This window comes from Drosophila gunungcola (assembly GCF_025200985.1).
Source record: "Drosophila gunungcola strain Sukarami chromosome 2R unlocalized genomic scaffold, Dgunungcola_SK_2 000017F, whole genome shotgun sequence".
Taxonomy (NCBI): domain Eukaryota; kingdom Metazoa; phylum Arthropoda; class Insecta; order Diptera; family Drosophilidae; genus Drosophila; species Drosophila gunungcola.
Genome location: NW_026453173.1, coordinates 1002977 through 1073880, shown reverse-complemented (window position 1 = coordinate 1073880; position 70904 = coordinate 1002977). Strand labels below are relative to the sequence as shown.

Genomic DNA, 70904 nt, shown 5'->3' with positions numbered 1-70904 from the left:
GAAAGCTAGGCGATAAGGTGTGTTGTTAACAGCTGAATGCCAACTAGATCTAAGCGAACAGCATATGCTACTAAGTTTGACATCCCAATTGGATTGATCCGGATGAACATAAGCTTTGATTCCAGCAATAATGCTACAGTTAACCCTCTCTGACGCGTTACCTTGAGGAGCATGAACAGCGGTGTAAGCATGCTGTATGCCGTACTTTTTAAGCAAGTTATTGAAAATTTGGGATTTAAATTGTACTCCTTTGTCGGACATGATAACTTCAGGTATTCCAAAGCAATGAAATAAATCTTGCTCTAGATATTTTAGAATACCTTCGGCTGTGAAGTTTTTAACTGGCCATAGAAATGGAAACTTTGTAAAGTGATCAAGGACCACAAAAATTCCTACATATCCTGATTTTGATCGAGGATAAGGGCCTAGGTAGTCAATATAAAGTTTCTGAAACAACCTCTGGGTTTCACCTGTTTTAGCCAGAGGAGGTCTAAGAACATAATTGGCATGCTTAGTGGTTTTGCACACTGCACAATTGTTGAAGTAATCTTTAACATCATTAACTAATTTGGCCAAAAATAGTGTCGCCTAATCCTTTCTAGTGTTTTATTAATTCCACAATGCAAGGCTAACGGGCTATCGTGAGCTTTTTGTAAAGCAACCGAGATTAGTTCTTGTGGCAACCATAGTTTCCACACCATATCATCCGCTAATCTTTCAGCCGACGCATGCTCTGTCCTTCTATAAATGCAATCCCTCACGACTTTGATTTCCGGAAACTGCTTTTCAGCTTGCATTAGCTTTGCTCTTAGTTCTTGATATTGTTTTGATTGAAATTGTGGTGAACAGAGATCTATGAAGTCTTCGATTTCTAAACTAGATAAATCTTCGGTAAACGTCCGTGATAACGCATCGGGAACTACGTTCCTACTACCCTTTCTGTGCTGAATGGTAAAACTATATCCTTGTAGCTTGAGTGCCCATCTCGCTAAGCGGCTACTTAGATCGGAATGCGACATCAGCCACTTTAGTGAGGAGTGGTCGGTTATTACCGTAAAGGTATGTCCTTCTACGTATGCTCGAAATTTTGTTATGCTCAGAATGGCCGCTAAGCATTCTTTTTCCGTTACAGAATAGCTTCGCTGACAATCATTAAGTTTTCGTGACATAAATGCTATTGGAATTTCATCTCCTTCTTGGTTAACTTGCATCAAAACTCCCCCAACTCCCGTGTGACTAGCATCACAGTGTATATAAAATGGCTGTGAATAATCTGGCATATGAAGAACGGGAGCTTTACACATTGCTGTTTTAAGGTCCTGAAATGCTTGCTCCGCTGCACTAGACTACGTAAATACTTTCTTCTTTTTTAAGGAATCTGTAATCGGTTATTATTGAAGCATAATTCTCAATAAACTTACTGTACCACCCGGTCATACCTAAAAACCTACGAAGTTGTTTTAACGACTGCGGTGTGGGGTACTCTTTAATGGCTTCAATCTTCACAACGTCCATGGCTATGGAAATAATGAATAATAATAATGAACTTCAGGTACCCAAAACCGATTTTTTTGAACGTTTATGGTAAGACCTGCTTTTTTCAATGCTTCTGCAATTTCGCGCAACACCTTTATGTGCCGCTCAAAAGTGTCAGAAATTATAAGGAGGTCATCCAGATAAATAAATACCTCATTTCGAAGGTAGGCTGGAATTATGCGATCCATTAACTTTGACATTGTTGAAGGGGCATTCGTAAGGCCGAAAGGCATAACTTTAAATTGATATAACGGTCTCCCGGGAACTGTAAAGGCGGTTTTGTCTTTAGAATCAAGGTCGAGTGGTATTTGCCAATACGCGTCTTTTAAGTCCAGGCTAGTGATGTACTCAGCCTTTGGTAGACGACTTAAGATACCCTCTATTAGTGGCATAGGATAAGCGTCCTTTCGTGTCACCTCATTGACTTTACGACAATCTATACAGAGGCGCACCTTGCCGGGCTTTCTTACGATCACTACTGGCGAAGACCACGAACTATTGGATTCTTCAATGACTTCAAGACCAATCATACGATCTATTTCCTTTCAGAAAATGATGGAAATGATTGAATAGCTTTTTCCAATAAAGTACGCTGGTGCTTTGTTAAATTACGTTGCGAAACAGCAACAGCTTCTTCTACACCCGGACTTGCTAAGCTAGCAATACCTTCGCGGACTGACAATCCAGAAGGTAGCATAACAAATGCAGTCAATGCCTAAATATAACGACTAAACAAGTGACGGAACGATGTACAAATTTAGGCGTTTTGTTGTCTCCCGATAAGTGACGTCTACATTAAGTTTACCAATTATAGTCTGTGACTGACCATCTGCCGTGCGCACATTTGAGGACATTTGCTTAAAATTTACATTTCGGCAGGACAGTTCGTTGGCGAAGTTTCCTCCTATACAACTAATAGATGCGCCGGTATCCAACAACCCTATCATCTGTTTCCCAAAGATAGTGACTTCGGCATAAGGACGTACGTCGCGAACGACTATGGCTGAGATCAAGGCCTGTTTTTCATTTCTAATTTTCCTATAGTATTCACTGATTCGCAAGCGAGATCTTTTGCTTCTTGCTGGTGGTGAATGCAAAAGTTTTGGTATTGGCAGGTTTGTGGTTCTGTCTGGTAGAATTGTTTTTGTAGATTGAGGTGGCTCTACAAATCCGTCTGAGTCGTACTTGCTGTTTGTTTCTTCCGTGCACTTGCCACTGGTGCACGATCTACTAAGTTTTTTGAGCCAGTACATTTCGTACAGGATGGTTTATAAGTGTTGGGCTGACCACAGCCGTAACAAAGCACCTGCAGTTCGCAAAGACAATCTTGGTATCGATGGCCCTTCGCTCGACAGTTCCAGCAAGGCAAATTAATTGCTGCTACCTCAAGACTCTCGTCTTCATCGCTGAAACCCTCTGCGCAATCGCCATGTGTCTCTACAGCGTGAATTTACGTCGTAGAGGAGGTTGTGGCCTTTGCGATATAGGTTTATTCTTTTTCAAGCTCAGCATAAATACCTCACGAGTTCTAACTAACTGACGTAGGTGTGCTGTGTTTGTCACTTTTTCATAAAGAAGTTCATGTTGAATTTGAGGCAGCAAATTAGCCCGTAAAGTTTCCAACAATGCTAAGTCTGACAATGGAACCGAAAGTTTATCGGCCAACAATACGATCGACTCATAAAATTCATCAAACGATTCGTTTTTCGTCTGCTTACGTCGATCTATTGCTGAGCGAATGTTGAGATCCGTAAGTTCATCTTTAAACTGAGCCCTCATAGCGGCACGCAAATTTACCATTTAGAGTTTGATAGGTAGGGGCTTCAGGTCGATATATAAATTCATCAATCGATATGTTTGACCGGCCTGAGAAACGCAGTTTCCAGTTTATCATTATCTGGCTAATACGATCTGGTCTTAAATCTGTATTCATTTGCGAAAACCTAGCTTCGGACTCATTTCCTATTGTCGAACGATTTCCTACTGGAGATGAATTTCCTGCTACAGGCCTACTTTCTATTGGAGGAAGATTTCCTGTAGCCGAAGAATATCCTGCTTCAGGAAAGTTCCCTCTTTCCTGAAGCTCATCATTACTCTCTATTAGCCTATTACCAGCATCTGGGGCTTGCTGTTGGTTCTCCAAAAGAGTTAACATTCGTCGAAACCCAGCGCTAATAGTTTCTGCTAAAGCTTCCGTTCTTTTATTAGATTCCTTAACGGCTTGCTGTAACTCTTCCATGTTAAAGTCGTCTGTAATAGGATTTCCTGCTAGTTCCTTGCTCAAATCAATCTGAGACCTAACCAATGCACTCGATGGTCTACTTGCACTTTCACTACCGGATTTTAAATCTGTTTTACACACAGGGCAATTTTTATGATTTCGGACCTTTGTGTTAAACCAAATCGATGAAAAGTATGACCACAGTTAGCAGATAATAACTGAGCAGCGTATTCAATTCCTCTTAGACAAATAAAGCAATCACCGTTTGCCGTGACGGAAATATCCTCTGCTGGTTCGTCTTCACCTAACATTTCTTAACAATCATTAATTTTTTCTTAAAATTAATCAAAAAGATAACTCAATATTTAAAAAGTTTTTTTTTTTCCTTGAAATTACAATAATTTCCGGGAATCAGAATAATCTTCGTGTCTGGTAATCATAATTGCTTAAGCATTGTGTATCAAAAGTAAACAACAAAAATTAGGTTTAACTATTGCAGACATTCCAACCTTCGTACAAATGTGTGATCCAAAACGTTAAAAGCTACTAAGAGATTAGTTCGTATCTTAAAGCAGCGTTTTGGAAACCCAAAACAAAACGTGAGAGATACTTGCCAAAACATCACTCCTTTTACTTTGCCAAGAAGGCGAAGTGCCCACCCTACCATGATCCTAGTGGTCCAACATTTCCTCGTCAGGATCCCTTGGAGTGACTACCAATCACCTTTTTAAACGACACTCGACTTCCATGATCCCCGGATAAGGAGAAACTTAGTTAAAATTCATTTCTTTTATTACAAATTATAATTACGAACTATCCCTTTCATATGGGCTGAGATATTTTTGTTGTTGTTTCATAAAATCTTATTTTTTATTAAATTTGTTTATTTGTAGGTAACTTCGACTTAAGAAAAATAAATGGTTTTCATATAAATTTTCATATTTGTGGTTTTAAATTTTTAAACAATACTATAAAGAATTTTTAGATGTAGGTACATTTTATTTCTAACAAAAGCTCTCTATCATTTCGATTTCATTTATTTATTTTTTTTTCTTTATTCTGGTGTATTACCAAAACAAAATAATTTGAAAATTACTGCTTCACAAAAATTTCCGCTTTATGTACATACCTAAAAAAAACTTTCTAATTAATTAATTTCATTCTTTTCTTTTTCTTATCGAAAATTGCAAAGAGTTCAAAGTTGCTGAAAGAGAACGGGATTAATATATATAAATAATAATGGCTATATATATATAAATTTATATGAAAATATCATGTAGGTTAATAGTATACGATCATTGTAAAGATTTCAGGTTTTTAAATTTATAAGTGACTGCGCGTGTAAATCTTGAGAGAACTTTTGTAGCGGCCCTCGTTTATTAAAACAAAGCTTTAGAACTTGCGAGCAACGGTCAGCAATACAGCGTAAACGGTCAAATATGTATATTCAAAACAAAACATCGTAAATTTTATGCAGTTTAACCAGTGACGAAATAACTAAATAAAGGAAATAATGAAACAATGTATGATAAAGGTAACTTACAGTCGATTAACTCCGGCGGCGAAAGATCTTTGGCAGCGGCGACTTCTTGTACATGTTTATTTAGTTATATGGTCGTCGGGTTTATTTTTAGCTAACAATGTTTTAGTTTTGATTCGGCAACATTGTTTACTTTTAATTTTGTGAATTATTTTTCGTTAACATTTTAGGTATGAATTTTATAAAATTTGCGCGTTCAAACACACACATTACACATTTACTAGCACACTCACATATCATTTATTTCGCCAAGTTTTTTTTATATATTTTTTTCACTGTAAATTTTCACCGGTTCGCAGCAGCAACGTTGATCTCTTTGCCTATAATTTTTCTCTCTAATATCTTAAAACCACAGCAAATTTAGAACTCTAATTTTAATTATTACATTTTTTTATCGAATATTTATATTCATACTAGGTAGATTTTTTTCTTATAAAACTGAGAAAAATATAGCAACAACGTGCATTAGATTTATGTTGAGGTAGGGTTAGGATGAGTAGCAACAGCTACTGCTGATGCTGCTGCGGCTGCTGCTCTACATTGGACAGCTTGTTGGGCCTATTTAGGCTTTAGTATAACTGCTGAAGATAGCCCTGGGTTTGCTGCTCCTGCTCTGCTCTATTTCCACTGGGTATTGGGGCTTATTTGAGCTGCTGGGTAGCCCTGCTGTTGCTGCACCTGCTCTGCTGTACTGGCTGTTGGGCCGAATTAGGCTGCTGGGTAGCTGCTGATCGTGCTACGGCTGTTAGGCAGCGCTACTAGTTATGGCCACGAGCCGTGTTGTAAGCCAGTGCGGTTAGGGTTAGGCGCCGTCTCAGGAGGAATATGGTTGTGCTAAGCCAGCATCGGAATTGGCCTCTGATAGTTCACTGTCTTCAGCACCGTTGAACGCGTGTTGCGTTACACGAATATATTTCTTTAAACAAAATTAAAAAAAAGCACTAATAAGCTTTCGTTGCTTTTTCTTTTGGTTGATGGTTACTCACGGTTTATTTTTCTAACCAAATAACCAAAGCACGAGGTCTGCCTGCTTGCTGGAGAAAATTTATTCCAGACGACTTGTATCGTTGGCGGTAGAAATCGAAAAGAATAAGCTAAAGCCGTGAGTTTAGCAGGTTACCCCAAAACGGAAATATAGCTCTGTCAAAATTGATATTGACCACAGACCACTGTCTTCTACTCAGCTGATTGTATTTGTTGCGTTGCCAGTACGACAAAGTTCGGATTCCCGCGTTAGAGGGCGCCACCTGATCATGATGGGCTGCACTTGATACAAGCTAGCATTCTGACTATAAGTCCTAAGCTATACTGCCTACTTTTCGGGATTTCTTATTGTTTTCTTTTTATTTTATAAGAGAGCTCGAACAAGCCCTTCTACAAGCTTCTAACTGAAGGCGTACCCCTATAAAAAGTCATTACGTTACATTTAAGGCAATTCAAATTTAAGAGATTAGTTTGAAACCATCTCTGAAAACAATCAATATCAGACTGTACAACAAAACCCGTTTGCAAATTATTATAAGACAAACAATGTTTAACATCATCAGCATACATCAATACTCGAGAATGTGTTATGGCAGAAGGAATATCATTGATGAATAAAGTAAATATCAAGGGGCCCAAATGACTACCCTGAGGCACTCCAGATGTTACGTTAATGATATTGAAAACTGCGTTTTTAAAAATAACCATCTGAGTTCTTCCGTTCAAATAACTTGAAATCCAAGTTAAAAGATTATTCGAAAACCCGAGCTGATCTAATTTAAATAAAAGAAGAGAATGGTTAACAGAATCAAAATCTTCACTAAAATCTGTGTATGTAACACCAGTCTGCATTTTATTATAAGAAGCAATAATGCGCTCAAATGCTTTAGATTTTGCAGACAATTCAGAAATACCTCCATAACTTTGAAGCTTCGACGTTCCTCCTTTTTTATGGGGTGGAATAATAAAAGAATGTTTCCAGATTGTTGGAAAAACTGATGTTGAGGTAGACAATTAAATTAAACAGATTAAGAATCGGATTGCAAATAGTTGAGGCACGAAACTTAACCACGCACCCAGGAAAACCGTCCGGCCCTGGAGAGTATGTTGGTGTTGTGGTCTCCAAATTTCTTTGCAGATAACTTTCTGTTATTACCGGGGAAAAAATACAATTTGACCTGTTTAATTTGTCAGAGTAAACTGAATTTAGACAAGGATCCGCACTATAGGTAGTGCAAATAGCAAATAAAGTGCTTGGCAAATAATTCATCAATTTCAGAGTCAGTGGACGCCTCAGTTAAGTTTAATCGTACTAATGAAGGCAAGGCGGAGTTATTTTGCTTGACATTTACAAAGTTAAAAAATTGCATCGGTTTTACATCGTTTCGATACATAGATGGCTTGACCGTCCTTTCGTACTTTTTGAAAGCACTTCTTTTTAAGTTTTTTAATCCTTGAAGCTCTTGTGCTCACGGAGGACTGTTATGTCTTGGAGGAAGACTGTCAGGAACGCTGTCATTAAAAAACGTGTTTAAAACGCTGTAGAATAATTCAGCGGCACTTTCCATATCCATGCAATTGTAAAAGTTTGTCCAGTTGTATTCAGAAATCAAGTAGTTTACCGAAGCATTTAGTTTTAGTTTCAGAGACTACAAAGTAATAGGTATCAGGGCAGGGCAGGGAATTTGTCAATTCCATTGTGGGATGGTTTCGCTCCTCTGGGACAACTAAAGGGTTAACTTTTACACGAACAAATTACATTTCATTGGGGTAGTAAGTCTGAATTACCTCCGATGTAGGACTGGAGTTAACAATGTTGTCCACACAATTATAATGACTACTTGCATTTGTGTGCGTTAACCCCAAGACGCTTGACAAATCCGAGTCGGAACTAAGAGAACTCATTGCAAAAAGAAAAGCTTATTTATATATATATAAATTATCCTTAAAGAACTAACAAAGAGTTAAATGACTTTTATAAATTTTCCTAAAATTAATTATCTAAAATTAAGATATATAAAAAAATGTTTCAAAATTATATCTTGAATGATTGCGAACAGGTCATCTACGTATTTTGTCAGTAATCTTGGAGGTCGTCTTAGTTTTTCCAACGTGTTGTTCAGAAGAGTTTCCATTACAATATCTGCAATGACCGGTTAGGCTGGCTATCCCATAGGCATTTTTTTTAATTGTATGTAAAAATTGTTTTCAAATATAAATCATCTGTTTTCATGAATACTAAATTTAATTAGTAGAAATTAGAAATTAGAAATTAGAATAAGAAATTACGCCAAATGAAATTAGTCTTTCAACGTCGCAAATATATGTGTTGACGATTTTGTCTTTGAATTCTTCTGAGTTTTTTATGTTATAATTGGAGTCTATTGTTATGTTTTTTAATATGTCAATTATGTATTTGCAAAATGTATAAGATGGTGATCTGATGGGGGAGCAGATCTTTATGGATTTTTGGTAGTCCATTCTTGGTGGTAATGCTGTGGTGGTTGTCAACTTATTCCTTTCGATCCTTGAGATAAATTCCATTTTTGAAAGTTTCTCCACTTTCGTTTTTTTTTGTTTGTTTTCCTTAGTGTCCTGTATGTGTTCATATCCTTTAATATGTCCTTCATTTTTTGGTTGTATTCATCTTTGTTCATGGCTACCGTCTTGTTTCCTTTGTCTGAGGTCAATATTAAAATATCGTAATTTTCTTTAAGAAATCTCTTGGTTTGTCCCATTGTGTCTAGTATTGCATGATCAAATCCACTTTCTTGGTTTGATGTTTTGTGGTCTTTGATGAGCAAAGAGAATTGGGTTCGCGCCTCTTCTTGTTTTTCTTAGTCATTAATAGTTGTGAGGATTTCCTCTCCGTCCGCAATGTATTTTAAGAGATGGAATTTTTCTTCTCCAATGGGAGAACGAACTTTGGACCCTTCGCCAAAACTGATTGTATTGCTTTTTGTTGTCGGTAAGAATTTTGTTTCGTTCCATCTGCGGTCTCTCTAGATTCCTTATTGTCTCACCTTGGTTATTGTTGTTATTTTTTTGGCTTTGTTCTTCTCGCTCTCTCGTTCTCTTCTCCTCTCACTTTTTGGTTAGTCTTTTTTGTAAATGGTGTTTATGTTTGATCAGCAAACTTAATATTTTCATGTGGTGGTAATGTGTGTTTGTCCAGTAATTTGTTTAGGTCAAAATGTATGTCCTTATCGCATTAAATAATTTGTTACTCCTAGTTCTGTCTTTTATGATTTTTGGTATTATTTCGGTCTTCCTACATTAAAAAAAAATTTAAGGTTTGTTTTTAACTTAGTTAATTTAGTTGTCAGTTGAAAATTGTTAGTCGTTGGTCTTGCATTATAGGGGCTACGTTTAAGTTCAGCATATCCCATGTTGGAGTGTAATGCTATCGGCGTGCCTCTCGTTGTTTAATGTAGTTAGTTTTGACGACCTTTCCAAATTATATTGATTGTTAGCCGACTCGACGTCAGGATGTTGAAAAAATATCACAATTTTAATTTTGGGTTATCGATATATTTCGGGTTCTCTTCGGGAAACCGTCTTCAGGACAATATTAAAAGTATAACAACGATTTTAATATTCTTAACAAACAAAAACAATTTACATTTAACATACATTTAATTTACACGTCTGCGTCCGGTGACGTGGAGTTGTTTACTAATTTTTCTTTCCCTAGTAAATGAGCGCAATTGTCAGTGTCCGTTTTGTAGTTCATCCGTATATCTGTAGGTGTTTTTATGATATGTATGATGTTTTTATGATTGTATGTGGTCCGGTTTATGTGCGATGCTTTTCTTTGTCGTAGCAATTCGATTTCGTTACACGTTCGGATAATGCCGGAACGCATGTAATTGACATATATTTTTTGTTTTTTATTATTTTTACCGCTGTTTGAAGTGAATAGTTTTTTTATCAAAAACTTAAATTAATACTTTTTCTGGCACCACACAAATCAATTAAATGCATTGGGTCGGGAGGAAAAGACGTTAATATATTAACTGGAAATTGTTTAGTATAAAACGATTTATTGTGGTAAAAAGGCAAGAGGTGTGAAAGAAAAGACCTGTTTCGAAATAGTTCCTTGGTAATTGGAAGGCCTGGAAATTTACTATATACTGTGACATGGATAATACGCTTGCCAACTTGATTGCTTTTCAAGCAACCACCAAATGAATTGGTCTTTGGCGACCCACACATAAACCACCTTGCGGGGCCAGCACAAAAAATACCTTAGTTTCAATAAATTTCAATTAATTTCTCTATCAAAAGTAAGAGCACTAGCAGCCGATCGCAGCAACTCTTCTTTTTGTTTTCTCGCTAAGAGTTTAAGATTAGATCCCGACTTTCTCCTCATTTTAAATACTATTTTTTGTTTAATATATCAAATATTATTTTTTAAGTTCTAAAATTTTTTATTTTATTTTAATTTTTTTTTTTTTGTTTTTTATATGTTTTTCATTCAATTCATTTTTATAGGCTTATAGGCAGAAGTGAAAAAAGAGAGCACAAAAATCAATTAGAAGAGTTAATATTTATGAACAAAACATTAATTACCTTTTGTTTAGAAATAGTTTTATCTGGGATTAAACGAAAATAAAATTAAAAACGAATTAATTAAATTCACACAATTTATGGATATGTATTTATTATAGTATAAACTCGAATCTTGTTAAATTAATTCATTTTATTTTTTGACTAACAGCCACACACAGACAATTTTCCTTATATTTGTTTTGACCGTACACTGTTTTTAGGACTGTTAATAAGTTTTATAAATTTCATAATTTTTTGGCACAGGTAGACTATACATGATGTTTTAAATAGTCCAGCTTTTTGTTCACGTTTTTTCGTATAGTATAGTACAGGGAAATGTGAAATAACTCAAAACAAATTTCCGCTTTGAAAATAAATCATGTATTCGTATATATATTTAATATTAAAATTTTGTTGTTGAAGAGAGTGAGAGAGAAATAGACGCTTTTTTGTGTAGCTCCGCTTTAAACACCGAAATACACCTTAAACACGGCTTAAAAAAATTAAAAACTGCTTACGGCAGCTGCATAAATAAGAGTATAACACATTAAAGTTCTTGTTGCCCGGAAAAAATCGGTTTTAAGCAGTAAATCGCTTCTTAATAAATCCACAATTTTAAGTGCAACAACAAACCAATAAAGAAACAGTGCATAGCAAACAGAGCACAGAGACAAAACACTCAACACATCAAAACACTCAACACATCAAAACACTCAACCCTCTCGTCACCAACACAATAATGTCTTCAGCAGCAAAGCGACTTAGGAAGGAAACTGACTCCGATCTGAAGGGAGCCCGTGACTCTGATGTTCAACTGCTTCACACGATCGACCCCCGATTTTCCGAGCTAAAGGAAAGTCTAGCAGGGGAGATCCGTGATGGCGAGGCACGTATAACCGGCACTCTGGAAGAAAAATTTAAGTTAATAGCAGCTGACTGCAAAAAACTTTCACTGAGAGTCACTCAATTGGAGAGCGAGGTGAGAGAGATGGGGATGCTGAGGCAGCGGGTCCAGGAGCTGGAGGCGAAACTGTCAAAAAACTGCCAGGATCAGCGCGTTGACGAGTTGGAGGCAAAGTGGGTGGCCTCCTGCAACGCACAGGCGGCGTCTGAAGTCGCCTGTGGCTTGCGTTGGCATGGGGTCCCACAAGTCCAGGGGGAAAATGTGAAAGCACTTTTTCACGCACTGTGCTTCTCTTTCAAACTGACCCCGCCGCCTAAAGTACGTACGATTTTTCGAATGCGACCGCGAAAATCGACCCGTACAGTAGTGGATCCAATTATAATTATTAAAATGGAACACGTGCACGATAAGGGGCATACCGAAAAGAAAACAAAACGCAACTGAGTTTAAAGCTCAACGGCCTAGACTCGCCAGCGTTTATATATATAAACGAACAACTGACCAAAACGAAATATGAAATTTTCAAGCGGGAGATGCATCTCAAAAGGCTTAAGCGCCTAACAGCTGTTTCCTCTCGCCGTGGAGATATCTTCGTAAAGGAGAGAGAGGGAGGGGAGGCCATTTGAGTGCAAAGCCTGGGCGAACTGGCTCAAATGGAGATTTGCACCCCCGATGAATTAGCTGCGCTGGAAGCTGCTAGTTCTGGGACATCAAAAGATAATTCATTTCGCACCTAAGAGGCGCTTATATTTACATTCCATTGTTGTGAAATTATCAGTAGTTTTATTATATTTATTAAGGATTAGTATCAGTCGCATTAATTTTAATTTTATTTTGTTTCTTGGTGTGGTGTGTCTTTATGTCATAAGACTGCGAGCGCAGCTAATATTACAATTAATTAATTTAAAATGGGTGACAGCAACAACAATAACATAAACATAAATCCAAATCGATCAAATAGCCATGCGATGTTAAGGGTTCTCGGAAAGAAGAGAGCTGGTCTTAATCTGTGTCATATAAATGCTCAAAGCCTCACACGAAAATTGAAGAATTTAGATACCTCTTTATCAATTCGATCGTAGATGTTATATGTGCTTCTGAAACTTGGTTTGTTCCTAATTTATGTGATGTTTTAGTTGAATGTGATGGCTATAATTTGCATCGCTCTGATCGTGATAGTCATGGGGGTGGGGTTGCAATATATGTTAGTAAAAAGTTATGTTCCACGTTTATATGTAAACACTCAACCAGTAGTGCAGTTGAATACTTATTTATAGAAATTAGATGCCATAGATATGCTGATAAGCTACTAATTGGGTGTATATACCGTCCTAACTGCCAGATTGACTATGAACAATTTTTAAACATCATTCCTGACGTGTCAATTAATTTTAATAGCGATATTTTAAGCGAATCCCACCTTGCAGAGGACATGAAATCGCTGGGGATGAAGTTGGTTAACTTTGTGTCCCCTACGCATTTTACCAAAACCCGCAACTCGCTTTTAGACTTATTTTTTGTGTCTAATACAGACAAAGTAGCTACATATGACCAACTTATTGTCCCATCGTTTTCAAAACACGGCCTCATATACTTGACTTACGCACTTGACCTACAATACCTTGACCATCCAATAGTTTTTAGGGACTTTAGAAATATCAACTATGACCTTTTGGACATCACCTTTAATTTGTGCAATTGGAATGACATACATTCCCTTTCCGAAGTAGACGAACAAGTTAACCTTTTACAAAACAATATTTGTTATTTATATAACTGTCTTGTACCTGTTCGTAGCAAAGTTATTCGTTTTTCTGAAAAACCATGGTTGCAAAGAAACATCAAAGACGCAATATTACAGCGTGACGGGGCGTACAATAAGTGGAGAAGGTACAGGACACCTCAAGCTTACGCAGTGTTCAAGTCATTGAGAAAAAAAGTGACCAAACATACTGACACCGCAAAGACAAATTTCTATTCCCATAAATTCAACAACGAATCTTCCACTGCTCAGACATGGAAAATAATTAAAAACCTAGAAATATGCAAAGTTAAACCAAGACTTGAACAAGACATGAATGTAAATGAACTTAATAAAAAGTTCTTTAGCTGCACAGTATCTGAAATCACTGATAATAAATATCTGAACCCACGATTTGTACCTGAAACTGTCTGTGATATTAGATTTAGGTTTTTGTGTGTTAATCAGTGTGATGTCCTTCAAAGTATACTAAGAATTAAGAGTGACGCCACTGGGTCTGACAACATAAACAATAAATTCTTAAAAATTCTGCTGCCAAAAATCCTGCCATACATAACCTATTCCTTTAATACTGTACTGACAAAATCTACTTATCCGGACTGTTGGAAAGCGGCAAAAATTATTCCGATTCCTAAATCAAATAATGAGTAAATCAAATAATGAGTAAACAGAAGCTGTACCTCAGCTATTTTAAAAATTGCAGACGACATAAGGGATCAAATAGACAAAAACAATGTTACACTCTTAGTTTTACTGGACTATACTAAGGCCTTCGATACAGTAAACCATAATGTCCTTTGTGCAAAACTACGTAATATGTTTATGTTTCCTAAAACTTCTGTCAAACTTGTGTCTTCGTACCTACAAAATCGTCGTCAATCTGTTGTACTGTCTAGCGTTTCGACTTCATATGAAAATGTTAATCGTGGTGTACCCCAAGGGTCTGTGCTTGGTCCCTTATTGTTTACCTTATATGTTAATGACCTTCCCAATGCGTTATCTGAATGTAATGTACACTTGTATGCTGATGATGTCCAAATGTATGTGAGTCGTCCTTTAAACAGAATAAATGAATGTATAGATGTTTGTAACAGAGAACTTGAACGTGTAAATGAGTGGGCCGGCAACAATGGACTTGGGATCAACCCATCAAAATCAAAATGTCTTGTCATAAGTAAAAGAAAGATAATTTTTAACAATTTGCAGCCACTGAGTATGAATAGCACGCCACTTGAGTACGTTGATACAGCTGTAAACTTAGGTTTTACATTCAACATAAATCTTACCTGGAATGATCATATTACAAAGTCTGTAGGGAAATCATATGGCATAATAAGGACATTAGCCGTAACTAAAAATTGCCTGCCCACCCATATACGTTTACTAATAGCTAAAACCTGCATTGTCCCAGCGCCATTTTATGGAGTAGAAGTTTTTTCAAACTGTGACACTACCAGTAAGAACAAAATTAAAGTTCTATTTAATTGCATAGCCAGTTATATATTCAACCAACCACATAGAGATCACGTATCCGAATTTTCGCTGAAAATATTCGATATCTCGCTAAATGAATGGATAAAGATGCGAAACTTAATTTTTCTGAAAAAAATTATTTTCCAAAAACAACCTTCGTATTTATGAAAAACTTCAATTTACATCCTCTAGAAGAGCAAATAATCTTACTTGCATAAGACCTAGATCATTGACATCCGAAAGACAATTTTTAATTAATGCTATTCGATCATGGAATCAGCTCCCAAACCATCTTAAAGATATTAGCAGTGCCACGCAATTCAAGATAAAATTATTCACACACCTTAAAAACACTATTACGTAAATTAAAGTAAAAATAGAAGGCGACTTAAATTAGTTTTTATGAAAATTAGTTTTAAGTTTAATGTAACAATTCAATATTTGCAAACTCTTATTGACTAGCGCATTAATTTATAAGTTCCAAACTTGTAGCGTTAGGATGAAATTTTATAATAAATACAAATACAGAAAACAATTAAATTGTAAAAAATACAAAAAAAAAAAAAATTTTAAACTGTTTTTTTATATATCTTAATTTTAATCAATTAATTTTAGGAAAAATTTTAAAAGTCATTTAACACTTAGTTCGTTAGTTTTTTAAGGATAATTTAATATAATTTGTGCCGCTGATAAAGCTAGAGAAAATATAAAAAGTTAGTTTCCTTTCTTTTTGTTCTTTCCGAAACTAGTGTTCCTTTCCCGTTCTTTTGTAAGCAATGTTTTCACTGAAAACACGGCCGTAATTTTTTTTTTGTGGATTGCTAATCCAGTTGTAAATATCCAGGATGTGTTCTTTCACGCTTCCTTTGCATGCAAAAAACGCATTCCAAATCCTGAAAGCTCCCTTTCCTTTTTGTCCGAGACGGGACAAGAAGCAAGCCTTCTTTTAGTTTAGTTTCAACTTCGGAAACGCTCGGCTTTCGCTTTCATTTATACTTTACGAAGGAAGAATTCTACAGCGCACTGTTAGAATTAACTCAGAACGTTCCTCGGGAACCTTTCTGGATTTCTTCCAAAGCAAGCATTGCGTAACACATATAAATAATGAATATTGATCCCTTCCACAAGAACACATTTAGAATGATTCCAAAACATGCTTTCTAATAGTCTTACCAAAAAATGCAAATATTATCGTTCCCAAAAAAGCTATTGGGAACAGTTCTATTTTTATACCCTTGCAGAGGGTATTATAATTTCAGTCAGAAGTTTGCAACGCAGTGAAGGAGACGTTTCCGACCCTATAAAGTATATATTCTTGATCAGCATCACTAGTAGAGTCGATCTAGCCATGTCCGTCTGTCCGTCCGTCTGTCCGTCTGTCCGTCCGTTTATATGCAAACTAGTCTCTCAGTTTTAAAGCTATCTGCATGAAACTTTCCCAAAAGTTGTCTTTCTATTGCAGGTAGTATATAAGTCGGAACGAGCCGGATCGGACGACTATAGCATATAGCTCCCATAGGAACAATCGGAAAAATAAATGAAAAAAAATTATAACTTTTCTTTTTTTTATTTTTTTGTTTAGTTCTTCGACATATAGTAATGGTAAAATATTTCCGATTTACGGTTTAAATTTCATCAAAATCGGACGACTATAGCATATAGCTCCCATAGGAACAATCGGAAAAATAAATGAAAAAAAATTATAACTTTGCTGTTTTTGAATTTTTTGTTTAGTTCTTCGAGATATAGTAATGGTTTAATATTTCAGAATTACGGTTTTAATTTCATCAAAATCGAACGACTATAGCATATAGCTCCCATAGGAACAATCGGAAAAATAAATGAAAAAAAATTATAACTTTTCTGTTTTTAAATTTTTTGTTTAGTTCTTCGACATATAACAATGTTTAATTATTTCAGAATTATGGTATAAATTTTATCAAAATCGGACGTCTATAGCATATAGCTCCCATAGAAATAATAAAAATATATAAAAAAAACTATCTAATAATTGAGCTGCAAATCATCATAGTTTCAATGTTTTTTTTTAGCACATACTCAAGTAAATCATAATTTAAATGTTTTCAAAAGTATTTAATTAATGCAATAGCTGCAAGGGTATATGAACTTCGGCTTGCCGAAGTTTGCGTTCCTTCTTGTTTTACATTGGCTTTAAAATTTTTTGTTTTATTCCGGGTCGTTTACTTCCTCGCTAATCTTTTTGGCCATACTTTTAGCCTTATAATTGTAATTCTAAGCCCTAGTGTCTTTGATGTGGTAGCGGTAACCGTCCCTCTTTGTGACTCTAAAAATATAATAATTAAAAACTTATAATGCTTGTAATTTAACACACTATGTATAAATAAATGATATTTTTGTTTTTACTCAAAGAGTGCAAAGCACTAAAAATTTAAAATTGGAAATTGATTGATCAAAAATTGAACGATATCACAAAGAAGGATATATGTAACTTCATTAAAATATGATGTTAAGGCTGTAAAGCCCTTACCGAATAATGTCACATTTAAATGAATATAGGGCGCAAAACCTTCCTTGTTCCTAGTACCGTCGTAGCTTAGCTCCATCACTAAACTGGGACTTAATACCTTACTAATATTCCTTGGCAAATTGTCCTCCAAAAGTGTTTTGAATATTGCAACCTGAAAAATAAAGATGTAGATGTAAACCCACCCTAGGCATAAGGAAAAGAAATAGAGAGCGGACAAATAAACGAAACGAGTTCACAAAACACAAAATTTAAATTTATACATAAGTTACCTTCTGTTTTGTAATAGTTTTTCTGGAATTAAACGAAAATAATATTTAAAACGCGTTAGTTAAATTAACACAATTTATGGATATGTATTTATTATAAAATAAAACTCAAATCTTATTGCAATGTACGCTCAAAAAAAAGTTTCTTTTTATTTGTTTGATTCACAGCCACACAAGGTTTTAGGAACAATTTGTTTACATATGTGTTGACCGTAAACTGTTTTTAAGACTGTTAATAAGTGTTTCTAAATTGAATATTTTTATACCCTTGCAGAGGGTATTATAATTTCAGTCAGAAGTTTGCAACGCAGTGAAGGAGACATCTCCGACCCTATAAAGTATATATATTCTTGATCAGCATCACTAGGCGAGTCGATATAGCCATGTCCGTCTGTCCGTCCGTTTCTACGCAAACTATTCTCTCAGTTTTGAAGCTATCTGCATGAAACTTTCACAAAAGTTGTCTTTCTATTGCAGGTAGTATATAAGACGGAACGAGCCGGATCGGACGACTATAGCATATAGCTCCCAAAGGAACAATCGAAAAAATAAATGAAAAAAAATTAAAACTTTGCTGTTTTTACTTTTTCTTTAAGTTCTTCGACATATAGTAATGGTTTAATATTTCAGAGTTAAATTTCATAAAAATCGGAAGACTATATCATACAGCTGCTATAGAAATAAAAAAAATATATAAAATAACTATCTAATAATTGAGCTGCAAATCATCATAGCTTCAATGTTTTTAAACATATACGCAAGTCAATCATAATTTTAATGTTTTAAAAAATATTTAATTTTTGCAATAGCTGCAAGGGTATATAAAATTCGGCTTGCCGAAGTTTGCTTCCTTTCTTGTTTTAAATTATAATATTTTTAAATTTAAATTAGTCCAGTTTTTGTTCATGATTTTCGTTCACATTATTAGTATTTGTTATGACTGTACACTGCATATAAGATTGTTAATCAGTGTTTTTAAATTGAATAATTTTTTGGAACAGGTACAAATTTCATTTTGTTTTAATTAACATGAACTGTTATTTTATTAACAGTATTGGAATTTCCTTTTTTGTTTTAGTTTGTTTATATCAACACTATACTTACTTGAAAATTTCAACGGCAGCGATTTATTTAAAACACAGCACACGAGATTGTCTCCAAGAAAATCAAAACGCAAGTGGCGAGAAATGTAAAAGAACCGAAAAAGACCGCGCGCTTACTTTCCCTTTTGTTCCTGTCGTTTGCTTTTAAAAGTACCGTTTCGTTCGGTTACTCCTTGTGATTACAGTGGTGGGAGAAAATTTAGCGCCAGCAAATGTAAAATAATTCAAAACAAAATCACGCTTTTAAAAGAAATCATGTAATCATCTTGTTATTATTACCTAAAATTAAAATGTATAAGAAACTGTTTCAAATCAATAATTTTCTAATATAATATAAAATATATTAAATATTATTGTTATTAAAATTAAATATTAGTATTTTAACAAGTCATTTACCACCAACATAACAAGGCGTTCAGATTTTTTTTTAAAGATAAAAAGTGAATATACTCACGCCGCTGCTGTTCATTAAGAAAAATATAATAAATTGGTTTCCCATTTTTTGTCCATTACGAAACAAGCGTTCTTTGGTATGCGAGGTTTTCGTTGAAAAAGATGATCTCGAAATTATCGGCAGCGTTCGAAATTTGTTTATGTCTTTTCCTCGGCTTTACACTGAATTCTTTACTTGTGTTCGTGATCTTTTTTAAATGTGTTGATAAATTCACTACCATAAGGCAGTTTTGAGCACCCCTGGTTGGCACTGTCGGTTTCGGCAGAGTCGTCTGCGTGGGCAACACTGCCTTAAACGCTAGATTTACGTTCCACCAACAGATGACTTCAGCAGCTGTAACATTAACAGTAATGTACTCTGTTAAATTTTTATGGCTGTAACATTTAAGATTAATGTTATTCTGAATCATCGCGGTTAAAAAATATATATTTAATGACTGTTAAAAAATGAGTTTTTGGGTCAAAAAATTTGGTGGTTGGCAACATAGTGCATCGCTCAGAGATCAGTATATAAACTTTGATACAACGCTGCCTCGCCGCTGCCGGCTTCGGCAACAGCACCGCTTGCGATCTGGGCTAAACTAATGTCGAGAAGCATACATAATTGCAGTCAGTATAAAAAGGAATATTAACTAATAAAGCTTAGTAAAAAAATAATTAGTCAGTCTTCAATCAGCTCTCATTGTGATCGGTCGTCCTTTTTTTTTGACATACTTTTCGTCGAATGCAATATCGAAGGTACCGCTTGTCAGCTGCGTATTTTCGATGCCATTTGTTGCAGCGTGTGTTGTTTTGCAACCTGTTGCTATTATTGCTATGGCCGGCACTCACAAAATTGATTAAATCAAATATAGAATTCTGGAGCGGGGAAAGATTTACTTCAACTTGATCGTCAAGTTGAAGAGTGCTCTTGCTCATCCCAGTTGTGGGGAAATCAAAGGTCTGCCCAACAATACCTTCTAACATGTTGGTAAATGCGTTGTGTAAATGCGTGTCTGAATAGCTGCATATTAAAGTTGAAGCCATTTCGTGCCACGTACTAGTTTAAAAAAACGGATGTTTCAATGCTCAAATTTATCAGCTTCAAGGTTGGGGGTACCATAATTACATTTTCCAAATGTTTTTAATTGAGAATTTTGGCCGAACAAAATAAAAGTTAGCCAATTCGTTCACCGGAATAAACCTCTTGCAGAAAACCCAGTCATCGACATGCTTTAGAGGGCAGGATGGTTTTTGCGCTTATTATTCTTATTTCTGAGTAAATGTAAATATTTATTTTTTCACGGTAAATGCCTATATTTGTATCTAGGGTTTTTTTTATATTTATTATATAGCACGACGGCGGCGGTCGTGCTATATAGGAACAATCGAAAAAATAAATGAAAAAAAATTAAAACTTTGCTGTTTTTACTTTTTCTTTAAGTTCTTCGACATAATGGTTTAATATTTCAGAGTTAAATTTCATAAAAATCGGAAGACTATATCATACAGCTGCTATAGAAATAAAAAAAATATATAAAATAACTATCTAATAATTGAGCTGCAAATCATCATAGCTTCAATGTTTTTAAACATATACGCAAGTCAATCATAATTTTAATGTTTTAAAAAATATTTAATTTTTGCAATAGCTGCAAGGGTATATAAAATTCGGCTTGCCGAAGTTTGCTTCCTTTCTTGTTTTAAATTATAATATTTTTAAATTTAAATTAGTCCAGTTTTTGTTCATGATTTTCGTTCACATTATTAGTATTTGTTATGACTGTACACTGCATATAAGATTGTTAATCAGTGTTTTTAAATTGAATAATTTTTTGGAACAGGTACAAATTTCATTTTGTTTTAATTAACATGAACTGTTATTTTATTAACAGTATTGGAATTTCCTTTTTTGTTTTAGTTTGTTTATATCAACACTATACTTACTTGAAAATTTCAACGGCAGCGATTTATTTAAAACACAGCACACGAGATTGTCTCCAAGAAAATCAAAACGCAAGTGGCGAGAAATGTAAAAGAACCGAAAAAGACCGCGCGCTTACTTTCCCTTTTGTTCCTGTCGTTTGCTTTTAAAAGTACCGTTTCGTTCGGTTACTCCTTGTGATTACAGTGGTGGGAGAAAATTTAGCGCCAGCAAATGTAAAATAATTCAAAACAAAATCACGCTTTTAAAAGAAATCATGTAATCATCTTGTTATTATTACCTAAAATTAAAATGTATAAGAAACTGTTTCAAATCAATAATTTTCTAATAAAATATATAATATATTAAATATTATTGTTATTAAAATTAAATATTAGTATTTTAACAAGTCATTTACCACCAACATAACAAGGCGTTCAGATTTTTTTTTAAAGATAAAAAGTGAATATACTCACGCCGCTGCTGTTCATTAAGAAAAATATAATAAATTGGTTTCCCATTTTTGTCCATTACGAAACAAGCGTTCTTTGGTATGCGAGGTTTTCGTTGAAAAAGATGATCTCGAAATTATCGGCAGCGTTCGAAATTTGTTTATGTCTTTTCCTCGGCTTTACACTGAATTCTTTACTTGTGTTCGTGATCTTTTTTAAATGTGTTGATAAATTCACTACCATAAGGCAGTTTTGAGCACCCCTGGTTGGCACTGTCGGTTTCGGCAGAGTCGTCTGCGTGGGCAACACTGCCTTAAACGCTAGATTTACGTTCCACCAACAGATGACTTCAGCAGCTGTAACATTAACAGTAATGTACTCTGTTAAATTTTTATGGCTGTAACATTTAAGATTAATGTTATTCTGAATCATCGCGGTTAAAAAATATATATTTAATGACTGTTAAAAAATGAGTTTTTGGGTCAAAAAATTTGGTGGTTGGCAACATAGTGCATCGCTCAGAGATCAGTATATAAACTTTGATACAACGCTGCCTCGCCGCTGCCGGCTTCGGCAACAGCACCGCTTGCGATCTGGGCTAAACTAATGTCGAGAAGCATACATAATTGCAGTCAGTATAAAAAGGAATATTAACTAATAAAGCTTAGTAAAAAAATAATTAGTCAGTCTTCAATCAGCTCTCATTGTGATCGGTCGTCCTTTTTTTTTTGACATACTTTTCGTCGAATGCAATATCGAAGGTACCGCTTGTCAGCTGCGTATTTTCGATGCCATTTGTTGCAGCGTGTGTTGTTTTGCAACCTGTTGCTATTATTGCTATGGCCGGCACTCACAAAATTGATTAAATCAAATATAGAATTCTGGAGCGGGGAAAGATTTACTTCAACTTGATCGTCAAGTTGAAGAGTGCTCTTGCTCATCCCAGTTGTGGGGAAATCAAAGGTCTGCCCAACAATACCTTCTAACATGTTGGTAAATGCGTTGTGTAAATGCGTGTCTGAATAGCTGCATATTAAAGTTGAAGCCATTTCGTGCCACGTACTAGTTTAAAAAAACGGATGTTTCAATGCTCAAATTTATCAGCTTCAAGGTTGGGGGTACCATAATTACATTTTCCAAATGTTTTTAATTGAGAATTTTGGCCGAACAAAATAAAAGTTAGCCAATTCGTTCACCGGAATAAACCTCTTGCAGAAAACCCAGTCATCGACATGCTTTAGAGGGCAGGATGGTTTTTGCGCTTATTATTCTTATTTCTGAGTAAATGTAAATATTTATTTTTTCACGGTAAATGCCTATATTTGTATCTAGGGTTTTTTTTATATTTATTATATAGCACGACGGCGGCGGTCGTGCTATATAGGAACAATCGAAAAAATAAATGAAAAAAAATTAAAACTTTGCTGTTTTTACTTTTTCTTTAAGTTCTTCGACATAATGGTTTAATATTTCATAGTTAAATTTCATAAAAATCGGAAGACTATATCATACAGCTGCTATAGAAATAAAAAAATATATAAAATAACTATCGAATAATTGAGCTGCAAATCATCATAGCTTCAATGTTTTTAAACATATACGCAAGTCAATCATAATTTTAATGTTTTAAAAAATATTTAATTTTTGCAATAGCTGCAAGGGTATATAAAATTCGGCTTGCCGAAGTTTGCTTCCTTTCTTGTTTTAAATTATAATATTTTTAAATTTAAATTAGTCCAGTTTTTGTTCATGATTTTCGTTCACATTATTAGTATTTGTTATGACTGTACACTGCATATAAGATTGTTAATCAGTGTTTTTAAATTGAATAATTTTTTGGAACAGGTACAAATTTCATTTTGTTTTAATTAACATGAACTGTTATTTTATTAACAGTATTGGAATTTCCTTTTTTGTTTTAGTTTGTTTATATCAACACTATACTTACTTGAAAATTTCAACGGCAGCGATTTATTTAAAACACAGCACACGAGATTGTCTCCAAGAAAATCAAAACGCAAGTGGCGAGAAATGTAAAAGAACCGAAAAAGACCGCGCGCTTACTTTCCCTTTTGTTCCTGTCGTTTGCTTTTAAAAGTACCGTTTCGTTCGGTTACTCCTTGTGATTACAGTGGTGGGAGAAAATTTAGCGCCAGCAAATGTAAAATAATTCAAAACAAAATCACGCTTTTAAAAGAAATCATGTAATCATCTTGTTATTATTACCTAAAATTAAAATGTATAAGAAACTGTTTCAAATCAATAATTTTCTAATAAATATATAATATATTAAATATTATTGTTATTAAAATTAAATATTAGTATTTTAACAAGTCATTTACCACCAACATAACAAGGCGTTCAGATTTTTTTTTAAAGATAAAAAGTGAATATACTCACGCCGCTGCTGTTCATTAAGAAAAATATAATAAATTGGTTTCCCATTTTTTGTCCATTACGAAACAAGCGTTCTTTGGTATGCGAGGTTTTCGTTGAAAAAGATGATCTCGAAATTATCGGCAGCGTTCGAAATTTGTTTATGTCTTTTCCTCGGCTTTACACTGAATTCTTTACTTGTGTTCGTGATCTTTTTTAAATGTGTTGATAAATTCACTACCATAAGGCAGTTTTGAGCACCCCTGGTTGGCACTGTCGGTTTCGGCAGAGTCGTCTGCGTGGGCAACACTGCCTTAAACGCTAGATTTACGTTCCACCAACAGATGACTTCAGCAGCTGTAACATTAACAGTAATGTACTCTGTTAAATTTTTATGGCTGTAACATTTAAGATTAATGTTATTCTGAATCATCGCGGTTAAAAAATATATATTTAATGACTGTTAAAAAATGAGTTTTTGGGTCAAAAAATTTGGTGGTTGGCAACATAGTGCATCGCTCAGAGATCAGTATATAAACTTTGATACAACGCTGCCTCGCCGCTGCCGGCTTCGGCAACAGCACCGCTTGCGATCTGGGCTAAACTAATGTCGAGAAGCATACATAATTGCAGTCAGTATAAAAAGGAATATTAACTAATAAAGCTTAGTAAAAAAATAATTAGTCAGTCTTCAATCAGCTCTCATTGTGATCGGTCGTCCTTTTTTTTTGACATACTTTTCGTCGAATGCAATATCGAAGGTACCGCTTGTCAGCTGCGTATTTTCGATGCCATTTGTTGCAGCGTGTGTTGCTTTGCAACCTGTTGCTATTATTGCTATGGCCGGCACTCACAAAATTGATTAAATCAAATATAGAATTCTGGAGCGGGGAAAGATTTACTTCAACTTGATCGTCAAGTTGAAGAGTGCTCTTGCTCATCCCAGTTGTGGGGAAATCAAAGGTCTGCCCAACAATACCTTCTAACATGTTGGTAAATGCGTTGTGTAAATGCGTGTCTGAATAGCTGCATATTAAAGTTGAAGCCATTTCGTGCCACGTACTAGTTTAAAAAAACGGATGTTTCAATGCTCAAATTTATCAGCTTCAAGGTTGGGGGTACCATAATTACATTTTCCAAATGTTTTTAATTGAGAATTTTGGCCGAACAAAATAAAAGTTAGCCAATTCGTTCACCGGAATAAACCTCTTGCAGAAAACCCAGTCATCGACATGCTTTAGAGGGCAGGATGGTTTTTGCGCTTATTATTCTTATTTCTGAGTAAATGTAAATATTTATTTTTTCACGGTAAATGCCTATATTTGTATCTAGGGTTTTTTTTATATTTATTATATAGCACGACGGCGGCGGTCGTTCGGAGTCTCTTCAAAAAAATGGCGTGTTGCGGTGCGTAAAGCCTAGACTCACTGTGATATTAAAAAAAAATTAAATTGATTTACTTAATATATTAGTTATATGTGGGGATGAAGGAAATTAAATTTAAAAAATATGTGAAGTTGATTTTGTGGCGCGGTTTTAAAGTCTGTTAAAATATTCAGAAAACAAGAGAGGAAGCAAACTTCGGCAAGCCAAAGTTCATATACCCTTGTAGCTATTGCAAAATTATATATTCTTGAAAACATTAAAATTATGATTAACTGCGTAAATGTTTAAAAACATTGAAGCTATGATGATTTTCAGCTCAGTTATTCGATAGTTCAAATGGCAGGTATATTATATCGTTTTCCGATTTTAATAAAATTAAAAGCCTAATTCTAAACTGTCAAATTATTAATAAGTCAAAAGAAAAAAAAATTACAAAATAAAAAAGTTACATGTATTTAAAATTTTTTTTTTTTGTTTTTACTGTTCCCATGAACAGCAGTTATAATTTTTTTATTTATTTTTCCGATTGTTCCTATGGGAGCTATATGCTACAGTCGTCCGATCCGGCTCGTTCAGACTTATGTACTACCTGCAATAGAAAGACAATTTTTGGGAAAGTTTCATGCAGATAGCTTTAAAACTGAGAGACTAGTTTTCGGAGAAACGGACGGACAGACGGACATGGCTAGATCGACTCTCCTAGTAATGCTGATCGAGAATAAAGAATACATTTACTTTATAGGGTCGGAAATGACTCCTTCACTGCGTTGCAAACTTCTGACTGAAATTATAATACCCTCTGCGAGGTTATGAAAATTAAACAGAAAAAGTGTAATTATAGTGTATATAGTGTAAAGGTGCAAAAAGGTGTGCAAAATTTCATAAAAGAGCCTCTGAAAACTTCTACCCCTATTACCTCTTCAAGAAACTCCCAGTAAATGCCCGAATTAAAAAAAATAATTTATTGAATATTTATGTATGCATGTGTGAAATGTATTATGTACTAAGGGCATTTCCAGATGAAGGGCTGAAAAAATATGTTTACAAAAAAAAAGAATTCCCGCACATATTAATGGTTAGTGATTAATCTGCCCACAGTTTAGAAACACATATACCTATAATCTTAACCATTTTCAGAAATGGCCATAAATCGTAACTAAAATATTTAAGATCTAAGGACACCGAAAATTTTTGGCAGCTTGGTGTCTTAAAACCCTCTTAGTATGTTATTTATACACAAAATTTGTAAGTAACCTAATTACCCGTTCATATTAATAAGTAAATAAATAAGTAAAAGTAAAATAAAAAAACCGAAGGTGCAGACAGTTTATTCTTTTTACCTTAGTATAAAAACGCCGTGTGGAACTTATATTGACTTATAATCCCAGAGTTGGAAATGATCGGGAATACCCATATACATATACATACATAAATACATGCATATATATGTATGTACGTTCACCTAGCGGGTAGGTCTCTTCGCTACCTAGGTCGAGGAAAGAGGAAGATTGTCTGGTCCTGGCATCTCCAAGCTGTGCCGAGGGCGGGGGTGAGTGTGTGAGGGTGAGTGTTTGAGGGTGAGTGTACGAGGGTGTCTTTGTTCTGTTCTTTTCGTGTACACTAGCAAGATGCAATATCATCAGAGGTTGGTGGTTGGACGAAAATCAACAACGGCAACGTCGGCGTCAGCAGGGCCGCGAAGCAAGAGATGTTGAAAACTAGAAAGAAGCCGAAAGCAATACAAATCAGTTTTTGTCGGTCCGTGCTCTCGTAAGGTCAGCCCAACGCCACACTATGTGTTTAATAGGGAGGATCCGCTTAGGAGGACAACTTCGGGCTGCATGCGAAAACTAAAAATCAATTTTGTTCGTTGTCGTTACTACATATTTATATGTCTGTGTACTCACAAGGGACTTAGCTGCCAGCAAGAAAATCGTGATCCTGATTACAGGTTACCAGATTGCCACGCCTCTGCAAACTCAACCACTGAACATGCTAAACTCCAGCGCCTGTTCGCGATCCGATTTAGGAAAGTGCCCAGCGACCTCATTAGTGTCTGCGGCGAACAGATTTCCGCCCCAATATTCAGCCATTTTCGTGGACAATCATCACCTCAACGGAAGCTCGGAATCTGTTAACGTACAGTTACGCAGACAACTATCTGGACAGTTAAGTGAACATCTGCTGACCGGCAATGTTAGCACGACTTCCTATTTGCAGTATCTCCAGTACTGTCAATCGCCACAAGTAATGCACAGCCTGGGTCTCGGACTTGGCCAACAGCATCAGGCCCATCTTGTGCATCATGTGCCCAGGTAAGCAAAAAATCTACTCAAGTTTTTTTTGTGTGTTATATCTTTACCTACATACTAGTGTAAGGTGAGTTTTCAATTTAAACTTCGCGGGCCTAACATTTCGGGCTAGTTCTTTTTTCTTGAGTTGGCAGGACTGTTTATTACATTTGGCCAAAATTCATGTCAATGTTATTATCAGAAATACATTTACGCTTGGGTTGAGTGCGTTTTTCAGTTGTTACAATGTCTGGTTTAATTGAGCAGAGAAAGGCCATCAAATCTTGTTTTCAGGATGAAATTTCAACTGCGGAAACGTTGAGTATGATGCGAAAGGCGTTTGGTGATTCTACCTGTCGCAGAAAAATGTTTATAAGTGGTACAAAGATCTGTGAAAACCATTTTGAAAGACCTTTCAGGCCGTCTTGTTTTTGCATCACGATAATGCACCGTCTCACACTGCACGCGTTATTTGTGACCATTTCGACGCATATCGTTCCGCAACCACCGTGTTCGACCGATTTGGCTCCGTGTGACTTCCTAAAACTCAAGAGAACACCCCGGGAAACGCGTTTCGATTTTATGAATAACTTGCTTTTATGTTTAAAAACATTGAAGCTATCATGATTTGCAGCTCAATTATTTGATAGTTCCTATTGCAGCTATATGATACCGATTTCCGATTTTAATAAAATTAAAAGCTTAATTCTGAACTGTCAAGTTATTAATAAATCAAAAAGAACTTAAAAACAAATTAAAAAAAAAAGTTACATTTTCAAAACATTTTTTTTTTAATATTTTTATTTTTAAGGTAAAGTCATCCGTTTTTGATGAAATTTAAACCGTAACTCTGAAATATTTAACTATTACTAAATGTCGAAGAACAAAAAAAAAAATTAAAAACCAGCAAATTTATAATATTTTTTCATTAATTTTTCCGATTGTTCTTATGGGAGCTATAGTCGACTTATGTACTACCTGATATAGAAAGACAACTTTTGGGAAAGTTTCATGCAGATAGCTTTAAAACAAGAGACTAGTTTTGCTTAGAAACGGACGGACAGACGGACGGACAGACAGACATGACTAGATCGACTCTCGTAGTGATGGTGATCAAGAATATATATACATATACTTTAAAGGGTCGAAAACGTCTCCTTCACTGCGTTACAAACTTCCTACTGAAATTATATTATATTCTGTGCAAGTGTGTAAAAATACGCCCTTATCGCTTGCTCATGCTAACGTCAAATTGAATGCTAGGAGGGAAGCCATTATATATAGTTACAAATATTTATTTTAAATATGCCTAGTAGTTATTCATAGTAACTATTTTCATATTTTATTTGAACGTTTCAAACTTAATTTTATAAGAATAAATATTTAATTTGAATTAAGTTCATATTCAAAATAAACAAAAGCACCTACTTAGGTTTAACATATTTTTGTTCAATATAAATAGTTGTACCATTTAATTATAGATCGTATTTCAAATACATATGACACATTGTTAATTTATACTTTTTTATTTGGAAAATAACTTGAAAATATGGAAATACAACAATAGAATACATTATTTATATATAAAATTCATTTTTGCTTCACATAGTTTTCTTTAGAACTCGATCGCTGTTTCCTTTTTATGTATTGATAGCTCTTTCTGAGGGTCTTCAGAAAAATTCTATTAAAGACATATATAAATTTTCAATACAAAATCATTAAAAACTACAAAAGACTTTTTGGCCACTTGGAAGATACCTTTATTGTTATGGCCAGCGACCAGCCTGAATGTAAGCCCAATAGAAGATCCTTGGGGAATACTATCCAATAAAGTTTATAAGAAATTCCGACAGTTTGATACAGTTTTGCAAGTAAGAGACGGAGCGCACGGCAACACTCGGCAGCAGGGCGCTCCGCCGTTTTGTTTTCGCGGTTTTTTCAACTTTTGTATGAGAAATCGCTGAGCGCGCAAAAAATCACGTGTTTCTTAAATCTTTGTTAAAGTTGACACTTTTTTTTTTAATGTCTAAAATGAATCAATGTTCACTTTTTATAAAATGAGAAATCTGTAGCTGACCCAGCACATTTTCAAAAAAGATATTTTTTTTTTAACCAAGGAAAAATATTTAAAATCAAGATACCTCCTACCAATCAGTAGTTATTAAATAAAGAGTAAGTGTTTTTTTTCAGAAAAGTGACCAAAGTTGGCTTAAAAAAGCCTCTGTAGCCAGTCAAAAAGCTCCACAAAAATCGGACCTTTTAGTTTTAGTTCTGCCCCCTTGGCAGGTTTTCACTCAATATAAGGTATTAACTGAAATAGAAAGACAACTTTATTAAAAGTTTTATGAAGATAGCTTTAAAACTGAGAGAAATCAAATGATGCTGATCAAAAATATATATACTTTATAGGGTCGGAAATGTGTCACCACTGCGTTGCAAACTTCTGTCTGAAATTATAATACCCACTGCTAGGATATATATATTGGAAGCCTGGTTTCATGTTGTTGAAAATACACGTCAAATTGCCAGAAACCCGATGTTCGCCAAATTTTTTTTTTTTCGATTTGCAGGCTTAATGCACTTGACTATGGTTAATAAGCCTTTTCTAAGCATAGTTTCCCACTACAGCTATGGTCCATCAGCTCTGGTATTTGCGCTATTTTTATACCCTTGCAGAGGGTATTATAATTTCAGTCAGAAGTTTGCAACGCAGTGAAGGAGACGTTTCCGACTCTATAAAGTATATATACTCTTGATCAGCATCACTAGTAGAGTCGATCTAGCCATGTCCGTCTGTCCGTCCGTCTGTCCGTCTGTCCGTCCGTTTATATGCAAACTAGTCTCTCAGTTTTAAAGCTATCTGCATGAAACTTTCCCAAAAGTTGTCTTTCTATTGCAGATAGTATATAAGTCGGAACGAGCCGGATCGGACGACTATAGCATATAGCTCCCATAGGAACAATCGGAAAAATAAATGAAAAAAAATTATAACTTTGCTGTTTTTTAATTTTTTGTTTAGTTCTTCGAGATATAGTAATGGTTTAATATTTCAGAATTACGGTTTTAATTTCATAAAAATCGGACGACTATAGCATATAGCTCCCATAGGAACAATCGGAAAAATAAATGAAAAAAAATTATAACTTTTCTGTTTTTTAATTTTTTGTTTAGTTCTTCGACATATAGCAATGTTTAATTATTTCAGAATAATGGTATAAATTTTATCAAAATCGGACGTCTATAGCATATAGCTCCCATAGAAATAATAAAAATATATAAAATAACTATCTAATAATTGAGCTGCAAATCATCATAGTTTCAATGTTTTTTTTTAGCACATACTCAAGTAAATCATAATTTAAATGTTTTCAAAAGTATTTAATTAATGCAATAGCTGCAAGGGTATATGAACTTCGGCTTGCAGAAGTTTGCTTTCCTTCTTGTTAATGTAAGAAAATCACGTTTTCTTTTCTTTAGTTTGATAATATCTTTAAGAATGGTCAACCAATTTTAGTACACTCTTTGCGAATAAAAAGTCTTATGGTTCTTAAACATGGTCTTTTTTGATTTGCTTCCCTAACATAAGCAGAAGCGAATATATAAGCATTTTAATTTTCAAAATCATAGTGATATTAAAAAATCTCAATTTGTGAAATCAAATAAAATTATTTTCCATGATTTTGTTTTTAACATTAAATGACGTGTTTTTCTATCATTTGAGACATTGGTCATGTTTCTCTGGGCTGTTTCAGATTTTAAACATATTTTTTCATATTTTTTCCCAATCACAATTCACAAACTGTGCTGAAACCTGTCACAGCTTTAAGTATTATACATCATTTTTTGAGCATTAGTTGGCTTTGCTTACTTACTTTACTTAAGTAAACATGTGCGTAAGTTAAAAGTCTGTGGAGGGTTTTTAAAACAAATATGAAATATTTAAACAGAGATTTATAGAAAACCTTTTAAATGTATTATTATTATCAACGATTCATAGTGTTTACGTCTCAGCATTATGATTTGTAAATAATAATATATTTTCTGGTTATTATTATTATTATTAATGTTTATGGTTATTAAAAATAGTTGTCTAAGTGGGTTAAATTTTATTAGTCAACATATAAAAATATTTTGCATTGTTACTCAGATGGTTAATTAGCCTGGACAACAATTTTCTAATGATGGCAGAATCACGAGGGTCTTGTAAAAACGACCGAAACAAATTTTGCTTTATTTGTGTCAAATACATGTTTAAAGAAAATATAAGAAAAATAACCGAAGAATTAAGGTACGCTTACTTAAGTTATTTTGGCTTCAAAATTAATGTAAATGAACAATGGTCACCCAATTTTGTATGCAAACTGTGCCAATCCATTGCTTGGGGTGGAAGAAAGAAAAGAAAACACGATTTACCTTCCCCATGATTTGTCGAAAACAAGAAAACCATAGTAGTGATTGCTATCCTTAACAAGGGCCAAGTGCAGTACCCGCTAACAAAATCGACCCAAAGGCCAGTAGCGCATTGTAAACTGCGTTTCAAAAACTTAACTGCAACATGAGCATTAAGGTGCATTATATTCACAGTCACCTTTCCGGATATCCAACGAACCTTGGATATTAAAGTGAAGAGCAGGACGAGAGGTTTTACCAAGATATCAAAATCATGGAAAGAAAATACCAGAGAAGATGGGATTATTGGTGGAGCCTTTATAGAACTTGCCGAAAGTCAAAATGGTCAAGGCGATCATTAAAAAGATGTTTTTCAAAAGAATAAAGAGTTTCTGTCATTATGGTAAATGTTTATATCTTCCAATATTTGATTTCTAGTTTTACACTAACTAAATAACAACGTTTACGAACGACCCAGCACAAGAGGAACATATGCGGTCAATTCTGAAAACCTGAAGAATTATGTTTCAAATAATTATTTGCACGAATGATTCTTTTTCCTAATTAAATATTTATATATAACTCAACGATATCAAATCGGTGCTAAGTGTTAAGTAGAAAATGGTTTCTTTCAATTCAAAAAACGTAATAAAATTAAGTAGGTATTTTTCCCATTTAAAGTTAACTTCATATATTACAATAATTATAATCAAAGACTAAGTCCATGTTTAAAAAAAAAGCAAATACTACTTGGACCTTATGGAAATTTTTTAAATTAAATAGTGACAGTATGAAAAAAAAAACGTTTAAGAATTTATGTAAAACAAATAGGAAGCAAACTTCGGCCGAAGTTCATATACCCTTGCAGCTATTGCAAAAACTAAGTAACTTCTGTTCGCCAGTGTAATTTTTGGGCTTTTTTCGAAATGTTCGAAAGTTTGAGTCTGTGTTTCGATATCATTATTATCCTGAAATTATTATAATTGGCCTCGTTCATTGCTCATTTTTTGTTTTAACTATACGATTTTACGTAAGTGCGAGCAAGACAACCTTTGACGATTCCAATGAGCAATGAATGAATAAAATTGTCATAACCGATATCCGAGAGTAAAAAAAAAACCGGATTTTGGTATAACAAGAAAGGAAGCAAACTTCGGCAAGCCGAAGTTCATATACCCTTGCAGCTATTGGAGGAATTAAATACTTTTAAAAACATTAAAATTATGATTTAATTGCGTATATGTCGAAAAACATTGAAGCTATGATGATTTGCAGCTCAAATATTAGATAGCTATTTTATATATTTTTATTATTTCTATGGGAGCTATCTGATATAGTCGTCCGATTTTGATGAAATTAAACCGTAATTCTAAAATACTATATGTCGAAGAACTAAGAAAAAAATTTAAAAACAGCTAAGTTATAATTTTTGTTCATTTTTTTCCGATTGTTTCTATGGGAGCTACATGATATAGTCGTCCGATTTTGATGAAATTTAAACCGTAATTCTGAAATAATTAACCAATACTATATGTCGAAGAACTAAGAAAAAAAATAAAAAAACAGCAAAGTTATAATTTTTTTTATATTTGTTTTGCGATTGTTCCTATGGGAGCTATATGATATAGTCGTCCGATTTTGATGAAATTTAAACCGTAATTCTGAAATATTTAACCATTACTATATGTCGAAGAACTAACAAAAAAATTAAAAAACAGCAAAGTTATAATTCAGAATTACGGTTAAAATTTCATCAAACTAGGACGACTATATCATATAGCTCCCATAGAAATAATAAAATTATATAAAATAACTACCTAATAATTGAGCTGCAAATCATCATTGCTTCAATGTTTTTAGACATATTTATATTTATATATAACTCAACGATATCAAATCGGTGCTAAGTGTTAAGTAGAAAATGGTTTCTTTCAATTCAAAAAACGTAATAAAATTAAGTAGGTATTTTTCCCATTTAAAGTTAACTTCATATATTACAATAATTATAATCAAAGACTAAGTCCATGTTTAAAAAAAAAGCAAATACTACTTGGACCTTATGGAAATTTTTTAAATTAAATAGTGACAGTATGAAAAAAAAAACGTTTAAGAATTTATGTAAAACAAATAGGAAGCAAACTTCGGCCGAAGTTCATATACCCTTGCAGCTATTGCAAAAACTAAGTAACTTCTGTTCGCCAGTGTAATTTTTGGGCTTTTTTCGAAATGTTCGAAAGTTTGAGTCTGTGTTTCGATATCATTATTATCCTGAAATTATTATAATTGGCCTCGTTCATTGCTCATTTTTTGTTTTAACTATACGATTTTACGTAAGTGCGAGCAAGACAACCTTTGACGATTCCAATGAGCAATGAATGAATAAAATTGTCATAACCGATATCCGAGAGTAAAAAAAAAACCGGATTTTGGTATAACAAGAAAGGAAGCAAACTTCGGCAAGCCGAAGTTCATATACCCTTGCAGCTATTGGAGGAATTAAATACTTTTAAAAACATTAAAATTATGATTTAATTGCGTATATGTCGAAAAACATTGAAGCTATGATGATTTGCAGCTCAAATATTAGATAGCTATTTTATATATTTTTATTATTTCTATGGGAGCTATCTGATATAGTCGTCCGATTTTGATGAAATTAAACCGTAATTCTAAAATACTATATGTCGAAGAACTAAGAAAAAAATTTAAAAACAGCTAAGTTATAATTTTTGTTCATTTTTTTCCGATTGTTTCTATGGGAGCTACATGATATAGTCGTCCGATTTTGATGAAATTTAAACCGTAATTCTGAAATAATTAACCAATACTATATGTCGAAGAACTAAGAAAAAAAATAAAAAAACAGCAAAGTTATAATTTTTTTTATATTTGTTTTGCGATTGTTCCTATGGGAGCTATATGATATAGTCGTCCGATTTTGATGAAATTTAAACCGTAATTCTGAAATATTTAACCATTACTATATGTCGAAGAACTAACAAAAAAATTAAAAAACAGCAAAGTTATAATTCAGAATTACGGTTAAAATTTCATCAAACTAGGACGACTATATCATATAGCTCCCATAGAAATAATAAAATTATATAAAATAACTACCTAATAATTGAGCTGCAAATCATCATTGCTTCAATGTTTTTAGACATATTTATATTTATATATAACTCAACGATATTAAATCGGTGCTAAGTGTTAAGTAGAAAATGGTTTCTTTCAATTCAAAAAACGTAATGAAATTAAGTAGGTATTTTTCCCATTTTAAGTTAACTTCATATATTACAATAATTATAATCAAAGACTAAGTCCATGTTAAAAAAAAAAGCAAATACTACTTGGACCTTATGGAAATTTTTAAAATTAAATAGTGACAGTATGAAAAAAAAACGTTAAGAATTTATGTAAAACAAATAGGAAGCAAACTTCGGCCGAAGTTCATATACCCTTGCAGCTATTGCAAAAACTAAGTAACTTCTGTTCGCCAGTGTAATTTTTGGGCTTTTTTCGAAATGTTCGAAAGTTTGAATCTGTGTTTCGATATCATTATTATCCTGAAATTATTATAATTGGCCTCGTTCATTGCTCATTTTTTGTTTTAACTATACGATTTTACGTAAGTGCGAGCAAGACAACCTTTGACGATTCCAATGAGCAATGAATGAATAAAATTGTCATAACCGATATCCGAGAGTAAAAAAAAAACCGGATTTTGGTATAACAAGAAAGGAAGCAAACTTCGGCAAGCCGAAGTTCATATACCCTTGCAGCTATTGGAGGAATTAAATACTTTTAAAAACATTAAAATTATGATTTAATTGCGTATATGTCGAAAAACATTGAAGCTATGATGATTTGCAGCTCAAATATTAGATAGCTATTTTATATATTTTTATTATTTCTATGGGAGCTATATGATATAGTCGTCCGATTTTGATGAAATTAAACCGTAATTCTAAAATACTATATGTCGAAGAACTAAGAAAAAAATTTAAAAACAGCTAAGTTATAATTTTTGTTCATTTTTTTCCGATTGTTTCTATGGGAGCTACATGATATAGTCGTACGATTTTGATGAAATTTAAACCGTAATTCTGAAATAATTAACCAATACTATATGTCGAAGAACTAAGAAAAAAAATAAAAAAACAGCAAAGTTATAATTTTTTTTTGTATTTGTTTTGCGATTGTTCCTATGGGAGCTATATGATATAGTCGTCCGATTTTGATGAAATTTAAACCGTAATTCTGAAATATTTAACCATTACTATATGTCGAAGAACTAACAAAAAAAATTAAAAAACAGCAAAGTTATAATTCAGAATTACGGTTAAAATTTCATCAAACTAGGACGACTATATCATATAGCTCCCATAGAAATAATAAAATTATATAAAATAACTACCTAATAATTGAGCTGCTAATCATCATTGCTTCAATGTTTTTAGACATATACGCAAGTAAATCATAATTTTAATGTTTTCAAAACTATTTAATTCTTGCAAGCTGCAAGGGTATATCATAAAAAGATGTTTTTCAAAAGAATAAAGAGTTTCTGTCATTGGGGTAAATGTTTATATCTTCCAATATTTGATTTCTAGTTTCACACTAACTAAATAACAATGTTTACGAACGACCCAGCACAAGAGGAACATATGCGGTCAATTCTGAAAACCTGAAGAATTATGTTTCAAATAATTATTTGCACGAATGATTCTTTTTCCTAATTAAATATTTATATATAACTCAACGATATCAAATCGGTGCTAAGTGTTAAGTAGAAAATGGTTTCTTTCAATTCAAAAAACGTAATGAAATTAAGTAGGTATTTTTCCCATTTTAAGTTAACTTCATATATTACAATAATTATAATCAAAGACTAAGTCCATGTTAAAACAAGAAAGGAAGCAAATTTCGGCAAGCCGAAGTTTATATACCCTTGCAGCTATTGCAAGAATTAAATATTTTTGAAAACATTAAAATTATGATTTACTTGCGTATATGTCTAAAAACATTGAAGCAATGATGATTTGCAGCTCATTATTAGGTAGTTATTTTATATAATTTTATTATTTCTATTGGAGCTATATGATATAGTCGTCCTATTTTGATGAAATTTTAACCGTAATTCTGAAATATTTATCCATTACTATATGTCGAATAACTTATAGAAAAATTTAAAAACACCAAAGTTATAAATTTTTTTTTATTTACTTTTATGATTGTTCCTATGAGAGCTATATGCTATAGTCGTCCGATTTTGATGAAATTTAAACCGTAATTCTGAATGATTTATCCATTACTATATCTCTAAGAACTAAAAAAAAAAAAAAAAACATAAAAGCTTTAATTTTTTTTCATTTATTTTTATGATTGTTCCTATGGGAGCTATATGCTATAGTCGTCTGATTTTGATGAAATTTAAACCGTAATTCTGAAATATTTAACCATTACTATATCTCGAAGAACTAAAAAAAAAATTAAAAAACAGAAAAGTTATAATTTTTTTTCATTTATTTTTATGATTGTTCCTATGGGAACTATATGCTATAGTCGTCCGATTTTGATAAAATTTAAATCATAATTCTGAAATAATAAACCATTACTAAATGTCGAAGAACTAAAAAAAAATTAAAAAACAGCAAAGTTATCATTTTTTTTCATTTATTTTTCCGATTGTTCCTATGGGAGCTATATGCTATAGTCGTCCGATCCGGCTCGCTCCGACTTATATACTACCTGCACTAGAAAGACAACTTTTGGGAAATTTTCATGCAGATAGCTTAAAAACTGAGAGACTAGTTTGCATATAAACGGACGGACAGACGGACAGACGGACGGACAGACGGACATGGCTAGATCGACTCTACTAGTGATGCTGATCAAGAATATATATACTTTATAGGGTCGGAAACGTCCCCTTCACTGCGTTGCAAACTTCTGACTGAAATTATAATCCCCTTTGCAAGGGTATAAAAAAATCGCAAGCAGTATCCATTAAGTTGTCTCTGTCTCTGAGCTTCAATGAACATGTCAATGAATGAGGCGAACAATGTAATGTTATACCCGTATAAGCAGCGCCACAGAAAAAACATTTTAAAAAAAAGTCAATTTATCGGGAAATCAGGTTCAAAAAGTTTTGTAGTTTAAAATGCATTATGATATGCAATCAAGCCAACTTAGACGCTTTTTACACTTGAACTGCTTGATTGCGTCTACGGCCAGACGCAGTTTTTATACCCTTGCAGAGGGTATTATAATTTTTTTTACATAGGTCTTGCATAGGGTGGTAGAGATGAGAAATGGTGCTACTAAAGCATCAAGTGCTGACTACATGATTTTCTTGCATATAAAAGCCAGATTTTGTAGTGGTGGCACGAACGAAATATAATAATTTTTATTCGCATTTATTATTTATAGCCTGATTCCATTGCCGCATTAGTGGACTTTTTAAATGTGCCTAATTCCATTGGCGCATAAGCATTTAGCTAATGCTACTCCGACATGTGAAAGGCACGAACAGCTGATCTGGGTTTGTTTTTGGCACATCCAAAAGAAATTAATTAAAAATAATGAATATGAGTGAGTTTACTCACCTCTTTAATGCTCAGTAGGACATCCAGAATGCGACCGAGGCATTTGCCAACTTGGACGACAAGGAAGAGAAGTGATGGTGTTGTTTGACGGGCTTGCAATGGAGACCACCACAGTTTCTAAAAAGGGCAAGGATCCCCGTATATGTGGGAGTTATTTCCTGCCAGATATTCAGCAGTAATGCATTGTAGTACTGCGAGCAGAATTTGCAGCGTGCGCTCTTGTATTCAGTCATTTTTATACAAAATAGATGTTATATTCGAAAGCAATCCAAAATTGCATATCAATCCTTGCATATAGAAATCAGCTGTTATAGTGGTGGGACGAACAAAATATCGTTAAACATCGGTATTTTCCAGTATTTTTTCTAGAAACGTTCGTGGCGAATGATTTTTAATCGCACTTAATTATCGCATTTATTTTAAATGCGGCATATAGCCTTATGGGATTCCCTGTGTAAATCAATGCGCATTAGGCTATATGCGTTTTAATGCGCCAATAGAATCAGACTATTATTTTAAACGCGGCAATTATATAATTGCGTATTAGGCTAAATGCGTTTTAATGCGCCAATGTATAGAGGTGGAGAAACATCGATGTTTGCGACCGTAAAAATAGTCTTTTTGTCTCCTTTAGCGATGTTAAAGCAAAGCAAAACTTGTGGATCAGAGACGTAACCATACGACGACAACTGTCTTTCACTTGACAAGTAAAAGCGCCCGAACCCCACGAAAGGCGACACTGCCCAATACAATACATTTCAAAGCACGGTTGGTGTTTTCCAAAATCCATTTAAACTGGTTATATCCTCTCAAATAACCATTTCAAACTGGTCCTGTTTGGTGAAACAGGTTAAAAAGTTCATCCACCGGCCACCAAACACGGAGTGTTACCCAAATCATACTGTCAAGACTTAAGAAAGCTGGGTTTAAAATTTTTGTATGAGTCTACATAGCGGCCTGGGCCAATACATTTTGATTAATGAGAAAATAGACGAAATTTTTTACATTGAAAAACGTTATGTTGCCATATGACAGTTTAAATATGCCCTTAAAATAAACAGTTAAATAGGATAAATAAGAAAAATTATGGTTAAGTCAGAAAAGAATCAACGTAATGCCAAGGCCAGCGCAGTTTCTGAAACTAAAACTACCAGAAAGAAATCCCCTTCTTTTAAGCCTCAACTTTGGAACGTTTTTTAAAAAGCATATGCACAGAGTCCGCAGAAGCTTAGCCAATTATATGCGAGTCAGTAATAGTAATGTTCGGATCTTTCTGTTTTATATGTCTTGATGATTCGGTGATTCGATGTCTCACTGTTTCAATGTTTCGAATCATAAGGACCAAAGTGTCTCGTAACATTTTATAAGTATGTTTCACATGTTTCATTTATTCGAACGATTCGAGACGATTTAAACGGTAATATGACAAAAAGCCTACTGTATATATAAAAAATATGAAATGTAATAATTTGGGTGACCACTACGTCTAATTTTCATAGAAAGCGTAAAATATAGAACAACTTTGAAAGACAGATATAATTATCCATCCTCATCTGAAGAATTCGTGGTATTCTTTCATCCTTGAGTTACTTAAATTTTCTTTAAAAATGTGTTTTCTAAATGTCGTTTGTATTAACGAAACGCGAACTTGTGTGACTACAGTAAAATCGGCGGATTTAAAATGGGAAAATAACATTTGAAAAATTGAGCGAAATTGCGACGACGAAAGAGAGTGGTTTCGATGGAGTTCAAACGATCACTAAATTTAATGTTCATATAATTTCTCTTAGAACCTAACTTATGATGAGGTGGCGAGAGACGGGGCGAACAAACGAAAGCTTTATTGGCTTCAAATGATCACTAAATTTAATGTTCATATAATTTCTTTTAGAACCTAACTTATGATGAGGTGGCGAGAGACGGGGCGAACAAACGAAAGCTTTATTGGCTTCCGCTCTCGCCCTACAACTAGTAACTTAAATTTAAATAATAGCGCCAAGTGCGCAAACACCACCCCCCCTGAAGGGACGACGCCCTTCAGCTCAGAATGGGCAACAGGGCTAGTCCGTAGACTGCTCGCCGGTACTCCCCCTCCTGCGCCCTGACGTCCGCCACGCGAACCTTGCTATCGGCGCCGGCGTGCACCGCTACCACTCGTCCTATCCTCCACTGCTGGTGCGGCAGGTTGTCCTCGGCGACGACGACGAGCGCTCCCACGACGATTTTGGGCTCTCCCTGGTGCCACTTGGACCGCTGCTGGAGGCTGGAGATGTACTCCCGGGACCATCGCTGCCAAAACCTGTACCAAAACCTGAGACGAGACACCTCGCCTCGATCTGGTCCGGGAACGCCGCTGATAGTGGGGCCAGAAGAGGGCCGCCGATAAGCAGATGCCTGGGGGTCAGGGCCTCGCCGTCGTTCGGGTCGCTGCTTAGAGCTCCGAGGGGCCTGGAGTTGAGCACGGCCTCCACGCTGGTGAGCAGAGTTCCGAGCTCCTCCGCGGTCAAGAGGTCTTGGCCTACCGTCCGAATGAGCAGGTGCTTTGCAGACTTCACACCTGCCTCCCATAGTCCGCCGCCAAAAAAAGAACGCATTAGTGGTTAGGTCAGACACTAATTCTAAGTGGACCGCTTTGGACGCAAAAAAACCGAACAAAGTTCCCCATAATTTGCGTCAAGAGTTGCGCCTTGCAGGGAAAGCAGCGCAGACTTCTTGAGCATTAACAAGCCATATTTTCTCGCGCAGACGACTTACGAGAGCTCGTTGGCCAGCGTGACATGTTGTAACGTGCAGGTATGACACATAGGATCTGACGAACTGTGAGCTTTTAGACAGCAACAAGGGAATTTTGCTTCGTACGGGATAGGAGCATTCAATAACCGACCCCCAACTCGTAGCAATGTCGAGGAACACCAATCTAATTTATTTTCCTGAAGAAAAGAGTTTAGCTTTTGAATATTCGTTGCTGCCGGTTTATTTTTCAGAATTTTACTTATAAAGTCCCTGAATTCGTGAAATTGGATATCTTCGACAATTTTCTCAAAAGCGAAATCCAGTTCTCTTGGCGAAATACTTTTTGAAATGGCTTTGTGACCTTTCTGCACCTTTGAATAAAACGAAAAACCCACACAAACAATCTCAGAAGCTTCAGGTGCGACGAAAAGGACTCTATTTTCTGAAGCAAATAATTTGGCTCTGGGCTGACTACGAGAGTTATTGCCGGTTTGCCGGCAGCTCGAAATGTCTATTTACAGGCCAATTATTTTCTGAGTCTGGCAAGAATGAAGGCCCACCGAACCAAATGGGTTTTGATCCAGTGTAAAGTGATCTCGGAATCTATCCACAGGAAAACATTCTCAATGGGACAATTTAGCAATGGCCTGACACGATTATAGAGATCTGCTTAAAGGTGAGCTGCACACAGCTCAAGGCGAGGCAAAGTGTTCATCTTAAGGGGAGCTACTTTCGATTTGGCAGTCAATAAAGACACTTTAACACCTTCAGCATTTTGAGTACGCTCCATACGCTCGCATGGAAGCGTCAGCGAAACCATGTATTTGAATCGAATCTTGTGAATTCACAAGGGTCACAAGAGGCCAAGTGGGTCGAAAAGTCGAGCAGACACCGACAAAATATTTAGCTTTATCGCGCGAAGATCCAGGAGGAAGTCATCCAACTGAAATTGAAAGTAATCTTTAACCGGTAACCAAACCACGCCAAGGGTCTTAGTTACGTCTGAGTCTGCCATAAGTGGCATTACAGCGCTATCCGATACGGATAACTCTGGGCAGTTTTGCAAATTCAAAACCTGCCTCTTGCAAGACCTGAGAAACCTCGTCTCGAAGACTTTGCAGGTCCTCAACGCATCCAGCACCAGTCAACAAATCGTCAACATAAATATCATTCTGAATAACCTTTGCTGCTTTTGGATGAGTTGCTTGCGCCATCTCTTCTAGCATTAAACACCGAATCGTCAAAAAGGGTGCTTGCGAAGTTCCATATGTAACTGTGTTTAACTTAAAGATGTTCAGGGACTCGGAAGAATCTCGTCTCCATACTATGGGCAGAAAGTTTCGGTCAACTTCGTCCACCTTCACTTGGCGATACACCCGTCTGACGTCAGCAACAAGGGCAAACTTATGCATTCTAAACCGGAGCAGAGTCTTGGATAGTTGGGCCTACCATTAAGATGTCATTCAACGCTACCTGCGTGGAAGTACAGCACGATACAATGAAAACTACTCACAACTTAGTTAAAGTACTTTGTGGCCGTAGAACGCATTGGTGCGGAATGAAATAGTGCGGAGTATTCGGAATGTTGTTATTGGTGGAGGACATGTCTTCAGCGAAGAATCTACATTTCGAAACTTCGTATGATGAACCGAGAGTACCACACACTTTTTTCAAAGTGTTGTTGACAGAGTTGTTGCTCAGGCAAGTCCTACCCAGACCAACATTTCTGCAGGTTTGACTGTGACCCTTTCTTAACTGTTAATGCATAATGATGCCCTTTTAGCGAAATCTAATCTTTGCTGAACTGTTAGATCTGCGAAGGAAGCGCAGTTGCCAATCTGACGTTCAGCTGAGTTGCAATACACGCATTGAAAAGGGTCGTTCCTGGCAGCGGCAAACGAAAAACTCCTATTTCCATTTTCTAAGGGTTAGATTGGGTCTGCTGAACAGATATGGGCTAGGAAGCGTTTTCCGCTACCATATGTTGGAATCGCCTGTTGAGGGCCGTCTCACATTCGCTCCAAAGTGCAAGCGAAGTATAATCTAACTGTTTTTTTTTGTTCCTGCATCGACCTTGCTCTTTACGAGATGTATTAAAATAGCATAAGTAATGCGTCTATCATCCCCAATAGACAGCTAGCAGTCATACAAGGCTGTGACCGTGTCGATGAGGGTTTTCAAGGCTGTATCTGAAGGCTGGGAAATTTTTTGCAAATTAAAAAGTGTCGATATGTTGTCAAAAAAAATAAGACCGTCATTATCGTATACCCGCTTCAGGCTAGCAAGGGCTTTGGGATAATTTTCCGCAGTGACTTAAAAGGCCCTAACTGTTCTTAAAAGTCTCCAGCTAAACACGAAACTTAATGATTGAATTTTTTAATATCGTGTAAAGTGTCGTCTTTGTCAACGAAAACTTTGAAGGAGCGGATTTCTCGATATTATTTTCTTTGCATTTATTTAAAATCGAAATCAGCAATGACTTTGTCAATACGGCCTTCTCTTCCAACTCTTCGCGGTATACATCTTTTGTATCTTTCACTTCTATTTGGTTTTGAAAAAGTGAAGCATTTTCAATGTGCGTAATTAAAATCTCTAGTCGACACTTAAGCTCAACCGGACTCACAGATAATTTAGCATCTATCAAATAGCGATACGTTCGGTTAATACTTTTCATGCTTAGATCTTGTTGGTGTTAAAGCTCTTCGATATCCTTGGTTGCCATTGCGTTTATTTGTATATATTTTTGATGGTATCGAAAAAGTGTTAAATATTTATTATATTTAATAATTTTAGTCAGAAGTTTGCAACGCAGTGAAGGAGACATCTCCGACCCTATAAAGTATATATATATATATATATATATAGCATATAGCTCCCATAGGAACAATCGGAAAAATAAATGAAAAAAAATTATAACTTTTCTGTTTTTTAATTTTTTTTTTGAGTTCTTCGAGATATAGTAATGGTTAAATATTTCAGAATTACGTTTTCAATTTCATCAAAATCGGACGACTATAGCATATAGTTCCCATAGGAACAATCATAAAAATAAATATAAAAAATTATTACTTTGGTGTTTTTTAATTTTTTTTTAGTGCTTCAAGATATAGTAATGGTTAAATATTTCAGAACTACGGTTTAAATTTCATCAAAATCGGACGACTATAGCATATAGCTCCCATAGGAACAATCATATAGCTGTCATAGGAACTATTAAATAATTAAGCTGAAAATCATCATAGCTTCAATGTTTTTAAACATACACGCAAGTAAATCATAATTTTAACGTTTTCAAGAGTATTTAGTTTTTGAAATAGCTGCAAGGGTTTATGAACTTACCGAAGTTTGCTTCCTTTCTTGTTTGATTCCATATTCCAGCAGACAAATTAAATTAATTCCATATTAAAGTGGAGCGAAGAAATTTATTTCGGAAGCTTAAACTTGTTAATTTATAAGCCGAACCGACACGAAAAATTTTCTTGTGGGTGTTTGTTTAGAAATTGTTTTAAGTTTTCACCGAAAAAAATTGGTAAATAAAATCGCGAACTCTACTGCGATCACGTCGAGGTCACCATGAAAATTTAATACAAGTTTGTATTAACGAAACGCGAACTTGTGTGACTACAGTAGGTTCGGCGGATTTAAATTGCGAAAATAACTTTTGTAAAATTTAGTGAAAATGCGACGACGGAATGGAGTGGTTTCGATGGAGTTTAAATGATCACTACATTTAATGTACCAATAATTTCTCTTAGAACCTAACTTATGCTAAGGTGGCGAAAGACGAGGCGAATTCGCAAGAGCGAACAAACGAAAGCTTTATTGACTCCCGCTCTCGCCCTACAACCAGTAACTTCAATTTAAATAACACCAAGCGCCAAGTGCGCCAACAAACATTATTTCATTAACACTTGCAGGTAAACATAATATTTTGCGTGAGACAATTTACAGTTGTTCATCCATATAATCTGAGGTTGCCTTCATAATTTCCTTGCATAGAGAAATAGTATTTATTTTGTCGTCATAGCTGAATAGAATTAGTTAGTTTGTCGGTGGAAAAAGAAAGTGGACCAGCCTCTGAAGTTTTGATACAAGATTGTTAAGATTATTTTCCACACATTTTAATTTATTTCCCAATAATAAGCCCGTGGATGTGTTGGCAAACTTTTTTAAGTTTTCCCAAGTGTGAAATAACTAGGTGTAATTTGAGGTATTTTTCTCCTTCCAAAGCTTTTGAAGTTTCTTACCGAATTAAGGTCTGCGATTTTGAGCTCAATTATCCTGTGAAACTCATTTTTTCTTATAAGTATTGCACTTATTTCATTAAAGTTAAAGTAAAATATGGTATTCTATCGGGTTGGACATACACTTTTTAAACTAGAGCTTAAATAAATGTTCTGCTGGAATGTAATAGCATTTAATCGAGTTCTGGTATCTCTTTAAACGAATTTTCAATATGTTATTAATCCAATGGTTTATACAGTTGATGTGACCGTAAAATGCTAACATATCCCCCGATCTGTTACTCCTTACAGCCTTACTAGTTTCTGATGATATAGGTCTTTAATGGTGCGAGATATTGTTGTTGGATGTGGTAAGGTGCTATTAATATCAACATAAGCCGAGTACCGCTTCCTACTAACATTTCTGCTAAATCCATTAGGCCATCATCCGCTACTTATTAAATGATCGACAATTTTTAATAGACCATTTTGTTATGACCACTGTTAGTTCAGCTTTTTTGCCTACGTCTAGTACAGTTTCTACCATTTTGTCGGACGGTTAGATGTATTTCCAAAAAACTTCTTTACGCAACGACAGGTTCTACAGGCAACCACGCCATCAACTTCCCGGTTTTGGTTGTCGAAAATCTTTCCGAAAAATAACCACATTTTGCTGCGTCAACGTTTCTCACTAACGGTGTACTCCCCAGAGAGGAGCTTCGTTTTTATATCCTTCGAAATGGATGCCCTCTAATGTAAAGCATAGTACAAACATAAATTTCCAAACATAAATATTTGCCTGAAACATTTATTATATTTAAATATATAGTCTACAAAACCAATATTTTCCATTTCTAGCGTTTTTGTTGCTCACTAATACTCTTATATACTTATACTGACACTGAACAATCAACAAAATTAGCCGCATGGTTGAAATTTAAAAAAAAGGACATAGGCCAATATGTTGTTTAGTAACTAAGTTTATGAATACATATATTGGATTAAGAAGCTTTTTCTGGTCACTCCGCTATTTCACTGAACATCAGAATTTGTAGTTTTTTCGTTAATTTTGATCCAAACCGGAAAAATGCTTAGTAAATAAAAAAAATGTTGCTGAGCTATCTAAAAATAAATACATGAGTCGTTTGTAAAAACAATTTAATTCCTTATAGTCTTTATAAAAGGAATAACAATGTAAAAAGTGGAGGTCATCTTCACTGATATTTCCTATTTTTATATCGCTATTTATAGCGATTTCCCGGTCAATAAGCTAGTTTTTCTGACTGACAACCAGACACCGTAAAACTTTTTATTTTGAAATATACCAAAAAAAGGTATTTTTTGAATAACTTTTGAACGGTGCATCGGATCCAATAAAATTTCACCAAAATTTTAAGTGTGCTAAAAAAGTGGAATATTTTGCCAACAAATAGTCAAGAACTCCACTTAAAAAAATATTTAGCATGTCACTTTCGCCGACCTTTCTCCTGAACCTGTCAATTTTCCTAAAGTCTTGGTATGTAATCCCTTTTCTTTTAAAAATACCTTTTAATTAATGTATAACTCGATACGATCGAATCACATCAGATTTTCAAGTCTGCGGCTATATATAGTATTCTCCTATACCTGGTCGGTATCGCAGTGACCTATTTTATGTCAAATTATATTTTAACATCATTTGGCATACTTTTGTCATTAAGGATCAAGTTGATCGTAACAAAAATCATACTATGTGTAAAGTCACATTAAAACATACTTATTAAATTGACGCTCAGATGTTTTTTTTTGGGGTACAGTATACGGTTAGATTGTATTGTTGAAAAATATAAAAAACAGGTCAGAGGAAGCGTTTCCGATCCTAAACTGTATTCACATAATATCATATAGCTCCCATCGGAACAATCGGAGGAAAAAAATGAAAAAAAAAGAAAACAAAAATAACTTGCTGTTTTTCGTTTTTTTATCGTTCTTCGATATATAAAGTTGTTTTATGATTTTGGAAATAAGTTTTAAATTTGATCAACATTTGGAGACTAAATCATATATCTCCAATGGAAACAATCGGAATATTAAAAAAAAAAATGATAACTTATCCAATTTTGAATATTTTTTGTAATTATTTTGGACATAAGATGGTATAATAATTCAGAATTACGCTTTTAATTTTATATAAATTGAAAAACGATATCGTATAGCTGCCATCATCATAGCTTCAATGGTTTTTTATGGGACTTCATATAATTCGAAATTTAGATGTTTAATTTTTGCAATTCCTTCAAGGGTATATAAACTTCGCCTTGCCGAACTATTTTATTTTTATATATTAGAGAAAAACTGAAAACTTCTTTTAATTTCTCTTTTATTTTTATTTTTAGGACGATTTTTGACGTGGGAGTGCCACTGGCGGGAAACTCCGCACATGTCGGAAACTACATGGCCAGTACCAGCATTCATTTACCTGTAGTACCTGTGTCGAGTGGAGACCTTAGTAGGGAAAACGCTATTCGGAAGTGTTTCCAACGTCCTTCCCTACCCTTTGTGATTGGTATTCTCGCTCTTGGTGGCGTGGCGTGCACTCTAGGCGGCATTGTGCTGGGCAGCACAGGTCTCATAGAGCACTCCACTCAATATCTAAGCGCTGCTCTATTGATGATTGGTATCGGAGTTTCATTATTGGTGATTTCGGGGGCCGTTTGGAGGCTGAGTTTGCCAGACGACGTCGACGATTGTCTATGTTTTAGGCAGACTGAAACTTGCCGTCATTGTAATAGTCCGCATTGCCACAACCGAGTTCTTCCTGAAAGCTTTTTGCATACAGAATTTCAGAATCGACAGCCGCCGCCATCCTATCTAACATCTCTTAACGAGTATGCTTTGGTCTACCACCATTCGACAGCTGCCATCGTAGCTCACACCCCATTACGATTGAACACTCCTCCACCGCTATATAGTTCTACGTACTCCCTAAAGTAAGCATTTGCACATAATTTTTTTCCCACCCCTAAAACTTTATTATTCATCATTTTAGCACATCAACTACGATTGATCCTTCTGAAAGACATTATTTTTTGCGAACAAACGAGTTTAATGCGGGTAACCAGGCGGCAGCCGTGTATACCAGAGAGGATGTCAGCGATACATCATACAAGGATATAATTATCGATGAAGCACCTGCGGCTGAATCTGCGGGTCGACTCTCCTAAAACTTATGACACTAAGAATTTTTTGGAGGAGCCGGAACTTGACTTGATCGTGTTTACCTGAATTAAGCGATCGAGCAGCGGTTAAACTACTATTTGTAATTATAAAACCAGAATGAACGTTATAGTCTAGTATCCCTACTATAAGATACTCGTTACTCAGCTTATGAACTTAAAATCACGAAGAAACGCTATAGTCAAGTGCCCCGACGTTAGGATACCCGTTGTTAAACCAATTTAAAAATAAATATGCCCCGAGAGAACAATCGAGTTTTAAGTGGCGTCATCTACCGTGTATTTGAAGAATGTTTTTTTTAGTAAAACAATATCAATGATCTAAATCAGTTAAGCAGAAGTGGAAATAAATAATAAGAGAAAACGCTATAGTCGAGCTTCACGACTATTAGATACCCGTTACTCAGCCAACAAACTTCAAACTAACTATACAAAACAATCGAAGTTTAGGTGGCGCCATCTTTCGAAATGCATAAACAACACAAGAAGTTAGTGTGTGCAGCACCCCCACTCAACAATAACAGTTCTATCGTTTTGTCTCTCTAATCCAGCGATTATCGGCAAGCAGCGGCCGAGCAGCGGCAGAGAGAGTCCAACACCTATGGCATAATTTGATTCGTAATCGGCAAAAAGCTGAACAATAAAATCAGCCTTGTTACTTAACCAAAACAAATTAAATAAAAACAAGAAAGGACGCAAACTTCGGCAAGCCGAAGTTCATATACCCTTGCAGCTATTGCAAAAATTAAATTCTTGAAAACATTAAAATTAGGATTGACTTGCGTGTATGTTTACATTGAAGCTATCTGAAGCTTATTTGGTAGTTCCTATGACAGCTATATGATATCGTTTTCCGATTTTAATAAAACAATTAAAAGCGTAAATCTGAATTGTCAAATTATTAATTAATCATAAAGAATTTAAAAAAAAATTACAAAATAAAAAAGTTAACTTTTTTAATTTTTATTTTTTTTTAATTTTTATTGTTCCCATGGGAGCTTTAAGTTATAGTCGTCCGATTCTGATGAAATTTAAACCGAAACTCGAAAAAATGTAACCATTACAATATCTCGAAGAACCAAAAAAAAAATTAAAAAACACCAAAGACATAATTTTTTTCATTTATTTTTCCGATTGTTCCTATGGGAGCTATATGCTATAATCGTCCGATCCGGCTCGATCCGACTTATATACTACCTGCAATAGAAAGACAACTTTTGGGGAAGTTTCATGCAGAAACTGCTTTCATGCTTTAAAACTGGGAGACTAGATTGCGTAGAAACGGACGGACAGACGGACGGACAGACGGTCATGGCTAGATCGACTCGCCTAGTGATGCTGATCAGGAATATATATATACGTCGGAACATCGAGACATTTCGTAATCTTTCGTAACCGGACCTCGATCGAGATTGTCCAATCTATCTATCAGAACTCCCTTTTATACAGCTCAAATTGGTCAACATTCTCTTGTTACATACTTTGCTCGTACCATGTCACACCGAGACTGCACATAACAGAAATCCGTTAGGCTCAACGCAACACTTACACACAGAAACTCATATAAAGAAAGGAATGCGAAGGGAGGATTAAAAAGCAACGAGTGGCATTCATAACATCAGCTTTAATTCTAAGTAAAAATGTAATTCCAAGTAATTCAGCATTTCATGTTAATTCTTATTTTAATATCGTAATACCACGAAAACAAAACTAAAGATCCGACACGGCCATCCTGATATTCACACGTCCTCGTGTGTTACAAATTTTAAAGAAAATACTAAGAGTAAATAGAAGGTATTGCTCAATAAGAAACGATCATAAAAATAATACGTCGCTCGTTGTTATTTTTTCCAATAGTTACTAGTTAATTAGATTATTCGTTTGCGAAGAGCCTATACTAGATGTCGATTCCCAAAGATTTTAATAACATCTACAACAAACACACCACTCAGGTTTCCACCACTAATTAGGCGCCTCACCATAGCCAGGTGAATACATGACCATGTACCTACGGCAACCTTGTGGCTTGAGTTGATCTAAGTGTATGATTGTATAGAATTTCGCATTGAAGTCCATCAATGCCACTTCTTAGTTAGAATCCTCTAACTGACTCTCGACGTCACCTTCCACGTCGCTTGCTTCATTGGATTCCACCAATAAGCTATCATCATTTTCTATTCTCTCATTACACACATCTTACTCTCTGCGAATCTCTTCAATAGGCATTTTTCTTAAAGCTTCGTGCGCGTATTTATACGTTCGTTTATTAGTTAGTGATTTTAGAACACAGCGGTCACCTTCAAGTAACTCTGACATTAAAATTGGGCCTTTAAACCTACTATCTAATTTGGTCTGATGCCTCTCTTCGTTTTTAAATACCCAATTCTAAAACTTTTAACTTTACATTTGTTTTTATCAAATCTTTTCTTTCCATATTTATCATTATTTTCCATATTTACAACAAGCAACATATTAAGAAGTCCCGCTTCATTTCCAATTAATAGTTCTAGAGGGCTTGCTATCGTAATTTGATTTACAGTGGCCAAATCTTCTCAAAGTTCTTCATTTTGAATTCCTTAAATAATGGATAAAGTTTCTTCATCTCGTTGCTGCTCAACAAGCAACCAATTGTCCGAAATTTCGGCCATCGAAACGCATTTGTTTTCAGGACTAGGATACGATTTAGTAGTTACCTTCGGTGGCAACGGATTAAAAACATCTACGTGGCCAGTTTTGCACCATGTACATATTTTATATCAAAATCAAATATCTGCATATAGGCCCACCAACGTTGTACTCTTAGTGTAAGGCTTATTTTATTTCGCGTAGCTTGCAGAGAATCAAAATGTCGGCCGTGTAAATAGTGTCGAAAGTGTTTCATAGTGTTAAGCACGGCCAGTTTTTCTAACTCGTAAGAGTGTTAACGTGATTCAGTTGCGGATGTTTGTTTACTGAAATATACAATTACCCTATGTTTATTGTCGATTTTATGGAGTAGTATTGCACCGTAGCGTCAGTGTGAAGTTCGAGGTTATATTGGGGGTCAAAAAATTAAAAGCACCGGCTTATCAGTTAAAATTTCAATAATTTTTTTCGCACTTCCCCATGGTCGCTTTTCTTTTCGAATACTTTATTGTTACAGGTAACTTGTGCAACTGACTGCGGAGGGGGTAGATTGACCAAAGCATGTACCTTTCGTGGATTGGGTCTAACTTCGCCATCTTTGATTTGAAAACCGATATAATCCACGCTTGTTTTTTAAAAAGGAACATTTCGCGATATTAAATGAAAAACCAGCTTGTGATAATAGGCTCAGAACAGTTCTTAATCTTTCAAATGCTTCTTCTTGAGTACTAGAGGTTATTAAGATGTCGTCCATATAAACTATGACGTATGAATATGCCAGCTCACCTAACGCCTTAATTACCGCCCTTTGAAACACAGGTACCGCATTCTTAAGTCCGAAAGGCATTGTTAAGAACTTAAATTGACCCTCTGGTATAACGAATGCTGTACGTTCAACTGAGTTTGGATTAATCGGAATCTGGTGATAACCGCTTGCCATATCCAAACACGTATAATACTTTACCCCACCTAATCTAGCAATCTGATCATTTATAAGAGGCAAGGGAAATATTTCTGCCACCGTGTTCAAATTTAACCCGCGGTAGTCTACACAGAGTCGGTCAGATCCGTCTTTCTTTTTTACCAGAACCATCGGACTAGCGAATGGAGAAGAGCTAGGAAGGATGATATTAGCTTGTAGTAATTCATTTATTCTTTGTCTCACTATTTTTTTTTCCTCGATACTGAGTCTGTATGGCCGCCTTTGGACGGTCTTATTTGGATTAATTAATCGAATATGAAATTCTGTGGTAGCACTCGACTCTTAAGGAATCCATCTATAAATGCGTCCGAGAATTCATTCAAAATGCACAACAAGCTTGACTTATTTACACCATCCAAACCAGTATTGATATTTGAAAAATTACAACTATTAATCAAAGCAGAACAGGTATTTATAGATACAGTTTTAAACAGTTTAAATTTATCGATCGTTATTGATACGCCAAAGCCCTGACTTAGAATTTCGCGGACAATTATACTACTATAATTAATATAACTATCTTGAACAACATACAGAATAATTTCAAGCGTGTACTCGCTGATCGTGACATTAGATAATATTTGTAACGAACTAGTTACCGTATTATTTCATATCCCTCTTCAGCTAACAACATTATTGGTTCGTGTGCCGGAAAGCTGTTGGGATACCGATTCTTTTACGAGGGAGCACTCTGCTCCAGAATCAAAGCAAAATGGATACGACTCTCCGGATGATGTCAAAGTGCTTATTGGTCCTGATAAGTTACACAAGTTAATACGCTTTTCTTCTGATTTGCCCATGGATTTGTGATGATAGACGTCAAAGGCAAGCCGATGCAATATGTCCTGGATTGTTTTCACTTCTTTGTGGTTCTGCATTTTTCACTGCTCTTATCACTTCTATCATGCTTCGGTGTTGCATTTCTAGAAGTGCACAAACGCGATCATTGGACTGAATTTGGGGTGTAGGCGATCCCACTTCTGATGTCGGAACATCGAGTTCCTCAATGAATTCTGCGGCGTTGCGAGCCGTGCGCTTTCTAGTCTGTGACATTTCGTAACCTTTCGTAACCGCGCCTCGATCGAGACTGTCCGATCTATCCATCAGAACTCCCTTTTATACAGCTCAAATTGGTCATAATCCTCTTGTTCACATACTTTGCCAAATACCATATGGCCGTCTCTTTTACTCGTACCATGTCACACCGAGACTGCACATAACAGAGATCCGTTAGGCTCAACGCAACACTTACACACAGAAACTCATATAAAGAAAGGAATGCGAAGGGAGGAATAAAAAGCAACGAGTTGCATTCATAGCATAGGCTTTAATTCTAAATAAAAATGTAATTCCAAGTAATTCAGCATTTCATGTTAATTCTTAATTTAATATCGTTATACCACGAAAAGAATACTCTCTGCAAGGGTATAAGAAAGTATTTTTTATTGGTAAAATAAAAAATAGTCGTCACAAATTTTGATATCAGGAGGTAAATGAAGTTTTTTGTTTTGGCAGCAATTTTGGTAGCCTAAATAGTAAGCCAAAGAAACATGTAGACACCATTTGCTCTGGCCATCCTGCTAAGAGACATGTCCTTAGTTCAACTTGATTTCCCACCTCAATTCTCAGTCTCGCACCAGCTCTCATCACTAAAAGCGAGCAGTGCAGCAATTTATAGTGGGATAGAATTACAAGTTTGAACCAAAAACTGAGAATTGGGGTGATAAGTCAAATTTTTATGTAGCACGCAATACGGGTATGACATTACATTATTCGTCTCATTCATTGACAGATTCATTGAAGATCAGAGACAGAGACAACTATATGGATACTGCTTGAAATATTTTTGGTAATAAGTTCACGGTCACACTGACATTTTATACCCTTGCAGAGGCTATTATAATTTTAGTCAGAAGTTTGCAACACAGTGAAGGAGACAGTTCCGACCCTATAAAGTATATATATTCTTGATCAGCATCACTAGGCGAGTCGATCTAGCCATGTCCGTCTGTCCGTCCGTTTCTACGCAAACTAGTCTCTCAGTTTTAAAGCTATCTGCATGAAACTTTCCCAAAAAGTGTATTTTTATTGCAGGTAGTATATAAGTCGGAACGAGCCGGATCGGACGACTATAGCATATAGCTCCCATAGGAACAATCGAAAAAATAAATATAAAAAAATTATAACTTTGCTGTTTTTTAATTTTTTTTTAGTTCTTCGACATATATAATGGTTAAAAAATTCAGAATTATGGTTTAAATTTAATTGAAATCGGACGACTATATCATATAGCTCCCATAGGAACAATCGGAAAAATAAATACAGAAATTATAACTTTGCTGTTTTATTTTTTTTTTTTAGTTCTTCGACATATAGTAATGATTAAATATTTCAGAATTACGGTTTAAATTTCATCAATATCGGACGACCATATCATATAGCTCCCATAGAAACAATAAAATATAAAAACATTTTGTTTAAAAATTTAAAAATTTTTTAAAATTCTTTTAGATTTTGTAAAAATTTGATAGTTTAGAATAACGCTTTTAATTTAACTAAAATCGCAAAACGATATTATATAGATGCCATAGGAATTATCGATTAATTAAGCTGCAAATCATCATAGCTTCAAAGTTTTTAAACATATACGAAAGTAAATCATAATTTTAATGTTTTCAAGAATATTTAGTTTTTGCAATAGCTGCAAGGGTATATGAACTTCGCCTTTCCCAAGTTTGCTTCCATTCTTGTTTTACCAAAATCCGATTCATATTTTTTATTATCGGGTATCGGTACTGACAATTTCCTTCATTTGTTGCTCATTGGAATCGTCACGTACGTAAAATCTTATGGTTAAAAAAACAATGAACGAGACCAACAATGTAGTGTCATAGCCCCATAACCGTAACTTTAGTCGTTTGGAAGTTGGTGGCTTTTGAAATCTAGTTTTTGTATCTGTTTTCCCGCTAAACTAGCGGGTTTTCCAAAAAGTGGTAGAACAAAAGTTTTTCAGCTCGAGCTACTTAATACAGTAAAATTGCATTCAGGACCCTAAAACATTGCTTTGATACGCACATACAAACTAAAAACGGAAAAAAACGTTCTTACTTCTTACTTCAAAAATGTTGTATATTTTTCGTTTACTAAATATCTTTTCAACGGAGTATCGGGTTGAGATAATTGTTGTGTCGCTGGACGCGTACTTAATTCCAGAATACAACCACGCCGTAAAAGTAATACTTTTTGCTCCACCGGCCCCAACATTTTTAGTATAAGACAAACATTTTTTTTGGCACTTTCACCCCTATTTCTCCGAAACCAAATGACTTTCTAAAACTCTTAGAATGCACAATAAAAGTGATACATTTTGATTGCTACACCATTTATTAAGATCGGACTATTCTTAGCTGACTTCGAATATTGCGCCTATATCGTACCACTAACCATACAACATATAGACTGGTCATTTCATACAACGATTTTGGACACAAAAAACGGCCAGCGGGAGGCCCCCCGTGCTCACAGCAGCTGGCCGCTGCACTCTGTGTGCGTTCGGGTTTTTTGCACGAGTTCAATCGTTCAGTCGCAGAGATGAATGAAATAAATGCACACATGCTCCCGTGTATGAGAATGCATGATCACGCATACATACAAAGACGAATTCAAGCGCAGGGCAGCCTTCTTCAAAAAGCGCCTCTCTAGTCCAGTCGCAAACGGAGGGTTCAGGCATGTGGCGACCGTCTGTCCTAACTACGCTTTACCCGGGTACGGCGGATCTCTGCCCGGGCGGACTATATACTTCTGCGCAACTCGTGGGACCCCATGAATAAGAATAAGAACATAAAAATCCCGCAGGATATCCCTGCAACTGGTGTAGCAAGACTCTTCGAGGACAGATCCCTCGACGGCGACAGACCCCAAGCGGCAGCGCACCCGCCTAGGACCCCACCAGCAGCCCAGGCGAGAAGACCTGCGCCGCAGTCATTCCCAGCCAGAGAGCGTGGTGTGCCAGCAGGAGCTACCCTGCCAGCACGCCCACTATCAACCTCTATCAGACAGCTGAAGAAGCAGGACGCTCTTCCAGCCCTAGGACAGCCCGGAGGACTGGACGACCCCAACAGGCGTGGCCTGCCAGGGTCGAAGGTAAAGTGGTACCTTAGGTATCTTATGCAGGGCATGACACCGGAGGAGGCCTTGAAGAAGGCAAAGGAGCCGAGGGAGCAGCCGGCATTGGGGGCAGCACCGGCTGGCAAACGGCTGAACACCAGCCGCACACCACCATCAGATACCCCCAAGAGGTCTAGGCACGGCACAGGGGCTAGTGAGACGTCCTCACGGGTCCCTTGGCAAGAGGGGTCTAGCTCATCAGCAGCAGCAGCGGCAGAAAAGGCAAAGGTGCAGGCCAGGAAGATACCTTCCCAGCCCCGCCAAAACCAGCAGCCGACAACCGCCGGAGGACGACCCTCCAGCTCGGCACCACCGGTCATCGGACCCCGTCCGACTTACGCGGAGGCTGTCAAGAAAGCCACGCTTATCAGGGTGTCCATACTCCCGGAGGGTTTCCCGGCGGCCAGCCTGACCGCAGAGGAACTATCCGGGCTTCAGGAATCGGTCATGGACGAGATGCTCACGTCAGAGTGGGAAGCCACTTCAGGGTGGGTTACCTGACTATCGACTGCCTGGATGAAGGCTCAGCTGAGTGGCTTAAGGTTGCCGTACCTCAGCTGCGGACGTGGAAGGGAGTACCCCTAGAAACCCGCACGGGAGCAGACATCCCGGCAGCTTACAACGCCACGTTGTTCTGCCCGAGGAGCTCAGACCGGACCAATAAGGAGATACTAGCCTTTATTGGTTTCCAAAACCGTGTCGAGACGGACGCCTGGAAAGTCATCTCCAGGAAGAACGACGGAGCTGGTGCACTCCTGGTCGTAGGGATGGACCAGACCGGAAGGGATGAGATAGTGGAGCGTGACCACTAGCTCAACTTCCGGTTTGGCCACGTCACCGTGAGCGGTCTGAAAAAGACTAAGAAAGCTCCGAAAGAGACGCCCAGTGACGACATCTGCGAGGCTGTCGAGGATACCCTCGAACCACTGAATGTGGAGCCGACGTCGTAGAGTGGGGAGAAAGACGGACAATCCATCACTAGCATGGACATTGGGGACGACCAAGGGGATGGACACCCTATGTCATCCCAGGAGCTGGCCCAGGAGCTCCTCCTGGATGACAGCTGCGAGGAGGCTGAGGTTACCGTGATAGACGGTGGTGGAGACTCTTTCTCTCTCTTTGCCAGACATCACGGAGCACCAAACCTCAGCGTGATGGCTGCAACAAGCAGCACTCGGCTAGCCCAGGTAAACATCCATCGGGCCAAAGCAGCATCTGCTGTATTGGCGAGGATGTTCACCTCCCAATACTTCGGGCTAGCCCTTGTTCAGTAGCCATGGTGGCACCATGGCATAAAAGGCCTGTACACGAAAGACACTATGGTAATATGCGATCCAGGAGGATTACCTCCCAGATCATGCATTGTTATAAGGAATGATATTAATAACAGTATCTTTTCAGAGTTCATGAGCAGAGACTGCGTCGCCGTAGCCATCAACGGCACAGGAGCTGCACCAAAGCTAGCAGTGGCCTCCGCCTAGGAGCCCTGTCCACCGCCAGGAATACCCGGACTCGTGGACCACTGCCGGACGAACAAGATACCCCTCATCATAGGATGCGATGCCAACGCGCATCATGTGTTCTGGGGCAGCACGGATGTCAACATCAGAGGTGAGCAATTACTTGAATTTATTTTAAACAATAACCTAGAGATCTGTAATGTCGGCGACAGGCCGACATTTGTTACTAGGGTACGGGAAGAGGTGCTAGACATAACTCTGGCAACCAATTCCAACCACAGGAAAACAAACTGGGACAAATTCAGGTCAACTCTAGAGCTCAATCTTTCCAGCGAACCGTCAGGCATCCTAGACATCCCTTGGAATTAGATAGAGCGGTAGACAACCTAGGTCACGAAATAGTGAATGCCTTTGAAGACAGTTGTCCTCTAGGCAGACAGAAGCGGGAAACAGTCTTGAACGACTACGAGTAACCACTCGGAAGCTCTTCAACAAACCAAAAACTGATAGGAACTGGGAGATCAGGAAAGCCAAACGGAAAAACTATAGGAACTTCTGTGAGGCAATAAGTAACGTCAAAGAGGGCGCGAGACTGCACAAAGCAATGGCTAAAAGTGCAACGGATAGTAATTTAGCCCTGAGGAAAGGGAATAACACCTTCACCTCCACGGATAGGGAGAACTATTTGACACGCAGTCTAGTGACTGGGCAGCAGCCAAGTCTATAGTTACACCCAAAAAACTCAAATGGGCTATTGGAACTTTCCAACCATTTAAATCACCGGGATTAGACATGATCTCTCCATCTTTCTTACAGCAGGGGCAGGAACTACTCCTAACCCGCCTAAGAAGACTAATGGTGAGCAGCCTAGCCCTTGGATACATCCCAAGTGCATGGTGCAGCGCTAAGGTGGTCTTCATCCCCAAGATCGGGATGAAAGCTATCACCAGCCCAAAGTCCTTCAGACCTATCAGCTTAACTTCGTTTTGTCTTAAAACGCTGGAAAAACTGGTAGACTACAGTATCAAAAGAACAGCTCTCAGAGACTGTCCGCTGCTAGTAGATGAGCTTCTCAGCAAACTTGCTGAAAAAGGAATCCAATGTCAGGGATACGCCGATGACATCGTGATAATCGCCAGGGGCAAATTTGCAGCGACACTCTGCGACATCGTCCAACTCGGACTAAAGACAACGCTAGACTGGTGCAGGGAGGTTGGACTCAACTTAAATCCTGCTAAAACAGTCATCGTTCCTTTCACAAGGAAGTACAAACTACAGAGAATGAGACAAATCTCACTGCTAGGAACTCCTATAGAAACTAGCCGAGAGGTCAAATATCTTGGAATCACCTTGGATAGTAAGCTGAACTTCGCTTCCCATGTCCAAAAGACATTGGAAAAGTGTTACAGAGCACCTGTCGGAAAATTGCTGGGAAATCCTGGGGAACCAGGCCTCAGATAATACGATGGCTATACTTAATGATCGTGAGACCAATCCTCACTTACGGAGCACTTGCATGGGGTAAACGAGCTAAGCTCACCAGCAAGCAAAACCAGCTAGGAAAGCTGCAAAGACTTGCCTGCGTATGCATGACAGGGGCAATGAGGACCTGTCCTACAACTGCCTTAGAAATTCTGATGGAGCTAACACCACTCCACTGTGTAATTGAAATTCAACGCAAAGCTACACTCCTGAGAGTAAGCACTGAGGGCACAGGTAGTGGTTGCATTCTAAATAACAAGGATGCGACTAATCTGTCAGGTGAGGTGCCCCTAATACTCCACCCTAGGGATGAAATGACAGCCGAATTAATCTTCGAGCAAAACTTCACAGCACACCTAGGCAATAAGAAAGATTGGATCACATTGTCTGAAGTGCACCCTATGGCTAAACACACCATAGCATGGTACACAGATGGATCCCTGTAACAAAAAGGCACTGGCCTTGGAGTGGTAGGGCCTCGCATAAAATTCTACGAATCCCTTGGCCAATATACCAGCATATTCCAAGCTGAGGTATGTGCCATTGGACGTTGTGCAGAGCTAAACATACAGCGTGGATACAAGGAAAATGACATATCGATCCTTTCGGACAGCCGAGCAGCAATTACTGCTTTACATAATAACAAAATTACCTCGAAGCTAGTCCTAGAGGTGAAGAGTAAGCTAAATATATTGCGCAGCCGAAACAGGCTGGCCCTCAGATGGATTCCGGGACATAAGGATGTATCCGGAAATGAACTTGCCGATAAAATGGCAAAACTAGGAGCCGAACAGCCCCTGATAGGACCAGAGCCCTACTGTGGCATAGGGAGGCACACCGTAAAGGAATACCTGAGGAAAGAGGAAGGCGCCATGAGGCAAGAACACTGGAGGAATACCCCAGGCCTAAGGCAAGCCAAAACTCAAATAAACAACTACAACAAGAAGAGGTTAAGGAACTTATTCAACTAGGGACAAATTCACTTAGGATCGTTACCGGATTACTAACCGGGCACTGTAGACTGAAAAGTCAACTAAGTAAGATGGGAATAACCAGCAGTAGAACTTGCAGATTCTGCGACATAGAGAACGAAACCTCTAAACACATCATCGCAGACTGTCCGGCATTAGCAAGTATAAGATGTAAAATCTTAGGAACCACAACTCCTACACCTGAGCTCCTAGGAAGAATCAACCCATTAAAACTCCTCGACTTTATTCGAGGAAGTGGGTTGATATCTGAGCTGTAGGTTCTGAATGGGGGTACAATAGATCTTAATAAATAAAAAAAAATGATTACCTTGCTATTTTTTAATTTTTTTTTAGTTCTTTGACATTTAAAAATGGTTAAATATTTCAGAACTACGGTTTAAATTTCATGAAAATCGGACGACTATATCATATAACTAAAATGAAAACAATAAAAACATTAAAAATAAAAACTTTTTTTCTGAAGCTGACGTCAAAAGCCAGCTCTGCAGCAAACTGAATGTTTCGAGAGCCGAACTAATCGTCTTGAAGTTCTTCGTTAAAATTGGACTTCCTGAGGAACATCTTAATAAGGCTCTCGATGTTTTAATGCTCGGGTCTATGGGACTCAGATTCCCTCAACCAACGTTCCAAAAAACTGAATAATTTCTTTTCCCTACACTACCAGAATGTTCGCAGCTTATTGGACAAACAGTGACTCCTTCGATGCCAATGTGATTGCTTTTGCCAAAACGTGGCTTTATTCCTCTCTGTCTGACTGCGAAATATTTGTAAATTATGTTATATTTAGATGTGACCGCACGATGCGTCTTGGCGGTGGTGTTCTTATTGCCGTTAAGTCCGATCTTGTCTCTGAACGCATTCCGATAACTGGTAAGGAGAGCATATTAGAGTTGGTTGCACTTCGGATTAAGCTTCACGATTATTTGTTTTTATATTATACACGTATATTCCCCTTTCAGCATTTGGCTTAAAAACAGAGTATTCTTTCACTTTAAAAGCATCAGCTCCATTACTGCCATGTCCCGAAATCGAACCAGCATCTTTTCGCTGTTTTCGAAGAGCTTAATTCGCAGAAATGAATAGGGATTTATCGGAACTCGATTGAAGATTGAAGATTCCTTACACATTTTAGAACAGCTTTATGGTATACTCTATTTCGATACGTTCGTTCCCTCATTTCCCTCTGTAATCTCATAAGCCTTCGTGGTTCCCTCGTAGACTCTCTTTCCTGAAAAACTCCATGTCCAGACTTTTTAAGAAATTTAAGAGAACCGGGCTGCAAGCTGACTATTCGATGTATCTAATTGCTCGTTCCAATTTCTTAGTCCACAATTCCGATTGTTACAAAAGTTATCTTAACCGTTGCAAAATAGAATTCCAAGACAACCCCAAGCAGTTCTACGCATTTGATAATTTAAAAAAGAAATCGCATCAATTTCCACCTTGCCTTCACCTTGATACGACATCCCTAGAGGCGGATTGCTCCGACATTGCAAACTTATTTGCAAAATGTTTCCAGTCCACATACTCATCTTTTACGATAACACTTCATACTACCCATACGCTCTTCCTCACTCCAACTGTATTTTCACGCCCTTAATTAGTGAGGATGATGTTTTACAAAATCTGCTAATAATCAAGACGACTTTCTCTGCGGGCCCTAATCTTGTACCGAGCTGTGTTATAAAAAAAATGGTCTGATGCTTTGTGTTAACCATTATCTAAACTTTTTCAGATATCCCTCCTTCATTCGTATTTCCCTGAGGTTTGGAAGGAATCTTTTATCATTCCCCTTCAAAAAAAGGAAACAAATCGCACATTACAAACTACCGCGGTATTGCAAAACTGAGCGCGATCCCCAAGCTTTTTGATCAGCTTATTACCGCTCAGCTACATCACCAATGCAGCTTAGTAATATCCCCAACTCAGCATGGCTTTATAAAACGAAGGTCAACGACTACAAATCTTCTTGAATTTACCTCAGTTATCAGAAGTCCTTTTAAAACTATCAAACTGATGTTATTTCTACGGACTTCAGTAAGGCTTTCGATTCCGTGAACCATCAGTTATTACTGAAAAAACTAATACTCTTAGGATTCCCGATCCCGTTGACAATGTGGATTTCAACATACCTGTCGAACCGGACTCAGGGAGTAGCTTTTAAAAGCACATTCTCTAACTTTATTCACGTGACCTCAGCTGTTCCACAAGGAAGCCACCTAGGACCCCTACTGTTTGGAATTTTCATACATGACATACCTCGAGTAGTTCTTTCTTCTCATGTTATGATGTATGCTGACGACGTAAAACTTTGTTTACCCATGAAGCAAGCCGATCTGAACAATCTGCATTCTTGGTGCACCCAGAATTTGCTGTTTTTAAACAACTCGAAATGTACTTTATATCCTTTTATCGGAAGAGGCTTCTCCTCACTTCATATTCTATTGGGTCAATGATCTTGAACGCATAAATTTCGTAACAGACCTTGGAGTGTTATTCAACCACAACTTAAACTTCTCTGATCACATTGGCATTATAGTTAGTAAAGCAAAAGGGGTTTTTGTGTTTGTTAAACGTTGGTCTAAGGAATTTGAGCACCCCTATTCCACAAAACACATATATTTTCTTGGTTCGTTTTATTCTTGAATACTGCTTGCGTGTTCAATATACCAATTATCAGGGCCTTATAGAATCGGTACAGAAACAGTTCCTTTTGTTTGCTTTACGTGGTTTAAACTGGGATCCACATAGTCACCTACCATATTACATATTACTAAACCTACCCTGCCTCAAGGATCGTCGGACCTGCCATTTTGCTTTACAAATTAATAACTGGACTTGTACATTCAAGCTACCTATTGGGTCAAATACGGTTCTCCATCCCTGTAAGGTCTTCTCGTCACATTCGACCTATTGCCTTAGATATTTGTAAGACGAATTTCGAGGTACATGATCCATTTCGCGTTTTATGTTTGCAATATAACGAACTGTATTTTTTGATATTTTCTGAATAATCCAGGGTATTATAGGAAAAATTTTTTTTTTTATAATCAATTAGTTTTGTAATCGCCACATAGCTGCCCAATGAAATTATCCTTGTTACTTAAATAGGCGTTAGGGCATACGGCCCTAACCTTATCTCTTGCGGCCGAGCTGAGCGCCGCTCGTATGTAAACCCGATCGCACACCCACTCCGGAAGGCACAAAGCAAATTAAGTTAAAACTACCAATGAATTAAGTTCGATACTAAGGGGAGATGTTCGATCGAGCTCAGCTTTAGTTTCGTTTCTCCTCTAATTCGCGTATGACGGCGGCGCGCGAGCTGCTCTAAACAGAGGCAGTTAAACCCGGAATTGGAATCAAATTTGGGCCAAATAAAGCTGTAATGATACCCGGAAAAATTGGCCGCGAAACGTTCCAAGAGGGCAAAGTGATGACCTGACCACGAGAAGTGGATTCGAGAAAATAAGTGATGATTTTTTTTAGGCTATTTTTTATTAGTTGATTAAGTTTCATTTGTTAATTGTTTAATATGGCAGTGGCGGGGCGAAAATCGGTCTAGAAAGACCGCCAAATTGTGAAAAAAAGTGCAGTGTGGTGTGATGAGGTGTGGCAGCAAAATTTATTTTTTTTTTGTTCTTTTATTTTGTACTTAAATTCTTAACCCCTCTAGCTCGTCGCATCCCGAGGAAAGCGCTTTCGTCGATGGATTGCATTAATTATCGGTGAGTAAGAAATTCAAATTTAATTTCTATTTCAAAAGAAAAGAAAAATTAAAATTATAATATTTTAACCTCAAACGTCGATAGAGAATGAGCAAAAAAAAATGAGTGAAATCCAAAGCACTCTAATGTAGAAAGAAAAAACTAAATTTTGGTTCCGACTCAATCGCACGGGATAATTTTTCTGCAGTCGTACTTTTTATTCGTTTTTAAATTAATTCCTTTTATGCGGATTAAATTCCCCTCCTCATTGGCCTAAACTTTGATTTTATTAAGAAAAAGAAAGAAAGACTACGAGTTGTTATTTACGCATTTTCCACATTTAATATTTATAAACTCTGATATATATAGTACTTAGTTATATGTCGTATTTACTCATGTCTATAAGTAAATCTTTTGTTATGTCTAGTGTTAAAAAGGATTTTAGCTGTTAATAAACCATTATAATGTTTTAAGAAAATATGAGATTGGCCGCAGCTAGCAATATGCAGATGTAGGGTAGCGCTTAAGAGAAGGGTTCGCTCAGGCTAATGAGCAGGTGGATGGAGCGACCAAAGGAAGGGTGGGCTCGACTGGACCTCCATAACAGCTAAGGGGCAAAAAGGGGTACATCAGCAGCATGTGTGTCTCTATCTTTTCCGGTTCATGGTCGTTGAACGCGATTATTAGAGTATCAATATTGAAAGACAAACGTGGACACAAGCAAGACCACCACAGCCATAGCCGACGAGCCGCCAGCCGCACAACTATTCCGCGTGCGCTTGTGTCTCACTTTCAACATCTAGCCTGGAATGATTTGTAGCGTAACTACCCGTTACATTGATAAATTATTAAATCCTAATAATAATGATAAATTGATTGGCGCCCTCCGTGTTGGCCACATATGCATTTATATGTGACTCACACACACATATAACTTAGCTGTATAAATTTTAATAATCAAGGAGTGGGCTATGACAAATTTGTGGGAACATTTAAGTCACATAGCTACTGTTGCTCCGGTTATTAAAGAAATAGCTTTGATTTAACTCAGGATTGCTCGGAAGTACAGGAAAACGGATAGTAAAGACAATCGTTTAAAATTGTCAAGCCGGCCACTGCAGACAGCTTCTGAGTTAAAGCTGGTCGACTTGTGTATACTCTACACAGTGCAGCCCGAGCTAGTGCAGATCAGTCGCATGTGACTAGCGAGTACAATTGCTTTCAGACGCAAGGTATTTGACCGTGGATGATTAGCATGGCAGAGGTGCACAACAAATCCCTAGTTGGACATAGGCTTTTATCATTTCGCATAGGATTTACTGAGGCAAAATCTTTGAGAAGATACTCTCAGGCCACGATTAACAGGTAAAGGCATATTCCCAACATTAGAGTAGAGGGTGCAAGTGTTTGTTGGCTGGAGATCAGACGGCGAAGGTTTTCGCATAGCAGCTGACCACGGCAAACACGCGTCGATGTTGTTGTCGCTAATAAGCGATAAGCAGCGCACTCAACTTTTTTTTCTCAATTCTCTTTTGCGCTGTTTGAAACCTTTTGTTTGCAATTAAGCGATTTATTCTGCAGGCATTTAGCTATGCTTGCTGGCCAGTATTTTGATATTGATTTTTGATTTGGTTTGCGTTGATTCTTCCTATTACATTTTCACATTTTAAACAATTTTTATAATAGAATTTAATTATTATATTTATTATCCCTTATTTATATTTATTCAAATTCATAAATAAGCCAACATTTTAATTTTCAAGTTCAAAGTTTGAACGGACAGTTGGATCGAACCTGTTGATATCAAACAATAATCCCAACAGCAAACTTTAGGGTTGGAATTTGGATAAAAAGTATTTTTAGAGATATAAGTTTGTAATTTTAAATTTTAATTTTCGGTACTTGAGGTTGTCTTTCATTGTTTTAAGTTTTTGTTCACATTTATTAAGTGTTTGGTGCGGTTCACAGCAAGCTTTATTTGTATTTGTATTGGCTGCTGGTATTGGTTTTGGCAAATTAATTTTTTTAAAGAAATTTTCTGGGTCATCCAAATGCGTGCTCTGCGACAAAACCTTGACGGCAGACCAAGTAGGACGTGCAAAATGTGGACACGAGTTCCACAAGGAGTGCTTGGAAAACCAAGCTAAAGCCAAGGGATGTTGCCCACTTTGTAGCCCCAAGGGAGAAGGCGCAAAGCCCAAAGTCCCTGGAAGCTCGGCTGGAAGACCGGCCACTAGTACCGCCGATGCGGAGGCGATCGGCAACATTGTGTCCCAACAGTTAAAAAGCTTGCAACATGACTTATTGTCGCAGCTGTCCGATCAGATGGCCCGCATAATTCAGGCCAATACAGCAGCAGAGTTGCAAGCGTTGCCTAGACCGGTAGGGTCTCTTCCTAACTCCAGAGTTCCTTCACAAATCGGAGAAATCGAGATAGAGGCCAGGCCACTTTCAGCTTTTTCTAATTCCGATCTGGCCACCCGTCCCGATAAAGTCGGACAAATAATCAGTAGCTGGAAATTGAGATTTAATGAGGGACAAGATGGATTGAGTGTGGATAAATTCCTATATCCAGTTGAGGCTTTAACACACCAAACGCTCAAGTCGAGGTTCGATCTAGTTGGCAGCAATGCTAGTGTTTTGTTCGATGGAAAGGCCCGCGAATTTTATTGGCGTTTCCATAAAACATCAGATTGTACCAGATGGGATTTGCTCACCGAGGCTTTGCGCAAACAGTTTCTGGATACTCGAACAGACGTTGATCTATGAGAAGCTATTAGGGATAGAAAGCAAAAAGAGAGGGAAGATTTTGCCTCCTTCTTGGAAGTACCCATGCCAGAAAAAGATTTAATAGAAACGCTTTGTAGGAACTTAAGACCGGAAATCAGACACGAACTCTTAAACGTTAGCATAGATTATGTTCAAAGGCTACGAGATATCTGCCGACGTAGGGAAAGTTTCTTGGAAGACGTGAGGCGTTGCTATGGGTACCAGAAGGCAGTTCTATCTCGCAAGCAGGTATCTGAATTGGTACCAGAGTATCTTTCGGATGATGCTTCGGAGTTTTCGGATGTAGATTTGGGGGCAGAAATAGATGCAATTGTAGGAGAGAAGGGCATCGTTATCACGATTGTGAGAAGAAAAGGAAGATATTTTGTTATGGCTGCGGCACCCCAAATACCTACAAGCCATCGTGTATTAAATGCCAAAAAAAAGGCAAGCAGAAAACACGACCCCGACAACAGCCGTGTCTTCCTCGAAAGCCAGCCAATCAAGATGTCAGCCAACAAATTCTTTAATTTTTTAAGCCTACCAAATACATATAAAAAGGCCGATTTAAATAATTGTCATAAAAATTCACCAACTTTCTGGCCACAACTTGTAAAAAAAAATACGTGCCAGCTTTAAAAACTAACTTGGCAAGATCAGACTCTCGAAACGCAAAAAGAATGAGAGACTTTTGGCGGGCAGCGAAAAACATAAACGACATAAGATACAAGAACCCAGATAGGCGTCCGTACGCGGAAGTTCGCCTTTTAGATAGAGTAGTACTCGGTCTGTTAGATACAGGGGCATCCATGAGTGCGATAGGTGGAAAGTTGGCCGAAATGGCCATAAAGCAAAGAATTCCGTTTAAGAGAGTGGCAACTACAGCAGAAACAGCTGATGGGCAAAAACAGGAAGTGGTAGGGCGTTTCAAAACACCAGTTCAGCATGAAGAAATAATAAGATAAATAGAAATGTATATCATCCCTTCACTGAGCCAGGATTTGTATTTAGGAATTGACTTTTGGCCCGCATTTGATCTCTTGCCCTCCAATATGAGCATAGAGGAGTTGACCAGTGATGCTCACTTTTTGTCTGAGGCTCAGCAAGCAAATTTGCAAGCAGTTATAAATCAATTTCCGTCCTTTGCTGTCTCGGGTTTAAGAAAAACTAGTCTGCTTTCTCATTCGAGTGTTTTGGGAGAAGCAAAACCCGTAAAACAAAGACATTTTCCGGTTTCGCCAGCGGTAGAAAAGTTGCTTTACGCAGAAGTCGACCGCATGCTCAAGCTTAAGGTTATCGAAGAGTCAGAAAGTCCCTGGTCTGCGCCAGTTGTTTTAGTTCAGAAGCCAGGAAAAGTGCGTCTGTGTCTGGTAAATGTCGTGACGAAGAAAGATGCGTATCCTTTGCCCCAGATTGATGGGATTCTTAGTCGTCTTCCCAAAGCTATTTTCATTTCCAGCCTGGATCTTAAAGATGCCTATTGCCAAATTCCTTTAGATCCTCAGTCGCGCGACAAAACGGCGATTACAATTCCTGGTAAGCCATTATACCAATATAAAGTAATGCCTTTCGGGCTTTCGAATGCCTCGCAGACAATGACTAGGTTGATCGATAGAGTCATACCAGCTGAGCTGAGGAACGAAGTGTTTGTATATCGCTACGATTTGCTCATTGTATCCGATAGTTTTGATAGTCATCTAAAAGTTTTAGTTCTGTGGCGAGTCGCATTCGCTCCGCTGGATTAACATTGAATGTTGAAAACAGAAAATTTTGTATGAAAAGTGTCAAATATTTGGGCCACATAGTTGGAAAAGGAGTAGTGCGAACTGATCCGAATAAAATACCAGCAATGACAAATTTTCCATTGCCCAGATCATTTAAAGCCATGAGGAGGTTTCTCGGTATGGTCGGCTGGTACCGGAAATTTATCAGCAATTTCCCATCTGTAGCAGCACCTCTAACGGATCTCTTAAAGCCCAGAAAAAAATTTGTAATGACGAAAAATTAAAAGAGATGCTTCGCTCTACGCCAGTGCTACGCAGCTCAGATTTTAGTCAGCCTTTTTATATTTACTGAGATGCTAGCAATACCGGTGTAGGCGGCGTGTTAGTACAAAAATCTTCTAGTGGCGAGGAGTGTCCAATAGCTTTCTTTTCAAAGTTAAATAGAGCCCAAAAGTTATACACCGTAAGCGAAAAGAAGTGTCTAGCTGCCATTATATGTCTAAAGCGATTTAGAGCCTTTGTCGAGGGTCACGAATTTACCATTATCACTGACCACGCGTCGCTTAAATGGTTAATGTCGCAGACGGATCTGCATTCTAGGCTTGCTAGGTCGGCATTGAAACTGCAAAGTTTTAATTTTAAGATCATGCATCGCAGCGGTAAGATAAATGTAGTCCCGGATGCTTTAACTCGGGTTAATAAGGAGGAAATGGCAGCCATAGAAGCCAGCCATGGTTTGCTCGTTGACTTACAGTCTGCTCAGTTTAAGGATCCCGAATACCTTGAGTTAATCGAAAATGTTAAAGCCAACTCTAGCAGACTTCCCGATCTAAAAGAAGCCGATGGTTTTGTATATCGTATCTGGGGAGCCGATGCATGCTGGAAGTTATGGGTCCCTAAGGGCTTGGTGGGCGAAGTTCTCAAAAATGCTCACGACGATCCCTTAGCTTCGCATGGGGGAGTTCACAAAACTTTGGAGAGGTTAAGAAGGTATTATTATTGGCCAAGACTAGTGAAGGATGTGAAGGAGTACATTCAAGCGTGTGATATCTGCAAGATGACTAAGCCTCCTAATAGTGCATTGAGACCTCCCATGGGAGTGGCTCCAGAGTCGACAAGACCTTTTCAAATACTTTATATAGATTTTTTAGGCCCGAATCCCCGATCGAGGAGTGGAAACATTGGGAACTAGACCACTACAGCAAATTCGTATTTCTGAGGGCTGTTAAGAAACTCACAGCGGATGTGATAATTAAGTACATGCAGCAGGAGCTCTTTCACACATTCGGCGTTCCAGAGATCATAGTATCCGATAATGGGTCTCAATTCAAGTCAGAAGCTTTCCAGAAGTTCCTGAGGGAGTACAAAGTATCTCATACTTTCACCGCGTTTCATTGGGCGCAAGCTAATGCGTCAGAGCGGGTTAATCGTTCGGTGATCTCTGCCATACGGTCGTATGTGCAAAGTGACCAAAAGGATTGGGACGAACAATTGAGCAGTATTTGTTGTGCACTTAGGTCAGCTGTTCACTCTAGTTAAAGTACGACCCCATACTACATGGTTTTTCGTCTCGTCCGGTGCCACATACAAGTTATTAAGAGCTCTAAGCTTGTTGGATGATAGAACATTGGCAAATTCCAAAGAGGATTCTCTAGAACTTGTACGCAGCAAAGCGTTAGCGGTAATGCCAGTTCGAGAAGAATAAAAATAGATATAATTTGAGGTCAAGAGAAGTATCTTTTAGCGAAGGTCAAGAAGTCTACCGAAGAAACTTTAAGCAAAGCAATTTCGCAGCTGGATACAATGCGAAGTTAGGCCCATCTTTTGTAAAAGCAAGGATAAGGAAGAAGGTGGGTCAAGTTTGTTACGATCTGAAGGATCTACAAGGACGATATGTAGGTTCCATGCGAAGGATATTTAGCAGTAGTTTCGCACTCGCGGGATTTATCATCCTTGGAGTGTCAAACCCCAAGTCTGCTTTTGCTGGGGGGGGGTAATTTCTGTAGCGCTTGCTCTAAAAAAGGAAGGAAAATATGTGGCGGCCCAAGTTAAAATACCATCTAGCGGAAAAGCTGTTAACTAAGAACTTAGCTACGATATTTATTGTTATCTTTTTGATCG

General features: G+C 36.7%; 1 protein-coding gene and 1 long non-coding RNA gene across 2 annotated transcripts; one reads left to right on the top strand and one right to left on the bottom strand.

Moving 5' to 3' along the window:
• Positions 1 to 17494: 17494 nt before the first annotated feature.
• On the bottom strand, positions 17495 to 21460 carry LOC128256378 (uncharacterized). The gene is made up of 5 exons (XR_008267764.1): positions 21229 to 21460; positions 19304 to 19636; positions 18851 to 19128; positions 17750 to 17771; positions 17495 to 17631 (listed from the first exon to the last, which is right to left on the bottom strand). It is a non-coding gene; the product is annotated as an uncharacterized LOC128256378 (long non-coding RNA).
• Positions 21461 to 26895: 5435 nt separating this feature from the next.
• Positions 26896 to 49254, top strand: LOC128256372 (uncharacterized). The gene is made up of 4 exons (XM_052986689.1): positions 26896 to 26982; positions 27065 to 27734; positions 48039 to 48632; positions 48692 to 49254. The coding sequence occupies exons 2-4, from the start codon at positions 27412 to 27414 to the stop codon at positions 48864 to 48866; spliced, it is 1092 nt and encodes a 363-aa protein (XP_052842649.1). The 5' UTR covers positions 26896 to 26982; positions 27065 to 27411; the 3' UTR covers positions 48867 to 49254.
• The last annotated feature ends 21650 nt before the right edge of the window (positions 49255 to 70904 follow it).

Excerpts from the sequence above, each read along its gene's own strand:
- LOC128256372 (XM_052986689.1), top strand. The coding sequence starts at position 27,412 with ATGCTAAACTCCAGCGCCTGTTCGCGATCCGATTTAGGAAAGTGCCCA. Across the intron at positions 27,735-48,038 it reads CTTGTGCATCATGTGCCCAG|GACGATTTTTGACGTGGGAG; the intron begins GTAAGCAAAAAA and ends TTTTATTTTTAG. Across the intron at positions 48,633-48,691 it reads AGTTCTACGTACTCCCTAAA|CACATCAACTACGATTGATC; the intron begins GTAAGCATTTGC and ends TCATCATTTTAG.